Genomic DNA, 63,207 nt, shown 5'->3' with positions numbered 1-63,207 from the left:
AATAACCCACCACAGCTCAACAACACTAATAACACACCACAGCTCAACAACGCTAATAACCCACCACAGCTCAACAACACTAATAACAGCTCAACAACACTAATAACAGCTCAACAATACTAATAACCCACCACAGCTCAACAACACTAATAACAGCTCAACAACACTAATAACAGCTCAACAACGCTAATAACCCACCACAGCTCAACACTAATAACAGCTCAACAACACTAATAACAGCACAACAACACTAATAACACACCACAGCTCAACAACACTAATAACTTTCCACAACCAACCACCATACTAATAACCCACCAGAACACGAACAAACCACCACTATCAACCAAAGCCGATGCTGTGAGACTGTTATTCCAACTCGCTCCAGGGTGAAGTTTCTCCTAGACACAGACCGATGCTGTGAGATTGTTATTCCAACTCGCTCCAGGGTGAAGTTTCTCCTAGACACAGACCGATGCTGTGAGATTGTTATTCCAACTCGCTCCAGGGTGAAGTTTCTCCTAGACACAGACCGATGCTGTTGAGATTGTTATTCCAACTCGCTCCAGGGTGAAGTTTCTCCTAGACACAGACCGATGCTGTTGAGATTGTTATTCCAACTCGCTCCAGGGTGAAGTTTCTCCTAGACACAGACCGATGCTGTTGAGACTGTTATTCCACCTCGCTCCAGGGTGAAGTTCCCCCTAGACACAGACCGATGCTGTGAGACTGTTATTCCACCTCGCTCTAGGGTGAAGTTTCTCCTAGACACAGACCGATGCTGTGAGATTGTTATTCCAACTCGCTCCAGGGTGAAGTTTCTCCTAGACAGAGACCGATGCTGTTGAGATTGTTATTCCAACTCGCTCCAGGGTGAAGTTTCTCCTAGACACAGACCGATGCTGTTGAGATTGTTATTCCAACTCGCTCCAGGGTGAAGTTTCTCCTAGACACAGACCGATGCTGTTGAGACTGTTATTCCACCTCGCTCCAGGGTGAAGTTTCTCCTAGACACAGACCGATGCTGTGAGATTGTTATTCCACCTCGCTCCAGGGTGAAGTTTCTCCTAGACACAGACCGATGCTGTTGAGACTGTTATTCCACCTCGCTCCAGGGTGAAGTTTCCTCCTAGACACAGACCGATGCTGTTGAGACTGTTATTCCACCTCGCTCCCGGGTGAAGTTTCCCCGAGACACAGACCGATGAACATCTACTGACGATGCCGTGTTAGACTGAACTCAACCAATAAGCTCAACATGCAAGTAGGCCCCCCCCCCGATGTTATACTCAAAGCACTTTAACATACAAGCAAGCATGTTTCTCTTAGGTACAGATCTAGGATCATCTTTGCCTGCCCCAATCCTAACAAATAACCATTAGTGGGGGAAATGTAACATTGACCCAAGATCAGCGTCTAGGGGACAACTTCACCCTACTCCCTCGAGCTCCAAGCAACTTCTACTGACCTCTTAAGGAAGAGACATGGCAAACACGCAAGTAGACTCACGAATGCTATACTCGAGGAACGAGCCAGTTCAACCCTTACCCTGAGGGACTGCAATTCTAGGCCACATCCAAAGTTTGTAAACAAGATGGACACCCTTCCAACTGTTCATATGGTAGAGTCATTTGTACAGTGAGTCGGTGAGGCCTCAAAAGAAGCTCAGTCAGCGTTAAACAGAGAAACACCGTAAAACAAACCCTGCAACCACACACACACACACACACACACACTTCCTACAGTAACCCTGCAACCACACACACACACACACACACTCTTCCTACAGTAACCCTGCAACCACACACACACACACACTCTTCCTACAGTAACACTGCAATCACACACACACACTCTTCCTACAGTAACCCTGCAACCACACACACACACACTCTTCCAACAGTATGGTTAGAGCTATAGTTGTTTCATGGATTTAACACCCCTATTAAAAACCTTCTCACAATACTTAATTAGTTAGATTTCGTTTCGATGCTGCTGAGGCGGCATAAAAAGCAACCAATTAAAGACCAGAAAAAAAAAAAAAGACTGATTTAAACAGGTTCGATGTGTAAAACGCAGGCATTGTCTGCATTGTCCCACCCCAGTAGTCAAACGCCTGCTGTGTACTGCTGAGACATAATAAACAGAGGGGGTCTCTCTCTCTCTCTCTCTCTTCAGTTCCAAAGGGCACCCTATTCTCTGCTTAGTGTACTACATCTGACCAGAGCCCTATGGACCAGCCCTGTCAGTCCTAGTCACAAGTACTGCACTATATAGGGAATAGGGTGCAGTTTGAGACGTAGACGAGGGCTGTAATCTAGGGGAAACGGAAGCTGGATCAGGGGGGTAACGGAGGGGGTAAAGGAAGCTGGATCGACTGATGGAGGGGGTACTGGAGGAACAGGTCAGAGTGGGGTTGAGGCTAGAACTGAGGTTGTTGTGTGACGATGTCATTCAAGGAGTTCGGTCACACACTCATAATTACACATACACACACACACTTGAGTGGTTAAACAGGCTCCCGCCATTCCGCCCACCCACTGAACTCTACAACCCTGAAGAGTATGACACTGTGGCATCACGGCGTTGTGATGTCACACAAGACTTGGCACAAGACTTGAAACTGTCAGCCAATTGTTAAACAGGCTCCCGCCATTCCACCCACTCACAGTGTCCGGGTGATGTCATGGCATTGTGATGTCACACAAGACAGCCAATCGTTTAAAAGGCTCTCGCCATTCCACCCACTCACAGTGTCCGGGCGAGGTCATGGCATTGTGATGTCACAGAACAGAACCCCTCCACCCACTGAGAGATGAATTTCAGTCACTGACCAAGTTCAGGTGTTTTTTTGTGTGTTCTTGCCTGACTTGTATATTTTATTGTTTATCTTTGTCAACAACAAAAAAAAACATAAATTTCACCCACTTGTGACATCACAGAGCTTTGATATGGAAACCTGTCTCTCATCTCAACTACTCTCTGATATAAACCACAACTCCCCATATTGAAACTTTGATAGAAGTTCTGTTTGACTGGCTGTGAATGTAGTTGAATGTAGTCAGTGTTGTTCTTTTAAATGTTCACAAAAATGTTCATGTTCTGTTGTGGTCCTCTGTTGTGTTAGTTGCCACTTAACCCTCATTTGCTCCATTGGGCGCCGTACTACTATGGCTGACCCTGTAAAGCAACACATTTCACTGAACCTATCCAGTGTACTGTATGTGATAATACTTTAACTGTACAGATCAACATATATTCAAATAAAACAAGTTCCTGCATGTGGAACCTGCTAGTTTCAGTTGTGATCAGCAGTTATCAACTGATTAGAAGTCCCTGTGGCCAAATAGTGACACACCCAAAGCATACGCATCACACACACAAACTAAAACACAAGGGGGAAGATCTCAATGACATACTTCTGGGCGTCATCTCCTTCTCAAAACCTACTGTATGAGAAAGCCAGAGGTCCCTCAACCTTGTCCTCCAATGTGTTTTGAGAAGGACGCGGGTTAATGTTAGTTCAGAGGGCTGGTGTGCCCTTCATACTGGACTTCCTCTTTTCACAGCCGTTTCAGTTTCAGTTGTGTGTGTGTGTGTGTGTGTGTGAGTGTGAGTGTGAGTGTGTGTGTGAGTGTGAGTGTGTGTGTGAGTGTGTGTGAGTGTGTGTGTGTGTGTGTGAGTGTGTGTGTGTGTGAGTCAGAGAGAGGACAATCGAAGGAACAAGCTGAGCAGGGGGCATATTTTTCTGCTGCGGTGCAGAGTTAGAGGAGAGGACAAGGAAATGAAACGCACAGACACAGGAAGTCAACGCGATGCTACTACCCTGAGTCAACCACTGAGATAGAAGTAGTTTAACAATGTACCGAATCACAAAATCTATGAATAAACTTCTGGGATGTCAAGCTAAGTTTAACGGAAGTCTACACAGGCGAGGAAGTCAAAGTAAATCTTCCCAATAAAGAGAAATGAAGGAAAATAAAGAGACGAACTAAAACTTCTAAGTTTCCAAATGGCACCCTCAAGTCCCTCTTTACTTCTGACCAAATCAAATTCTATTGGTCACATACACATGTTAAACAGATGTTAATTGTGTTGCGAAATGCTTGCGTTTCTTGCTCCGACAAGTAAGTGACATCTAACAAGTAATATGTAACAATTTCACAACAATACACACAAATCTAAAGTAAAGGAATGGAATTAAGAATATATAAATATTTGGATGAGCAATGTCTGAGTGGCACTGACTAAAATACAGTAGAATATAATACAGTATATACACATGAGATGAGTAATGCAAAATATGTAAGCATTATTAAAGTGACTAGTGTTCTATTATTAAAGTGGCCAGGGATTTCAAGTCTTATGTACAGTGGGGTAAAAAAGTATTTAGTCAGTAACAAAGGAACTAAGGTCAGAAGGTGACAATCAGACTGTTAAATAGCCACCACTAACACCTTAGAGGCTGCTGCACTATATATAGTGGGGCAAAAAAATAATAATTGTCAGCCACCAATTGTGCAAGTTCTCCCACTTAAAAAGATGAGAGAGGCCTGTAATTGTCATCATAGGTACACTTCTACTATGACAGACAAAATGAGAAAAAAAATCCAGAAAATCACATTGTAGGATTTTTAATGTATTTATTTGCAAATTATGGTGGAAAATACATATTTGGTCAATAACAAAAGTTTATCTCAATACTTTATCTCGGACAGCCCGTCAGGAAGTCCAGAACCCAGTTGCACAGGGCGGGGTTCCGACCCAGGGCCCCGAGCTTAATGATGAGCTATGGTGTTGAATGCTGAGCTACAGTCAATGAACAGCATTCGTACATAGGTATTCCTCTTGTCCAGATGGGATAGGGCAGTGTGCAGTGCGATGGCGATTGCATCGTCTGTGGATCTATTGGGGCGATAAGCAAATTTAAGTGGGTCTAGAGTGACATGTAAGGTGGAGGTGATATGATCCTTGAATAGTCTCTCAAAGCACTTCATGATGACAGAATTGAGTGCTACGGGCTAGTCATTTAGTTCAGTTACCTTTGCCTTCTTGGGTACAAGAACAATGGTGGCCATCTTGAAGCATGTGGGGACAGAAGACTGGGATAGCGAGAGATTGAATATGTCCGTAAACACTCCAGTCAGCTAGTCTGCACATGCTCTGAGGACGCGGCTAGTGATGCCGTCTGGGCCGGCAGCCTTGCGAGGGTTAACACGCTTAAATGTCGTACTCACAACAACCACGGAGAAGGAGAGCCCACAGTCCTTGGTAGCGGGCCGCGTCGGTGGCACTGTGTTATCCTCAAAGAGGTTGAAAAGGGTGTTAAGCTTGTCCACAAGCAAATCATCGGTGTCCGTGACATGGCTGGATGTTCTCTTTGTAATCTGTGATTTCCTGTAGACCCTGCCACATGTCTGAGCCATTGAATTGTGACTCTTTCTGTACTGAGGACTTGCTTGTTTTCCTTATGGAGGGATTTTTTTATTTATTTTACCTTTATTTAACTAGGCAAGTCAGTTAAGAACAAATTCTTATTTTCAATGATGGCCTAGGAACAATGGGTTAACTGCCTTGTTCAGGGCCAGAATGACAGATTTTTTACCTTGTCAGCTCACGGATTCGATCTTGCAACCTTTCGGTTACTAGTCCAACGTTCTAATCACTAGGCTACCTGCCGCCCTGGAATAACTACGCTGTTTGTATTTGGCCATTTTCCCAGTCACCTTGTTAATTGCGGTGGTTTGCGCTTTCAGTTTTGCGCGAATGCAAACAGTTTCTGGTTTGGGTAGGTTTTAATAGTCCCAGTGGGAACAACATCTACTATACATTTCCTAATAAACTCAGTCACCGTATCTGTGTATTCGTCAATGTTATTCTCAGAGGCTACTTGGAACATATCCCAGTCGGCGGGATCAAAACAATAGTGAAGCATGATTGGTCAGACCAGCATTGAATAGTCCATAGCACGGGTACTTCCTGTTTGAGTGTCTGTATATAGGCAGGGAGGAGCAAAATGGAGTTGTGATCAGATTTGCCAAAAGGAGGACAGAGGAGGGCTTTGTAGGCATTTCGGGAAAGCTGAGTAGAAGTGGTCCAATGTTGTACCAGAGCGAGTGCTACAGTCAATGGTGTTAGCAGAACTTCGCTAGCGTTTTTCTCAGATTAGCTTTGTTAAAAATCCCTGGCTACAATAAATACAGCCTCAGGAAATGTGGTTTCCAGTTTGCATAGAGTCCAGTGTAGTTCTTTTGAGGGCCGTCGAGGTATCGGCTTGAGGGAGAATATACACGGCTGTGACTATAACCGAAAATAATTATCTTGGGAGGTAATACGGTCAGCATTTGATTGTGTGGTATTCTAGGTCGGGTGAACGAAAGGACTTGAGTTCCTGTACGTTATCACTGTAACACCACGAGTCGTTTAATTATATAAACATACACCATCGCCCTTCTTCCCAGAGAGATATTTATTCCTGTCTGCGCGATGAACTGAGAACCTAACTGGCTGTACGGACTCAGACAGTATATCCCGAGAGCCATGTTTCCGTGAAACAGAATATGTTGCAATCCCTGATGTCTCTCTGGAAGGAGATCCTCACCCTGAGCTCGTCTACTTTATTAGCCAAAGACTGAACATTAGCGAGTAATATACTCGGAAGCGGTGGGTGGTGTGCGCGCCTCCTGAGTCGGACTAGAAGTCCACGCCGAATACTTTTGGATCAGCCTCTGGAATAAGTTCAAATCCCAAGGGGGGTACGAAAAAAGGATCCAAATCGGGAAAGTCGTATTCCTGGTCGTATAGCTGGTAATGCTGGTGAGTTACCGCCGCTCTGATATCCAAAAGTTATTTCCGGCTGTGTGTAATAACACAAAACATTTCCTGGGCTAATAATGTAAGAAATAACCATCTTGTGCCTCATGGATACAGATTGAAGAGATCTGAGTGATTCAGCTTCTTGAGTGCCTTGATGGCAGACGCGTGGGAGACCAGACAGCTGTAAACACACGGCGAGACAGGACAGCTGTAAACACACAGCGAGACACACACACAGTACAGACACAGTACACACGGTACACAGAGGTTAATAGAAAATACCTGCTGGCCGGATGTTATCAGGCATCCAGGCTGTAACACACACACACAGACACACACACACAGTCAGACACAGAGAGAGTTACACACACAGTCAGACACTCAGGTTAAATTGAGTTATGGCGCAGATGAGATCCTTGGGACGCCCCTCCCCCCATTGGTTAAGGTTTAGGGTAGGGTCGTCCCAAGGAACCCCGGATAGCACTAACCATAACAGCTGTCTAAAAGGTCAGAGGGAAAGCACGGGAGGAGAGAAACATTTAGGCACTTCCTCACTGAATAAACTAAACCACTGGAGCTAGGCTGAAATATAGCAGACAGTCCCCACACACAATAACACAAAGTCAGACAATATATTTAAATAGATCATTCACACATTAAATGTAAGGTTAAAGGTGTGTGAGAGACAGAGAGAGAGAGAAGAGGTGAGTGTTCATGCTCTCAACGATAGCATTATGACATCTTCTAGAATCCCCATTTTGTTTTGTTGTTTTCCTAACGACCGGCTGCTACCGAGGCCATGAAATTGACCTGAAAGATTCCTTTCTTTCTTTTCACCGAGGCGTTCTGTTGTCTGGTTGTTGTTAGCAACGTTCCAGGGACGCCAGCGCTAGCATGCCGTGAATCTTAACCAAGACCTCAGGAAAAAAAACAAATGAGAGAGAAAAAAAAAAAGGGATTTAAAAAAAAAAAACTTTAAGAAAACTAACTAAATTGAAGTGAATGAAAGAATGCTGGCTAAATTAACATAGTGTCTGGTTGGCTGTTATAGGCCTTTTCCTGTCTGTCTCTCTCTTCCCTCTTTCTCCTCTTTCTTCCACATACCTTCTCGTTCTCCCTTTTCCTCACTCGTCACCTCACACAAACACTTTCTCTGACTTCTTTTTAAAAATGTTTTATTGTCTCACCATTTTCTCTCTCAAACGTTCCTGTCTTTCTCTTCCCTCTTTCCTTCCAGCTCCTTTACCTCGCGATTATATTTTAGATACACCTCCACCCCCCCCCCCCCCCCATCTTTCTGAATCCCTGGTATCTCCACCACTTTGCCCTCCTCTCTCAACCTATACAGACCCACATACACACACCACACCACTCGCACAGTTTAACCTGTAGTTTCGAAAACGAGGGAGCAGACATAAAAACTTCTGTCTTCCTCATTAAACTCTGTTTCAACTCGTTACAAAACACACTCTGGTCCAATCCAAAGGTCACATCTGTCAAATAAATAAAAAATATATCTGACTATTCTATAGGGATAGTCCACACACACACACACACACACACACACACACACACACACACACAGCTGTTTTGAGTTTATTTTGACCAATAGGTTTCTCAATTCAATCTGTGACACTGTAGTTGGAATGAATTTTGCTTTAGATGGATAACACTAAATATAGTTATTTTTTTCTCCGATTTTTATTAATAGAATTTTTATCATATTTACAACACAGCACAGCTGTTTTTGACACACAGAAAGAAGAAAAAAAACACACACCTGCATTACATGTTTAGTAGCTGGAGATAGGTACAACAACAAACAAAATGAACAAAGGGTGCCCTATTCCCTATGAAGTGCACTACTTTTGACCAGGACCCATAGGACTCTAGTCAAAAGTAATACACCAAATAGGGAACATAGTGCCACTTGGGACACAGACAAAACAATCACATGTTGTGTCCATTGACGTCCCAATTCTGAAAGTCCCCCATTTCATAAGTTCTCGATCTCCCAACAGTTGAGTCTCCATAGTTTAGACGTGATGATGAAAAAAATAACAATCACAGTTTTTTTTTTGCTCTAAAATGTCTGTTTGAAGGTTACAGATTATGATGAGTGATTAGCATCATATCAGTTTACAAAGCAGAAACATGTTATAGTCTTTCCAGTAAGTGCATAGTCAACATTGACACAGCCACACACACACACACACACACACACACACACACACACGTCTCCCGCTGACACGCAGAACACTCAACTTGCTGCAACCACATAAGTATTTCCCACTTCTGAGTGTGTGTCCCAAATGTGTGTCCTATTCTCTATTGAAGTACACTCTTTTTTAACCAGGGTCTATAGGGCCCTGGTCAAAAGTAGTGCACTATAATTAGGGAATAGGGTGCTCTTTGGGACATAACCTGTGTCTCTGTCTGCTTAGCCACATAGAGGTTTATGTTGGCCAACTGTTGTGTTTGACCAAACATTCCACACACACGTCCCATGTCCTCTTGGTTAGCTTTGCTTGCAACCATGGTATGGTACGCGTCTTCCCTGAACTACATGTCCCAAGATGCAACAGGAGAAGATCGCTGGGTCGTGTTTAAAATGGAGTCCCAGGTTGTCCTCACTGTTTCAGTCCGTTTTCTTCCATTTGGTGCCTAATGAATACAACCATCCAGTCCTGTTTAGGGGCTTAAATGTCTCCCAGATTGTCATAGATGATATCAGGGGATCGCAGGCCGGTGTGGGGGTACCAGGGATTGGGAGGGGGCTTGTGTCTCGACACTTTACTGTAGAGCTCTGTGTGCCTACCTTCCCCTCCTCCTTCCCCACCTACACCCCTGGCCCGGTCTCCCCCTCCCCCAACTACACCCCAGGCCCCTCCTCCGCTACTGTTATTATTGTTCAGGTTAGTTGGACCTCCAGGCCCAGCCTTCCCCAGGGGCAGAGGCACGGGATCCTTCCGAGGAAGAGCAGCCTTTTTGGGCTTGGGGGTGGTAGCAGGCTTGGGTGGCCACTTGGAGCCCCCTGGTCCTCTGATGACGAGGGGAGGCTGTGGTTGTTTTCCATAGGAGGGGACTGCGTAGTTGTCTGTAGGCAGGTTGTAGAGCCCCTCGTGGGGCTGAGGAGGGGGGCTGTCTTTTCCCAAAACACCACCTCCTGCTCGCCCCTCTGGTTCATCATAGATGTGTTCGGCGTCGGTGAGTGACGATGACCCTTCCGCCTGACCCCCGAGAGAACGCATGTTCCCCCCTCCTCCTCTCCCCCCTCCTCCTCTCCCTCCTCTCCCTCTCCCTCCTCCTCCTTCGTCCAGCCCCATAACACCCATATTCTGTATCAGATCCAAACTGATTCGATCATAGAGGTCCGAATAGAGGGGATCGGGCTGGTTGTTGCCATGGTTACGACCCCCAATCCCGAAGACCCCTCCATCGTCGCCGAGGGGTCGGAGTCGGGGGGTGGGGATTGGAAGGTTTAGGGAGTTGGGGGTCTGTGTCTTGATTGTATCCACAGGGTCAGAGTAGAGACAGTCGCCGGCGGAGAGAGAGGAGAGACGGACAGAGTCAGCGGGTTCAGAGTACACACTCCCCTGTTCCTCTTGAGACGAGGTCGCTCCGACTCCTTTACCTAAGACAACAAATATTGTATTAATCAATATTAAAATTGGTTTGTCAGTCATCAGCATGTACACACAGTCTACGAAAAAAGACAACAATCAAAGTATTTAAAACGAAAAGAGAGAAAAAACATCAAACGCTTACAATCTCAGTACAATAAAATCACATCACAACTTCCTCCTCCTACTTACAATAAATAATACGTCTAATTTTAGGCACTTTTCAAAACCCCCAGTCACATTAAAATGAGTATGATTCTAAAAGTACACTGAACGTGATGAGACTAACCTCCTCGAGGCATGGGTGAGCGCGGGGGCGTCCCCCCCATTCCTATCACCAACGGCGGTGGCTCTGGTAAACTCCTCCCTTTTTGGTTCTGATTTTGGCTCTTCCCTCCATCTCCCTCCCTCCTCCCGAACACTCCATCGGCTGATCCGGGCTTACTCCCTCCGGAACTGGAATCGCCATCCAGATCCCGGTTAGTGGTGTTGCCGTCGACTACCAGGCCACCTCCCGTTGCCACGGAGCTGCGTTGCTGAATGAGGGCAGGGCCAGGGTCGGATTCCAGGCTGCTCAAATGGTAGCTGGAGTGGCACTCCTCGGCCAGGGCTTTCTGTGATTGGATGGCCTGCTCCACGATGAGGAAGATCTCGTTACCCTGTTTGGTCTCGAAGTTGAAGTTCCCCGGACCAGAATCGCAGCGCCGCCCCGCCTCGAACGAAAACATCACCTGAAAACAAAAGAAACAAACAAACAAACAACAGAATTATACAACATAATCTACATTCTATAGGTCAGATAGCATCCCCCGGAGAGAGGGACAAACAAGCTTTCATTTTATTCTGACTCTTATTTTGATGATAAATGTATAATAACTTAGTGTTATTGTCTCTAGTCTGTGAAATGTTATTGTGAAATTGATACGATTCATAAGACAAGACATCAGGCCGTATAAACAAAACAGCAGCTGACAACAAACACCCATCTCCTAAAAAAACATCTCTAAAGCCACTGACTGAAAGAAAGCAAGTCACCATCATGGTTATGAAGTAAACCCACAGGTCACATACACATGTTTAGCAGATGTTATTGGTCAAATACACATGTTTATCAGATGTTATTGGTCAAATACACATGTTTATCAGATGTTATTGGTCAAATACACATGTTTAGCAGATGTTATTAGTCAAATACACATGTTTAGCAGATGTTATTGGTCAAATACACATGTTTATCAGATGTTATTGGTCAAATACACATGTTTATCAGATGTTATTGGTCAAATACACATGTTTAGCAGATGTTATTGGTCAAATACACATGTTTATCAGATGTTATTGGTCAAATACACATGTTTATCAGATGTTATTGGTCAAATACACATGTTTATCAGATGTTATTGGTCAAATACACATGTTTAGCAGATGTTATTGGTCAAATACACATGTTTATCAGATGTTATTGGTCAAATACACATGTTTATCAGATGTTATTGGTCAAATACACATGTTTATCAGATGTTATTGGTCAAATACACATGTTTAACAGATGTTATTGGTCAAATACACATGTTTAACAGATGTTATTGGTCAAATACACATGTTTATCAGATGTTATTGGTCAAATACACATGTTTATCAGATGTTATTGGTCAAATACACATGTTTAACAGATGTTATTGGTCAAATACACATGTTTAACAGATGTTATTGGTCAAATACACATGTTTATCAGATGTTATTGCGGGTGTAGCGAAATGCGTGTGTTTCTTGCTCCAACAGCGCAGTAGTATCTTAACAATTCACAACAATACTCACACATCTAAAAGTAAAATAATAAAATTAAGAAATATATAAAAACAATTGGAAGAGCGATGTCAGAATGGCATTGACTAAAATACAGAAGAATAGAATACAGTATAAACATATGAGATGAGTAAAACTGTATGTAAACATTATTAAAGTGACCAGTGATTCCATGTCTATGTATATAGGGCAGCATCCTCTAAGGTGCAGGGTTGAGTAACCGGGTGGTAGCCGGCTAGTGATGGCTAGTTACCAGTCTGATGGCCTTGAGATAGAAGATGTTTTTCAGTCTCTTTCAGTCCCAGCTTTGATGCACCTGTACTGACCTCGCCTTCTGGATGATAGCGGGGTGAACAGGCCGTGGCTCGGGTGGTTGTTGTAGTGGTAATATTCATAACCCCAGGTAGTGGTAATAATAATAACCCCAGGTAGTGGTAATAGTAATAGGTAGTGGTAATAGTAATACGTAGTGGTAATAGTAATAACCCCAAGTAGTGGTCATAGTAATAACCCCAGGTAGTGGTAATAGTAATAACCCCAAGTAGTGGTAATAGTAATAACCCCAGGTAGTGGTAATAGTAATAGGTAGTGGTAATAGTAATAACCCCAGGTAGTGGTAATAGTAATAACCCCAGGTAGTGGTAATAGTAATAACCCCAGGTAGTGGTAATAGTAATAGGTAGTGGTAATAGTAATAACCCCAGGTAGTGGTAATATTAATAGGTAGAGATAATAGTAATAGGTAGTGGTAATAGTAATAACCCCAGGTAGTGGTAATAGTAATAGGTAGTGGTAATAGTAATAACCCCAGGTAGTGGTAATAGTAATAACCCCAGGTGGTGGTAATAGTAATAACCCCAGGTAGTGGTAATAGTAATAACCCCAGGTAGTGGTAATAGTAATAACCCCAGGTGGTGGTAATAGTAATAACCCCAGGTAGTGGTAATAGTAATAACCCCGGGTAGTGGTAATAGTAATAACCCCAGGTAGTGGTAATAGTAATAACCCCAGGTAGTGGTAATAGTAATAACCCCAGGTAGTGGTAATAGTAATAACCCCAGGTAGTGGTAATAGTAATAACCCCAGGTAGTGGTAATAGTAATAACCCCAGGTGGTGGTAATAGTAATAGGTAGTGGTAATAGTAATAACCCCAGGTAGTGGTAATAGTAATAACCCCAGGTAGTGGTAATAGTAATAACCCCAGGTAGTGGTAATAGTAATAGGTAGTGGTAATAGTAATAACCCCAGGTAGTGGTAATAGTAATAACCCCAGGTAGTGGTAATAGTAATAACCCCAGGTAGTGGTAATAGTAATAACCCCAGGTAGTGGTAATAGTAATAACCCCAGGTAGTGGTAATAGTAATAACCCCAGGTAGTGGTAATAGTAATAACCCCAGGTAGTGGTAATAGTAATAACCTCAGGTAGTGGTAATAGTAATAGGTAGTGGTAATAGTAATAACCCCAGGTAGTGGTAATAGTAATAGGTAGTGGTAATAGTAATAACCTCAGGTAGCTGTATCTGTTCTAAAACCATAGACCTTACTTAGCACCCTGCTCTCTGGGCGCGTTCCAGTGGATCACTTTTGTCAATTCGGTGTACATCGTTGAATTCATGTCGTACTTTCTCTCCCCAATTGATAAAACAATACATTACAACATTTACAATATATTTACAGGTTGAGTGTGCAACTTGGGGGTTGGAAACATGTCAACAACATCAACATTTACAATATATTTACAGGTTGAGTGTGCGACTTGGGGGTTGGAAACATGTCAACAACATCAACATTTCAACAAAAATGTCAAATCTAATTTATTTGTCACATGCACATGGTTAGCAGATGCGAGTGTAGTGAAATGTGTATAAACGATGGCGACACTCATGTTTCACTGCAAAAAAATGACATCTAAGCAAGTTTAAATATCTTGCATTGATAAAATGACTTTTTAAATGTTTTACTTTGTATCCCTCATTTAGTTGGGTATCCTTTACATTAAATCAATCTGATTTTTATATGAATATAGGCTTGCTAAAGTGCCAGTATTCAGCAACCCTGTGTCACTTGTAGGAAGATGTGAACCCACTTAATCCCAACATTTCTCCAGGTTTTCACCATCATTGTAAAGCCCTAGTTATTTTGTTGCTTTGACAAAGTCCTAAATTCCGAAGATTATTATTTACTTTATTTAATTAGTGATTAAATGTACGTCTTTAACTCATTTTCAGGTCAACCATGTTACATGAACTGACCTCTCGTTTTTATATGGTGAAACTACTCCTTTAAAAAAAATGTTTTTTACCATTGAACATCTAATATTCAAATATTCATAGAGTAAAAGCAGGGGAGCGGGTCGAGAAAAACACGTCCAACCTGTTATGCATAGACAGTCAGGCTAGAAATGAATTAACAATGACAAAACAAAAGGATGAAGCTTGCATTCAATTGCAACTTCCTGTTGCACACAACAAGCTTCCATTCCCCCTCACAAGGGGGTTTAAGGCTCATTTAAGAAGAAATCGTTAACCCTCTTTACGGTCAACCCTGTTACTTTATTTTGCACTTGGCTATAGTTTTTAAAAAAATAACATAAAAACGTACCTCTTAAGACAGGAAAACTTGTTTTTTTATGAAGTTGAACATGTTTTTTATGACAGAATGTTAAAATGAGTGCGTGCATTCGGCATCCATACACCTGTGTGTCAGAGGTTCCGTTAGCCAATAAGGGCAGGCTTTTGGTCAGTAAAAAAAATATGAAAAAAGTCGATAAATAAAATTATTACCGGCTGTCAGACGCTAAATGTCCCACCTATCCCAGAGAGGTTTTAAACAAGTGGATTCAGGGATCAAGTGGAGCTGGAGCTGGGCCTGGAGCTGGGCCTGGGCCTGGAGCTGGGCTTGGGCCTGGGCCTGGTTTAAGCTGGATGCCACCATAGACGTGAAAAGGAACACCACACACTTTCCCTCTTTCAATACAGTGGATAAAAAGGGGTTATCCCAGGTGTAATCTCTGACTGAAAGAGATCATTTATGCCAACAAAGGGTATCATGCTCTGCTGGCACGTTGTAGAACAGACGGCCACAGGCAGGAAGTGTTCAATGTAATAATGTGCAGTGTAGCCCAAAGATATTGCTTTTGTTGTGTTCAACTTGACAGTAACACTTGTGGTGTGAGTGAGGGGGAATTATTTTTTTTTAAATTACTCTGTGAACGTTATTTTTGCACACATGTAGCATTGTGCACTTGATCGATGTCTACTGTAGTGGCCACTATAATGGAACAAAAATACAATGCCTGTTCGTTTCATTATATTCTACTTTAAGATGTTGTTTTCCCAAGTGCAATATTTATGTGAGGTCACAAGCGTTCTGTTATAAAGGCTGTCATGGTAACAAGCATTCTGTTATAAAGGCTGTCATGGTAACAAGCATTCTGTTATAAAGGCTGTCATGGTAACAAGCATTCTGTTATAAAGGCTGTCATGGTAACAAGCATTCTGTTATAAAGGCTGTCATGGTAACAAGCATTCTGTTATAAAGGCTGTCATGGTAACAAGCATTCTGTTATAACGGCTGTCATGGTAACAAGCATTCTGTTATAAAGGCTGTCATGGTAACAAGCATTCTGTTATAAAGGCTGTCATGGTAACAAGCATTCTGTTATAAAGGCTGTCATGGTAACAAGCATTCTGTTATAAAGGCTGTCATGGTAACAATCATTCTGTTATAAAGGCTGTCATGGTAACAAGCATTCTGTTATAAAGGCTGTCATGGTAACAGGCATTCTGTTATAACGGCTGTCATGGTAACAGGCATTCTGTTATAAAGGCTGTCATGTAACAAGCATTCTGTTATAAAGGCTGTCATGGTAACAAGCATTCTGTTATAACGGCTGTCATGGTAACAAGCATTCTATTATAAAGGCTGTCATGGTAACAAGCATTCTGTTATAAAGGCTGTCATGGTAACAAGCATTCTGTTATAACGGCTGTCATGGTAACAAGCATTCTGTTATAAAGGCTGTCATGGTAACAAGCATTCTGTTATAAAGGCTGTCATGGTAACAAGCATTCTGTTATAATGGCTGTCATGGTAACAAGCGTTCTGTTATAAAGGCTGTCATGGTAACAAGCATTCTATTATAAAGGCTGTCATGGTAACAAGCATTCTGTTATAAAGGCTGTCATGGCTAACTGCAATAGTAGTGTATTGTTTTTTTCTCAAGACATGAGTGTCATTTGCAGTAAAGTCTCGGCAACAAATAACATTGGATTGCTTTCTTTACATGTTTTAGCTGTGAGTCAGGTTCACGTCAACCACTTTTTATTTCACACACAGAGACTTGATCATGTAGATCATCCTCATCTGTGTTGTTTAATTAGTTAAAACCTGCATTTCCTCCTATCTGGGATTAACTACATGTTTCAGTGCAACAACAAAAACAGTGGCACCTTTTTGGGCCCAAATACAAATACAGACTCCTAAAGGAAACAATGAATGTTCAAAAATTAGCAGGAGACAGCTGAGTGGATTCTGGAGAGGGACACGGCTATAGGCTATCTTCACCACGGACTCCTCCTCAACATTTTAAAATGATACTCAAGGCACATTATCTTCACACATATTCAATATGTTTTTCACTGACAGCAGCAACTCGATAATCAGCTAGTTGTTTTGTCACGCGCTGCCTGTGAAAGGACTTCCTCATACGCCATTTGTCTTCTGTTACATTGGTTTTTCACTTGAACTTTCTTTCATTCATTGTCCAGAAGCCAAAAGCACAATCTTAGTCATATTTGCGACCGATCCTAGTTGTTGCATCTTCAGATTCATCGTCTTTCTACGTTTCTAAAGGAGATGTTCATCTCTGTCATATAATGCTGGCATCAGGTGCTAAGTTTAGAATGGTGATTTCCCACAAATTGTATTTTGGCAAATGTTTGAAAATGACGTTTTATTGGCTGCTCCATTACAGGAGTTGTATGTTCTGTTAATATGAATTACCATAATCTACATGTGATTTCTGTCATTCTGAGCACCGTGGTTGGGACACCCTAATAGGTTACTCACCCAATGTATATGGGTCTGGTGCATTTCTCAAATGACTGGGAAATTAAAATCTTCCTAGTCACGTTGTCGGGCGACACATTTTCCTAACGGAAAAAGCTGGTGTGTGTGTGTATATATAAACCCACCTTGTCTCGTCCATATCTCCTCAGTAGTTTGTAGGGCCAGATCAGTAGACTGCTCTTGGTCCTGGACTCCTTCAGTATAAGACTGTCATTGTCAGCCTTCAGCCAGTAGGTTCCCAACAGACCACAACGCTCTGAGGCCTCGGTCCTCTGCACACTTACCCAGAACTCATTCACTGTAGAGGGGGAGAGAGAGAGAGGTAAGGGACAAAACCATAAATCAAACCTTCATTTGAGAGAGAGAGAGAGAGGGACAGAGAGAGAGAGACAGAGAGAGAGAGGGACAGAGAGAGAGAGGGACAGAGAGAGAGAGACAGAGAGAGAGAGAGGGGGACAGAGAGAGAGAGATTCAGAGAGAGAGAGAGAGACACAGAGAGGGAGAGAGCGAGAGACACAGAGAGAGAGAGAGAGAGAGAGGGACAGAGAGAGAGGGACAGAGAGAGACAGCGAGAGAGAGAGAGGGACAGAGAGAGAGAGAGACAGCGAGAGAGAGAGGGACAGAGAGACACAGAGAGAGGGACAGAGAGAGAGGAGAGAGGGACAGAGAGAGAGGGACAGAGAGACACAGAGAGAGAGAGGGACAGAGAGAGAGGAGAGAGGGACAGAGAGAGAGAGAGAGAGAGAGAGGGACAGAGAGAGAGGAGAGAGGGACAGAGAGAGAGAGAGACAGAGAGAGAGAGAGAGACAGCGAGAGAGAGAGGGACAGAGAGAGAGGAGAGAGGGACAGAGAGAGAGAGAGAGAGAGACAGAGAGAGAGGGACAGAGAGAGACAGCGAGAGAGAGAGAGAGAGAGGGACAGAGAGAGAGGGACAGAGAGAGACAGCGAGAGAGAGAGAGAGAGAGGGACAGAGAGAGAGGAGAGAGGGACAGAGAGAGAGAGAGAGAGAGAGACAGAGAGAGAGAGAGACAGCGAGAGAGAGAGGGACAGAGAGAGAGAGAGTGTGTTTTCTCCAGTTGTTTTCTCCAGTAGTCTCCACTTTCCTCTAGAGACAGTGATGAACCCAATGCCAGGGACTAATCTACAAAGAACACAGACTGAGAAAGCAGGAGTGTCGTTCGGGAGACTTGCCTTCCATACTATTTTCACAATCTGTTTAGCAATTTAAATTGAAAGGGAAGTTGGAAGTAGAATTAAACCATTCTAGATTCAAATAAAACGGCAGGTCTTGTGGTTTAAAATGTGTGTTCTTTTTTTAACCCTTGGCCTTTTCGTTTGTCAGTCAGCCTTTAACAGAAAGTGACAGTTTGTTGCATCACCATAGCGAGGAACGCTGTACAACCCTGCTTTTCCCCCTCTCAACAGAACTTTAAGACTTCCATTCTCCATGTTTCTTCTTCTTTGTTTTTTTTGTCTGTATACTGCAATTCAGCTTTTAGCTGGGAACATTTACAAGACAGTCTAATTAATAATAATAAAACCTTGAAATGCTGTACCTTCCCCCAGCTTCTCCGTATAAATATATGTCAACAGACAGACTCTCACTGTCCAATGTCTGTGAAAGGGAGGGGCTGTGTTGACCATTTGGGACACTGAGGGTGATTTGATTAAGAAAGCTAATCTGGTCTCCACAGAGTCTTGTTGATATGAACGTTGCTAAGAAATGATTAGTCCATAACCACTGTTTGTGGAAGAAGTTTTTTTTTTTTTACAGGCTCAATGCACTCACAAAACTCACGGGGTATTAGTGGCTGTGTGTGTGTGCGTGTGTGTGTGTATTTACCCTCTTCTCGGCTGGAATAGATGAGATTCTCAGCCATCTGTAGATTAGTCTTTCCGTTAGAGTCAGACACGCTACTGCTGCTACCACTAACCCCCTGAGAGAGAGAGAGAGAGAGAGAGAGGGAGAGGGAGAGGGAGAGAAAAGAGTGCGGGGGAGAAAGAGAGAGGGCGAGAGGGAGGGTGGAGAGAGAGAGGTGGGATAGAGAAATTATTAATTGATTCAGTTATTGCTATAATTCAGACTCACATAAGAATCGTACTTTTCCACACATTTTACAACCTTACAGAGAGAGACAGAGGGAGAAAGAGAGAGACAGAGGGAGGGAGAGAGACAGAGGGAGGGAGAGAGAGACAGAGGGAGGGCGAGAAGGAGGGTGGAGAGAGAAACACGGAGTGAGCAAATCTAAACTCCCACGCTGTCTGAAGAGTATCTTCCCTTTTCTCCTTGTCAGTGCAGGTGAACATCTCTAACTGATATCCAGCCTACACCCTATACTCAAAGGGCTGGAAGCATTACAATGCTAGAAGGCTAAACGGCTAGAAGATTAAAAGGCTAGAAGGCTAGACATTTAAAAGGCTAGACGGCTAGAAGATTAAAAGGCTAGAAGGCTAGACATTTAAAAGGCTAGACGGCTAGAAGATTAGAAGGCTAGACGGCTAGAAGGCTAGAAGACTAAAAGGCTAGATGGCTAGAAGACTAAAAGGCTAGAAGACTAAAAGGCTAGAAGACTAAAAGGCTAGAAGACTAAAAGGCTAGAAGACTAAAAGGCTAGACGGCTAGAAAATGTAAATGCCAGCAGGCTAGATGACTAGAAGATTAGAAGGCTAGACGACTAAAAGGCTAGAAGATTAGAATGCTAGAATGTTAAAAGGCTAGACAGCTAGATGGCTAAACGGCTAGAAGGCTAGACGGCTAGACAGCTAAAAGACTAGACAGCTAAAAGGCTAGACGGCTAGAAGGCTAGACGGCTAGAAGGCTAAATGGCTAGAAGGCTAAACGGCTAGAAGGCTAAACGGCTAGAAGGCTAAATGGCTAGACAGCTAGAAGGCTAAACGGTTAGAAGGCTAAACGGCTAGACAGCTAGAAGGCTAAACGGCTAGAAGGCTAAACGGCTAGAAGGCTAAACGGCTAGAAGGCTAAACGGCTAGAAGGCTAAACGGCTAGAAGGCTAGACAGCTAGAAGACCTAAGGAAGTTCCCTCAGTATCTGGTACTGAAAACCCACATAGCACAGAAACAGAGGGAGCGAGACAGAGGGAGCGAGACAGAGGGAGCGAGACAGAGGGAGAGAAAGACAGAGAGAAAGAATGAGGGAGAGAGAGAGAGAGATAGAGAGGTGTTTCTTCACTTTACCCCAAAGGCGATCTCACACATCTTCTCCACCCACTCTGTGCTGACGCTTCTCTCTGCGGCGAGCACATGAGTCTTGTCGTTGGTTTCCACACAAAAGGCGGACATATTGTCTTTGGGACAGGCTTCAGTGAGGGCAGGGAGGATAGAGATACAATCTGATAGACGGATAACCTGAGGAGGAGAGAGAGGGACAGAGCAGTAGAGGGGAGAGAGAGATAGAGATGATTATTCATTTTATATTGTCTTGGGACAGAAAAATTCATTCTTATTTTTGAACTTTCAACCCAACCCCTCAAGCCCCTCCCCCCCCTACCACATTTTCCCATCGATCCGGGGATTTGAACCAACAACTAGGCCTGGGAGATATGGCCTAAAAATCATATCTACAGTTTTTCAAACTTAAGGGTGATTCAAGACATATATCTAAATAAACGTTGTATAATTAAAGGCCCAATACACTGCATTTCAATCAGTCAGCAATAATCTTATGAATTCAGGGCTTGTGAAGATAAACCTAGGCTAAATATAAGCCTTCCACAATCATAATTATTTTATCAAAGTAGTTGTACCTGTTTTTTTTGTGTTTTTTTTGCAATAATCACTGATTTGGCTTTCAAGTCTGTTTTATAAAAATGCCTTTTTTGTTACAGATGTAACCAGAACCATGCAAAATGCACATTCACTAATAATGACCAACTTCTAGTAGCAGCCATTATAGAACATTAACACAGTTCTCTTAAAACAATCTGTCAAGCACAAGCCCACGTGCTAGTGAGTAGCTCATGTTTATATTTTAAGTTTAGGCAACTTGGATCTATTTGCTAGCTAACGAGGTTGAACAGTCTAATTATTATGAACACCCCATTCTGTCCGTCTCCAACTGTTTTAACAGCAGGCAAGCCCGTCCACTTGGTTCAGATGTTGAAATCAAGTGGCCAACCTTATTTCTCAGCATGAGAACAGGTTATATAATTGTGTATTATGCTTATTTCACGTGTATAAAACACAGACTAGACAGCTAGTACAACAGTGTTGGACTGAAATGCTGCTAGCGGAACGTGGTTACCCCAATGCCGCCCGCTACAAACTGAGCATTCATTATCCTGAATCAATGTTCATTGATACTCTCGTTTTACTAGTGTCTGTCTACTAGTGTCTGTCTACTAGTGTCTGTCTACTAGTGTCTGTCTACTAGTGTCTGTCTACTAGTGTCTGTCTACTAGTGTCTGTCTAGTGTCTGTCTACTAGTGTCTGTCTAGTGTCTGTCTACTAGTGTCTGTTACTAGTGTCTGTTTACTAGTGTCTGTCTACTAGTGTCTGTCTACTAGTGTCTGTTTACTAGTGTCTGTCTACTAGTGTCTGTCTACTAGTGTCTGTTACTAGTGTCTGTCTACTAGTGTCTGTTACTAGTGTCTGTCTACTAGTGTCTGTCTACTAGTGGCTGTCTACTAGTGTCTGTCTACTAGTGGCTGTTTACTAGTGTCTGTCTACTAGTGTCTGTTTTTTAGTGTCTGTCTCAATTGGAGTAGTTGAGACATAAAAAGAGTATTGTTCGTATTGTTATCTTCTCCTCTATTACAGTGAAATAATGTCTCCATGTGTTTTGGTGTCCGTATGACCCATTCTGTTGGACCAAACCTTGAATGCAAATAGCGAGTTGATGTGATCCCCTATTCTCCACACTGACTAGGTATCCCCATTCCCCTCTCCTCAACACTGTCTATGTGTCCCCATTCTCCTCTCCTCAACACCGTCTAGGTATCCCCATTCCCCTCTCCTCAACACTGTCTAGGTATCCCCTATCCCCTTTCCCCTCAACACTGACTAGGTATCCCCTTTCCCCTCAACACTGACTAGGTATCCCCTTTCCCCTCAACACTGTCTAGGTCTCCCCTTTCCCCTCAACACTGACTAGGTATCCCCTTTCCCCTCAACACTGACTAGGTATCCCCTTTCCCCTCAACACTGTCTAGGTATCCCCTTTCCCCTCAACACTGTCTAGGTATCCCCTTTCCCCTCTCCTCAACACTGACTAGGTATCCCCTTTCCCCTCTCCTCAACACTGACTAGGTATCCCCTTTCCCCTCTCCTCAACACTGACTAGGTATCCCCTTTCCCCAACACTGTCTAGGTATCCCCTTTCCCCTCTCCTCAACACTGTCTAGGTATCCCCTTTCCCCTCTCCTCAACACTGTCTAGGTATCCCCTTTCCCCTCTCCTCAACACTGTCTAGGTATCCCCATTCCCCTCTCCTCAACACTGTCTAGGTATCCCCTTTCCCCTCTCCTCAACACTGTCTAGGTATCCCCTTTCCTCAACACTGTCTAGGTATCCCCTTTCCCCAACACTGTCTAGGTATCCCCATTCCCCTCTCCTCAACACTGTCTAGGTATCCCCTTTCCCCTCTCCTCAACACTGTCTAGGTATCCCCTTTCCCCTCTCCTCAACACTGTCTAGGTATCCCCTTTCCCCTCAACACTGTCTAGGTATCCCCTTTCCCCTCAACACTGTCTAGGTATCCCCTTTCCCCTCTCCTCAACACTGACTAGGTATCCCCTTTCCCCTCTCCTCAACACTGACTAGGTATCCCCTTTCCCCTCTCCTCAACACTGTCTAGGTATCCCCTTTCCCCTCTCCCCAACTTTGTTGGCGTGAGAGGCTTGGTGTGTGTGTGTGTGTGTGTGTGTGTGTGTGTGTGTGTGTAAACCATAGAGGAAGAGGCGAAGCAAACCTCTCACCTAAATCTGTCCAAAATATGACCAATGTGTTTCTATGGGCTTATATTGGACCTAAACTTGTCGCCTGCCTTCCTGCCTTTGGGACAATGACTCTCATTGTTAGGACGGAGACGTGCATCTCTTCATTATATTCAGATCTCTGGTGTAAATGGGACAGAAGGAGACGACCAAAAAGACAACATGAGAACAAGCGGACATAATCGCTCAGAAAAACAAAAAGTAACAAAACCTTGATTCTTGCGATACAGGCATTTGGAATATCGCGCAAAACCATAAATTGAAATGAATCAAATTATTCGATATATCGCCCAGCCCTACGTCCGACCAAGGATTTGAACCTACCTTCTTGTCTAGTTTCTTGGTGTTGGGTTTGTCGCTGGCCCCGCCCCCTGAGCAGTCAAAAAACTCTAAGCGAGCGATGCCGTTTTGACTGGCTGGGTAGAGGACAAACCAGTTCTTCTTCCATTTCTGATGGAGGGAGAGAGACGAGAGGGAGAAAGACTGATGTTACAAATGATCAGTTATTCAATCCAACTACTAAAATGGAAACAGCTTTTAGGAGAGTAAAACTGTTTGGTAACCACAGTCAGTACTAACCAAATGAATGTGTTCTAAAATTACTATAGTTAATTCTATCTAGATCACTAGGACACGAGGACACGAGGACACTAGATCACTAGGACACTAGGACACGAGGACACTAGGACACTAGTGATCTATATGAGAACACAGAACAACCCTTGAGGGGAAATAGGGGAAATCTGCAGAAGGCCTAAGTGGTATACAGGAAGTGGTATACAGGAAGTAGGAACGTTTAGAGGCCTGTACTCAAGTCCCTAAGAGAAAGTCTAATCAGTCATACACACACACAGTCTCTCAAACAGGTGGTTGAAGACCTATTCAGAGAATGGAACCTCCAATTGGGCTATCTATAACAAGAGGAAGTACCAGCTAACATCACGGAGTCCCTTCCTGTTCAGAGACACACAGTGTGTCCTCAGTAAACACAGGAGGTGACTAACTAGGAGTGTGTGTGTGTGTGTGTGTTTACATTCTGCCTAGAGTGTAAACAAATTAGGTGGCCCTATGTCATAATCTCATTGCCTTATTTACAAAATATTGAGCTAATGTTTAGACTCTTAACAAACAGGAATGGATGTGTGAGAGAACGGTCTGACAGAGGCATGACCTTTCTATAGACAGACTCAAGCTCTTTACATGATCAAATGTCACTGCTCACGCCATGCAAATAACACATCAACTCTAAGGCATAAGCCTGACAGAGAGAGAGAGAGAGAGAGAGAGAGAGAGAGAGGAAGAGAGAGAGAGAGGAGGAAGAGAGAGAGAGGGGGAAGAGAGAGAGGGAGAGGGGGAAGAGGGAGAGGAGGAAGAGAGAGAGAGGAGGAAGAGAGAGAGAGGGGGAAGAGAGAGAGAGGGGGAAGAGAGAGAGAGGGGGAAGACAGAGAGAGGGGGAAGACAGAGAGAGGGGGAAGACAGAGAGAGGGGGAAGACAGAGAGAGGGGGAAGACAGAGAGAGGGGGAAGACAGAGAGGGAGAGGGGGAAGAGGGAGGGAGGAAGAGAGAGAGGGAGAGGAGGAAGTGAGAGGGGAAAGACAGAGAGGGAGAGGGGGAAGTGAGAGGGGGAAGACAGAGAGGGAGAGGGGGAAGAGAGAGAGTGAGAGGGGGAAGAGAGAGAGGGAGAAGAGAGAGAGGGAGAGGGGGAAGAGAGAGAGGGAGAGGGGGAAGAGAGAGAGGGAGGGAGAGGAGGAAGAGAGAGAGAGAGGGGGAAGACAGAGAGAGAAGGGGAAGACAGAGAAGGAGAGAGAGGGGGAAGAGAGGGGGAAGAGGGAGGGAGGAAGAGGGAGAAGAGGAAGAGAGAGAGAGGGAAGACAGAAGGAGAGAGGGGGAAGAGGTCGAGGGAGGAGATCGAGGGAGGAGATGAGAGAGGGAGGGAAGAAGAGGAGAGAGAAAGAGAGATAGAGGGGGGAAAGAGGGGTCAAAGTGAATATGTTCGGGCCTAAATTACATCAGTGATGGAGAGTACACAGAGACACACACACACAGACACACTCACAACCACACACACTCACACAGACACACATAGACACACCCACACTCACACATAGACATACACACTAACACAGTGTTGTCTCACATAACAATCTTAAAATGAATGCAGTAATGTACAGTGTATTCTGAAAGTTTTCAGACCCCTTGACTTTTCCCACATTTTGTTACGTTTAAGCCTTATTCTAAAATTGATGAGGAAAAAAAAAAACAATTTAATCAATCTACACACAATACCCCGCAATGACATCACAATACCCCATAATGACATCACAGTACCCCATAATGACAAAGCAAAAACAGGTTTGGATATTTTCAGCAAATTTATTACAAATAAAAACTGAAATATCACATTTACATAAGTATTCAGACCCTTTACTCAGTACTTTGTTGAAGCACCTTTGGCAGCGATTACAGCCTCAAGTCTTCTTGGGTATGACATTACAAACTTAGCACACCTGTATTTGGTGAGTTTCTCCCATTCTTCTCTGCAGATCCTCTCAAGCTCTGTCAGGTTGGATGGGGAGCAACACTGCACAGGTTCAAGTCTGGGCTCTGCTTCACCGTAGGGATGGTGCCAAGTGTCCTCCAGACTTGGCATTCAGGCCAAAGAGTTCAATCTTGGTTTCATCAGACCAGAGAATCTTGTTTCTCAGGGTCTGAAAGTCTTTAGGTGCCTTTTGGCAAGCTCCAAGCAGGCTGTCATGCGCCTTTTACTGAGGAGTGGCTTCCGTCTGGCCACTCTACCATAAAGGCCTGATTGGTGGAGTGCTGCAGAGATGGTTGTCCTTCTGGAAGGTTCTCCCATCTCCACAGAGGAACTCTGGAGCTCCCTGACCCCGATTGCTAAGTTTGGCCGGGCGGCCAGCTCTAGGAAGAGTCTTAGTGGTTCCAAACTTCTTCCATTTAATTTCGTGGTATCCAATTGTTGTAGTAGCTACTATCTTGTCTCATCGCTACAACTCCCGTACGGGCTCGGGAGAGACGAAGGTTGAAAGTCATGCGTCCTCCGATACACAACCCAACCAGCCGCACTGCTTCTTAACACAGCGCGCCTCCAACCCGGAAGCCAGCCGCACCAATGTGTCGGAGGCTACACCGTGCACCTGGCAACCTTGGTTAGCGCGCACTGCGCCCGGCTCGCAACAGGAGTCGCTGGTGCGCGATGAGACAAGGACATCCCTACCGACCAAGCCCTCCCTAACCCGGACGACGCTAGGCCAATTGTGCGTCGCCCCACGGACCTCCCAGTCGCGGCCGGTTACGACAGACCCTGGGCGCGAACCCAGGGACTCTGATGGCACAGCTGGCGCTGCAGTACAGCGCCCTTAACCACTGCGCCACCCGGGAGGCTCACTGTGTTCTTGGGGACCTTCAATGCTGTAGAAATATTTTAGTACCCTTCCCCAGATCTGTGCCTCGACACAATCCTGTCTCAGAGCTCTACAGATAATTCCTTCGACCTCATGGCTTTACAAATCATGTCCAATCAATTGAATTTACCACAGTTGGACTCCAATCAATTTGTAGAAACATCTCAAGGATGATCAATGGAAACAGGATGCACCGGAGCTCAATTTTGAGTCTCATAGCAAAAGGTTTGAATACTTTCCGAATGCTCCTGCAAGTGGCTCTGGGTAGAACGTCTGCTAAATGACTCAAATGTCAATATAACTGCCGCTGAGACAGAAACCAGGGGACAGGAAGTGTGTGGGATAATTACCCAGGAGCCTCTGCTTCCTCCTGCCTGCTATCTGCAGCTGTGTATCCCTTCTTCGCGCGCGCGCACACACACACACACACACACACACACACACACACACACACACACACACACACACACGTGAGATCAGATCACTGTAACTGTATAAAAATGAAAAACTTAAATTATAATGTAATACCTGTATTATATAGCATTGGTGCATATAGCCTACTGTATAATCTATAGGTATAATCTGTAGGTAATCTTTAGGTATAATCTGTAGGTATAATCTGTAGGTAATCTGTAGGTATAATCTGTAGGTATAATCTGTAGGTAATCTGTAGGTATAATCTGTAGGTAATCTTTAGGTATAATCTGTAGGTAATCTGTAGGTAATCTGTAGGTATAATCTGTAGGTAATCTGTAGGTATAATCTGTAGGTATAATCTGTAGGTAATCTTTAGGTATAATCTGTAGGTAATCTTTAGGTATAATCTGTAGGTAATCTTTAGGTAATCTGTAGGTAATCTTTAGGTATAATTTGGTGTTTCTGCATGCAGTATCCTGGTATGTTGTGTTGACATGACGATACTAAATGAACGAGCCAGCAGCACCAAATAAGGCAACGGTACAAGCATCAACCGCTAATACTGAATGGAAATTATGCAAATGAACTGATAGAGAGAGAGAGAGAGAGAGAGAGAGAGGGGGGGGACATGGACTTCCTCAAACCTGTGTCCTTTTAAAATAAATCATGTGTGTGTTTTCCACTTTCTGCAGCTGCATTTATCCCAACAAAAAGAGACTCACATTTACCTTTTTAACAAACTGGTGTTATAGTGTAGAGTGGAGAGTGTTATAGTGTAGAGTGGAGGGTGTTATAGTGTAGAGTGGAGGGTGTTATAGTGTAGAGTGGAGGGTGTTATAGTGTAGAGTGGAGGGTGTTATAGTGTAGAGTGGAGAGTGTTATAGTGTAGAGTGGAGAGTGTTATAGTGTAGAGTGGAGAGTGTTATAGTGTAGAGTGGAGGGTGTTATAGTGTAGAGTGGAGGGTGTTATAGTGTAGAGTGGAGGGTGTTATAGTGTAGAGTGTAGGGTGTTATAGTGGAGAGTGTTATAGTGTAGAGTGGAGAGTGTTATAGTGTAGAGTGGAGTGTGTTATAGTGTAGAGTGGAGAGTGTTATAGTGTAGAGTGGAGAAAGTTATAGTGTAGAGTGGAGAGTGTTATAGTGTAGAGTGGAGGGTGTTATAGTGTAGAGTGGAGGGTGTTATAGTGTAGAGTGGAGAGTGTTATAGTGTAGAGTGGAGAGTGGAGTGTGTTATAGTGTAGAGTGTTATAGTGTAGAGTGGAGAGTGTTATAGTGTAGAGTGGAGAGTGGAGTGTGTTATAGTGTAGAGTGTTATAGTGTAGAGTGGAGAGTGGAGTGTGTTATAGTGTAGAGTGTTATAGTGTAGAGTGGAGAGTGTTATAGTGTAGAGTGGAGAGTGTTATAGTGTAGAGTGGAGGGTGTTATAGTGTAGAGTGTTATAGTGTAGAGTAGAGAGTGTTATAGTGTAGAGTGGAGAGTGTTATAGTGTAGAGTGGAGGGTGTTATAGTGTAGAGTGGAGGGTGTTATAGTGTAGAGTGGAGTGTGTTATAGTGTAGAGTGGAGAGTGTTATAGTGTAGAGTGGAGAGTGTTATAGTGTAGAGTGGAGGGTGTTATAGTGTAGAGTGGAGAGTGTTATAGTGTAGAGTGGAGAGTGTTATAGTGTAGAGTGGAGGGTGTTATAGTGTAGAGTGGAGGGTGTTATAGTGTAGAGTGTAGGGTGTTATAGTGGAGAGTGGAGAGTGTTATAGTGTAGAGTGGAGAGTGTTATAGTGTAGAGTGGAGTGTGTTATAGTGTAGAGTGGAGAGTGTTATAGTGTAGAGTGGAGAGTGTTATAGTGTAGAGTGGAGGGTGTTATAGTGTAGAGTGTAGGGTGTTATAGTGGAGAGTGGAGAGTGTAGAGTGGCGAGTGTTATAGTGTAGAGTGGAGTGTGTTATAGTGTAGAGTGGAGTGTGTTATAGTGTAGAGTGGAGAGTGTTATAGTGTAGAGTGGAGAGTGTTATAGTGTAGAGTGGAGGGTGTTATAGTGTAGAGTGGAGGGTGTTATAGTGTAGAGTGGAGGGTGTTATAGTGTAGAGTGGAGAGTGTTATAGTGTAGAGTGGAGAGTGTTATAGTGTAGAGTGGAGGGTGTTATAGTGTAGAGTGGAGGGTGTTATAGTGTAGAGTGTAGGGTGTTATAGTGGAGAGTGGAGAGTGTTATAGTGTAGAGTGGAGAGTGTTATAGTGTAGAGTGGAGTGTGTTATAGTGTAGAGTGGAGAGTGTTATAGTGTAGAGTGGAGGGTGTTATAGTGTAGAGTGGAGAGTGTTATAGTGTAGAGTGGAGTGTGTTATAGTGTAGAGTGGAGAGTGTTATAGTGTAGAGTGGAGAGTGTTATAGTGTAGAGTGGAGGGTGTTATAGTGTAGAGTGGAGTGTGTTATAGTGTAGAGTGGAGAGTGTTATAGTGTAGAGTGGAGAGTGTTATAGTGTAGAGTGGAGGGTGTTATAGTGTAGAGTGGAGGGTGTTATAGTGTAGAGTGGAGGGTGTTATAGTGTAGAGTGGAGGGTGTTATAGTGTAGAGTGGAGGGTGTTATAGTGTAGAGTGGAGAGTGTTATAGTGTAGAGTGGAGAGTGTTATAGTGTAGAGTGGAGGGTGTTATAGTGTAGAGTGGAGGGTGTTATAGTGTAGAGTGGAGAGTGTTATAGTGTAGAGTGGAGGGTGTTATAGTGTAGAGTGGAGGGTGTTATAGTGTAGAGTGGAGAGTGTTATAGTGTAGAGTGGAGGGTGTTATAGTGTAGAGTGGAGGGTGTTATAGTGTAGAGTGGAGTGTGTTATAGTGTAGAGTGGAGAGTGTTATAGTGTAGAGTGGAGGGTGTTATAGTGTAGAGTGGAGGGTGTTATAGTGTAGAGTGGAGAGTGTTATAGTGTAGAGTGGAGAGTGTTATAGTGTAGAGTGGAGGGTGTTATAGTGTAGAGTGGAGGGTGTTATAGTGTAGAGTGGAGGGTGTTATAGTGTAGAGTGGAGGGTGTTATAGTGTAGAGTGGAGTGTGTTATAGTGTAGAGTGGAGGGTGTTATAGTGTAGAGTGGAGGGTGTTATAGTGTAGAGTGGAGAGTGTTATAGTGTAGAGTGGAGAGTGTTATAGTGTAGAGTGGAGAGTGTTATAGTGTAGAGTGGAGGGTGTTATAGTGTAGAGTGGAGGGTGTTATAGTGTAGAGTGGAGAGTGTTATAGTGTAGAGTGGAGAGTGTTATAGTGTAGAGTGGAGGGTGTTATAGTGTAGAGTGGAGGGTGTTATAGTGTAGAGTGGAGGGTGTTATAGTGTAGAGTGGAGAGTGTTATAGTGTAGAGTGGAGAGTGTTATAGTGTAGAGTGGAGGGTGTTATAGTGTAGAGTGGAGGGTGTTATAGTGTAGAGTGGAGAGTGTTATAGTGTAGAGTGGAGGGTGTTATAGTGTAGAGTGGAGTGTGTTATAGTGTAGAGTGGAGAGTGTTATAGTGTAGAGTGGAGGGTGTTATAGTGTAGAGTGGAGGGTGTTATAGTGTAGAGTGGAGGGTGTTATAGTGTAGAGTGGAGGGTGTTATAGTGTAGAGTGGAGGGTGTTATAGTGTAGAGTGGAGGGTGTTATAGTGTAGAGTGGAGGGTGTTATAGTGTAGAGTGGAGGGTGTTATAGTGTAGAGTGGAGGGTGTTATAGTGTAGAGTGGAGGGTGTTATAGTGTAGAGTGGAGGGTGTTATAGTTATAGTGTAGAGTGGAGTGTGTTATAGTGTAGAGTGGAGTGTGTTATAGTGTAGAGTGGAGAGTGGAGGGTGTTATAGTGTAGAGTGGAGGGTGTTATAGTGTAGAGTGGAGGGTGTTATAGTGTAGAGTGGAGAGTGGAGTGTGTTATAGTGTAGAGTGGAGGGTGTTATAGTTATAGTGTAGAGTGGAGGGTGTTATAGTGGAGAGTGGAGGGTGTTATAGTTATAGTGTAGAGTGGAGTGTGTTATAGTGTAGAGTGGAGAGTGTTATAGTGTAGAGTGGAGAGTGGAGGGTGTTATAGTGTAGAGTGGAGGGTGTTATAGTGTAGAGTGGAGTGTGTTATAGTGTAGAGTGGAGGGTGTTATAGTGTAGAGTGGAGAGTGGAGTGTGTTATAGTGTAGAGTGGAGGGTGTTATAGTTATAGTGTAGAGTGGAGGGTGTTATAGTGTAGAGTGGAGAGTGGAGGGTGTTATAGTGTAGAGTGGAGGGTGTTATAGTGTAGAGTGGAGTGTGTTATAGTGTAGAGTAGAGGGTGTTATAGTGTAGAGTGGAGTGTAGGGTGTTATAGTGTAGAGTGGAGGGTGTTATAGTGTAGTGTGGAGGGTGTTATAGTTATAGTGTAGAGTGGAGGGTGTTATAGAGTAGAGTGGAGGGTGTTATAGTTATAGTGTAGAGTGGAGTGTGTTATAGTGTAGAGTGGAGGGTGTTATAGTGTAGAGTGGAGGGTGTTATAGTTATAGTGTAGAGTGGAGGGTGTTATAGAGTAGAGTGGAGGGTGCTATAGTTATAGTGTAGAGTGGAGGGTGTTATAGTGTAGAGTGGAGGGTGTTATAGTGTAGAGTGGAGGGTGTTATAGTGTAGAGTGGAGGGTGTTATAGTGGAGAGTGGAGGGTGTTATAGTGGAGAGTGGAGGGTGTTGTAGTGGAGAGTGGAGGGTGTTATAGTGTAGAGTGGAGGGTGTTATAGTGGAGAGTGGAGTGTGTTATAGTGTAGAGTGGAGGGTGTTATAGTGTAGAGTGGAGGGTGTTATAGTGGAGAGTGGAGGGTGTTATAGTGTAGAGTGGAGGGTGTTATAGTGTAGAGTGGAGGGTGTTATAGTGTAGAGTGGAGGGTGTTATAGTGTAGAGTGGAGGGTGGAATAGTGGAGAGTGGAGGGTGTTATAGTGGAGAGTGGAGGGTGTTGTAGTGTAGAGTGGAGAGTGTTATAGTGTAGAGTGGAGGGTGTTATAGTGTAGAGTGGAGGGTGTTATAGTGTAGAGTGGAGGGTGTTATAGTGTAGAGTGGAGAGTGTTATAGTGTAGAGTGGAGAGTGTTATAGTGTAGAGTGGAGGGTGTTATAGTGTAGAGTGGAGGGTGTTATAGTTATAGTGTAGAGTGGAGGGTGTTATAGTGTAGAGTGGAGAGTGGAGGGTGTTATAGTGTAGAGTGGAGGGTGTTATAGTGTAGAGTGGAGGGTGTTATAGTGTAGAGTGGAGGGTGTTATTGTGTAGAGTGGAGGGTGTTATAGTGTAGAGTGGAGGGTGTTATAGTGGAGAGTGAAGGGTGTTATAGTGGAGAGTGGAGGATGTTATAGTGTAGAGTGGAGGGTGTTATAGTGTAGAGTGGAGGGTGTTATAGTGTAGAGTGGAGTGTAGGGTGTTATAGTGTAGAGTGGAGGGTGTTATAGTGTAGAGTGGAGGGTGTTATAGTGTAGAGTGGAGTGTGTTATAGTGTAGAGTGGAGGGTGTTATAGTGGAGAGTGGAGGGTGTTGTAGGGGAGAGTGGAGGGTGTTATAGTGTAGAGTGGAGGGTGTTATAGTGGAGAGTGGAGGGTGTTATAGTGGAGAGTGGGGTGTGTTATAGTGTAGAGTGGAGAGTGTTATAGTGTAGAGTGGAGGGTGTTATAGTGTAGAGTGGAGGGTGTTATAGTGTAGAGTGGAGGGTGTTATAGTGTAGAGTGGAGTGTGTTATAGTGTAGAGTGGAGAGTGTTATAGTGTAGAGTGGAGGGTGTTATAGTTATAGTGTAGAGTGGAGGGTGTTATAGTGTAGAGTGGAGAGTGGAGGGTGTTATAGTGTAGAGTGGAGGGTGTTATAGTGTAGAGTGGAGGGTGTTATAGTGTAGAGTGGAGGGTGTTATAGTGTAGAGTGGAGGGTGTTATAGTGTAGAGTGGAGGGTGTTATAGTGTAGAGTGGAGGGTGTTATAGTGTAGAGTGGAGGGTGTTATAGTGTAGAGTGGAGGGTGTTATAGTGTAGAGTGGAGGGTGTTATAGTGGAGAGTGGAGGTTGTTATAGTGTAGAGTGGAGGGTGTTATAGTGTAGAGTGGAGGGTGTTATAGTGTAGAGTGGAGTGTAGGGTGTTATAGTGTAGAGTGGAGGGTGTTATAGTGTAGAGTGGAGGGTGTTATAGTGTAGAGTGGAGTGTGTTATAGTGTAGAGTGGAGGGTGTTATAGTGTAGAGTGGAGTGTGTTATAGTTATAGTGTAGAGTGGAGGGTGTTATAGTGTAGAGTGGAGGGTGTTATAGTGTAGAGTGGAGAGTGGAGTGTGTTATAGTGTAGAGTGGAGGGTGTTATAGTTATAGTGTAGAGTGGAGGGTGTTATAGTGGAGAGTGGAGGGTGTTATAGTGTAGAGTGGAGTGTGTTATAGTGTAGAGTGGAGAGTGTTATAGTGTAGAGTGGAGAGTGGAGGGTGTTATAGTGTAGAGTGGAGGGTGTTATAGTGTAGAGTGGAGTGTGTTATAGTGTAGAGTGGAGGGTGTTATAGTGTAGAGTGGAGAGTGGAGGGTGTTATAGCGTAGAGTGGAGGGTGTTATAGTGTAGAGTGGAGTGTGTTATAGTGTAGAGTGTAGAGTGTTATAGTGTAGAGTGGAGAGTGGAGTGTGTTATAGTGTAGAGTGGAGGGTGTTATAGTTATAGTGTAGAGTGGAGGGTGTTATAGTGTAGAGTGGAGGGTGTTATAGTGTAGAGTGGAGGGTGTTATAGTGTAGAGTGGAGGGTGTTATAGTGTAGAGTGGAGAGTGGAGTGTGTTATAGTGTAGAGTGGAGGGTGTTATAGTGTAGAGTGGAGAGTGGAGTGTGTTATAGTGTAGAGTGGAGGGTGTTATAGTTATAGTGTAGAGTGGAGGGTGTTATAGTGTAGAGTGGAGGGTGTTATAGTGTAGAGTGGAGGGTGTTATAGTGTAGAGTGGAGTGTGTTATAGTGTAGAGTGGAGGGTGTTATAGTGTAGAGTGGAGAGTGGAGTGTGTTATAGTGTAGAGTGGAGGGTGTTATAGTTATAGTGTAGAGTGGAGGGTGTTATAGTGTAGAGTGGAGGGTGTTATAGTGTAGAGTGGAGTGTGGAGGGTGTTATAGTGTAGAGTGGAGGGTGTTATAGTGTAGAGTGGAGTGTGTTATAGTGTAGAGTGGAGGGTGTTATAGTTATAGTGTAGAGTGGAGGGTGTTATAGTGTAGAGTGGAGAGTGGAGGGTGTTATAGCGTAGAGTGGAGGGTGTTATAGTGTAGAGTGGAGTGTGTTATAGTGTAGAGTGGAGGGTGTTATAGTGTAGAGTGGAGAGTGTTATAGTGTAGAGTGGAGAGTGTTATAGTGTAGAGTGGAGAGTGGAGTGTGTTATAGTGTAGAGTGGAGGGTGTTATAGTTATAGTGTAGAGTGGAGGGTGTTATAGTGTAGAGTGGAGGGTGTTATAGTGTAGAGTGGAGGGTGTTATAGTGTAGAGTGGAGTGTGTTATAGTGTAGAGTGGAGGGTGTTATAGTGTAGAGTGGAGAGTGGAGTGTGTTATAGTGTAGAGTGGAGGGTGTTATAGTGTAGAGTGGAGAGTGGAGTGTGTTATAGTGTAGAGTGGAGGGTGTTATAGTTATAGTGTAGAGTGGAGGGTGTTATAGTGTAGAGTGGAGGGTGTTATAGTGTAGAGTGGAGGGTGTTATAGTGTAGAGTGGAGTGTGTTATAGTGTAGAGTGGAGGGTGTTATAGTGTAGAGTGGAGAGTGGAGTGTGTTATAGTGTAGAGTGGAGGGTGTTATAGTTATAGTGTAGAGTGGAGGGTGTTATAGTGTAGAGTGGAGAGTGGAGGGTGTTATAGTGTAGAGTGGAGTGTGTTATAGTTATAGTGGAGTGTGTTATAGTGTAGAGTGGAGTGTGTTATAGTGTAGAGTGGAGGGTGTTATAGTGTAGAGTGGAGGGTGTTATAGTGTAGAGTGGAGGGTGTTATAGTGTAGAGTGGAGGGTGTTATAGTGTAGAGTGGAGTGTAGGGTGTTATAGTGTAGAGTGGAGGGTGTTATAGTGTAGAGTGGAGGGTGTTATAGTTATAGTGTAGAGTGGAGGGTGTTATAGAGTAGAGTGGAGGGTGTTATAGTTATAGTGTAGAGTGGAGTGTGTTATAGTGTAGAGTGGAGGGTGTTATAGTGTAGAGTGGAGGGTGTTATACTTATAGTGTAGAGTGGAGGGTGTTATAGAGTAGAGTGGAGGGTGTTATAGTGTAGAGTGGAGGGTGTTATAGTGTAGAGTGGAGGGTGTTATAGTTATAGTGGAGGGTGTTATAGTGTAGAGTGGAGGGTGTTATAGTGTAGAGTGTAGAGTGGAGGGTGTTATAGTGTAGAGTGGAGTGTAGGGTGTTATAGTGTAGAGTGGAGGGTGTTATAGTGTAGAGTGGAGGGTGTTATAGTTATAGTGTAGAGTGGAGGGTGTTATAGTTATAGTGTAGAGTGGAGTGTGTTATAGTGTAGAGTGGAGGGTGTTATAGTGTAGAGTGGAGGGTGTTATAGTGTAGAGTGGAGGGTGTTATAGTTATAGTGTAGAGTGGAGTGTGTTATAGTGTAGAGTGGAGGGTGTTATAGTGTAGAGTGGAGGGTGGAATAGTGTAGAGTGGAGGGTGTTATAGTGGAGAGTGGAGGGTGTTATAGTGGAGAGTGGAGGGTGTTATAGTGTAGAGTGGAGGGTGTTATAGTGTAGAGTGGAGGGTGTTATAGTGTAGAGTGGAGGGTGTTATAGTGTAGAGTGGAGGGTGTTATAGTGTAGAGTGGAGGGTGTTATAGTGTAGAGTGGAGGGTGTTATAGTGTAGAGTGGAGAGTGTTATAGTGTAGAGTGGAGAGTGTTATAGTGTAGAGTGGAGGGTGTTATAGTGTAGAGTGGAGGGTGTTATAGTGTAGAGTGGAGGGTGTTATAGTGTAGAGTGGAGGGTGTTATAGTGTAGAGTGGAGTGTGTTATAGTGTAGAGTGGAGAGTGTTATAGTGTAGAGTGGAGGGTGTTATAGTGTAGAGTGGAGGGTGTTATAGTGTAGAGTGGAGGGTGTTATAGTGTAGAGTGGAGGGTGTTATATTGCAGAGTGGAGGGTGTTATAGTGTAGAGTGGAGGATGTTATAGTGTAGAGTGGAGGGTGTTATAGTGTAGAGTGGAGGGTGTTATAGTGTAGAGTGGAGGGTGTTATAGTGGAGAGTGGAGGGTGTTATAGTGGAGAGTGGAGGGTGTTATAGTGTAGAGTGTAGGGTGTTATAGTGTAGAGTGGAGTGTAGGGTGTTATAGTGTAGAGTGGAGGGTGTTATAGTGTAGAGTGGAGGGTGTTATAGTGTAGAGTGGAGTGTGTTATAGTGTAGAGTGGAGGGTGTTATAGTTATAGTGTAGAGTGGAGGGTGTTATAGTGTAGAGTGTTATAGTGTTATAGTTATAGTGTAGAGTGGAGGGTGTTATAGTGTAGAGTGGAGGGTGTTATAGTGTAGAGTGGAGGGTGTTATAGTGTAGAGTGGAGTGTGTTATAGTGTAGAGTGGAGGGTGTTATAGTGTAGAGTGGAGTGTGTTATAGTTATAGTGTAGAGTGGAGGGTGTTATAGTGTAGAGTGGAGGGTGTTATAGTTATAGTGGAGAGTGGAGGGTGTTATAGTGTAGAGTGGAGGGTGTTATAGTTATAGTGTAGAGTCGAGGGTGTTATAGTGTAGAGTGTTATAGTGTTATAGTTATAGTGTAGAGTGGAGGGTGTTATAGTGTAGAGTGGAGGGTGTTATAGTGTAGAGTGGAGGGTGTTATAGTGGAGAGTGGAGGGTGTTATAGTGTAGAGTGGAGGGTGTTATAGTGTAGAGTGGAGTGTAGGGTGTTATAGTGTAGAGTGGAGGGTGTTATAGTGTAGAGTGGAGGGTGTTATAGTGTAGAGTGGAGTGTGTTATAGTGTAGAGTGGAGGGTGTTATAGTGTAGAGTGGAGTGTGTTATAGTTATAGTGTAGAGTGGAGGGTGTTATAGTGTAGAGTGGAGGGTGTTATAGTTATAGTGGAGAGTGGAGGGTGTTATAGTGTAGAGTGGAGGGTGTTATAGTTATAGTGTAGAGTGGAGGGTGTTATAGTGTAGAGTGTTATAGTGTTATAGTTATAGTGTAGAGTGGAGGGTGTTATAGTGTAGAGTGGAGGGTGTTATAGTGTAGAGTGGAGGGTGTTATAGTGGAGAGTGGAGGGTGTTATAGTGTAGAGTGGAGGGTGTTATAGTGTAGAGTGGAGTGTAGGGTGTTATAGTGTAGAGTGGAGGGTGTTATAGTGTAGAGTGGAGGGTGTTATAGTGTAGAGTGGAGTGTGTTATAGTGTAGAGTGGAGGGTGTTATAGTGTAGAGTGGAGTGTGTTATAGTTATAGTGTAGAGTGGAGGGTGTTATAGTGTAGAGTGGAGGGTGTTATAGTTATAGTGGAGAGTGGAGGGTGTTATAGTGTAGAGTGGAGGGTGTTATAGTTATAGTGTAGAGTGGAGGGTGTTATAGTGTAGAGTGTAGGGTGTTATAGTGTAGAGTGGAGGGTGTTATAGTGTAGAGTGTAGGGTGTTATAGTGTAGAGTGTAGGGTGTTATAGTTATAGTGTAGAGTGTAGGGTGTTATAGTGTAGAGTGTTATAGTGTAGAGTGGAGGGTGTTATAGTGTAGAGTGGAGGGTGTTATAGTGTAGAGTGTAGGGTGTTATAGTGTAGAGTGGAGGGTGTTATAGTGTAGAGTGGAGGGTGTTATAGTGTAGAGTGTAGGGTGTTATAGTGTAGAGTGTAGGGTGTTATAGTTATAGTGTAGAGTGTAGGGTGTTATAGTGTTATAGTTATAGTGTAGAGTGTAGGGTGTTATAGTTATAGTGTAGAGTGTAGGGTGTTATAGTGTAGAGTGGAGGGTGTTATAGTGTAGAGTGTAGGGTGTTATAGTGTAGAGTGGAGGGTGTTATAGTGTAGAGTGGAGGGTGTTATAGTGTAGAGTGTAGGGTGTTATAGTGTAGAGTGTAGGGTGTTATAGTGTAGAGTGTAGGGTGTTATAGTGTAGAGTGGAGGGTGTTATAGTGTAGAGTGTAGGGTGTTATAGTTATAGTGTAGAGTGTAGGGTGTTATAGTTATAGTGTAGAGTGTAGGGTGTTATAGTTATAGTGTAGAGTGTAGGGTGTTATAGTGTAGAGTGTAGGGTGTTATAGTTATAGTGTAGAGTGTAGGGTGTTATAGTGTAGAGTGTAGGGTGTTATAGTGTAGAGTGGAGGGTGTTATAGTGTAGAGTGGAGGGTGTTATAGTTATAGTGTAGAGTGGAGGGTGTTATAGTGTAGAGTGTAGGGTGTTATAGTGTAGAGTGGAGGGTGTTATAGTGTAGAGTGTAGGGTGTTATAGTTATAGTGTAGAGTGGAGGGTGTTATAGTTATAGTGTAGAGTGGAGGGTGTTATAGTTATAGTGTTATAGTTATAGTGTAGAGTGTTATAGTTATAGTTATAGTGTAGGGTGTTATAGTTATAGTTATAGTGTAGAGTGTTATAGTTATAGTGTAGGGTGTTATAGTAATAGTGTAGGGTATTATAGTTATAGTGTAGAGTGTTATAGTTATAGTCCAGTACAGTGTTGTCTGACCAGATGAATAGACTGAGAACGTTGTTAGAGCATTACACACACTAACACACACACACACTAACACACACACACACACACACACACACACACACTAACACACACACACACACACACTGTTATAGTGTAGAGTGGAGGGTGTTATAGTGTAGAGTGTAGGGTGTTATAGTGTAGAGTGTAGGGTGTTATAGTTATAGTGTAGAGTGTAGGGTGTTATAGTGTTATAGTTATAGTGTAGAGTGTAGGGTGTTATAGTTATAGTGTAGAGTGTAGGGTGTTATAGTGTAGAGTGGAGGGTGTTATAGTGTAGAGTGGAGGGTGTTATAGTGTAGAGTGTAGGGTGTTATAGTGTAGAGTGTAGGGTGTTATAGTGTAGAGTGGAGGGTGTTATAGTGTAGAGTGTAGGGTGTTATAGTTATAGTGTAGAGTGTAGGGTGTTATAGTTATAGTGTAGAGTGTAGGGTGTTATAGTTATAGTGTAGAGTGTAGGGTGTTATAGTGTAGAGTGTAGGGTGTTATAGTTATAGTGTAGAGTGTAGGGTGTTATAGTGTAGAGTGTAGGGTGTTATAGTGTAGAGTGGAGGGTGTTATAGTGTAGAGTGGAGGGTGTTATAGTTATAGTGTAGAGTGGAGGGTGTTATAGTGTAGAGTGTAGGGTGTTATAGTTATAGTGTAGAGTGTAGGGTGTTATAGTGTAGAGTGTAGGGTGTTATAGTGTAGAGTGGAGGGTGTTATAGTGTAGAGTGGAGGGTGTTATAGTTATAGTGTAGAGTGGAGGGTGTTATAGTGTAGAGTGTAGGGTGTTATAGTGTAGAGTGGAGGGTGTTATAGTGTAGAGTGTAGGGTGTTATAGTTATAGTGTAGAGTGGAGGGTGTTATAGTTATAGTGTAGAGTGGAGGGTGTTATAGTTATAGTGTTATAGTTATAGTGTAGAGTGTTATAGTTATAGTGTAGGGTGTTATAGTTATAGTTATAGTGTAGAGTGTTATAGTTATAGTGTAGAGTGTTATAGTTATAGTGTAGAGTGTTATAGTTATAGTGTAGAGTGTTATAGTTATAGTCCAGTACAGTGTTGTCTGACCAGATGAATAGACTGAGAACGTTGTTAGAGCATTACACACACTAACACACACACACACTAACACACACACACACACACACACACACACTAACACACACACACACACACACTCACACACACACACGCGCTCGGGTCACTAGGAGAGATTAACAGGGAGTAGGTCACACATTCATCAGTGTTAGAGAACACAACATGGCGTTCTACTCTGCATCGCCTTGCTTTCCACTGCCAGGTAGCAACATGTTCAGACACGGAGTCATTGTAACTCAGTCAACTCTTCACAGGAGACTATTTTAGGCCTCTCCATCTGGTACAGACACAGTCATTACAACTCAGTCAACTCCATGAACTAGGGGGCACACACACACACACACACACACACACACACAGAGACAGACAGACAGACACCTACACAGACAGACACCTACACAGACAGACACCTACACACAGACAGACACCCACACAGACAGACACAACTGACAAAACGTTATACAAGCCCAAACGTGCAAGCACAATCACTGTGTCAACAGTTCTCCTGCCCAGTGTGTGTGTGTGTGTGTGTGTGTGTGTGTGTGTGTGTGTGTGTGTGTGTGTGTGTGTGTGTGTGTGACATAGCAGTGTGTAAATAATACTACAACTAATACTAGGCACTACTTAGAGTGTTAGGACCATACAAGGGTGTTTACTGTCACCTCTCTTTTTATTCCTCTACACCAGCGTTTCCTAAACTCCCTTTTTTTTTTAAACAAAATCCACCAGAGATAACACTTCCTCGGGAAACTGAACTCATTCCACAAATCAATATCCCTAACTTTTTACAGTTCTTTCAACGAGAGCGTTCTGTGTTTCTGGTTCACGTGCCTCTCTGTCAAGAAGAGGAACAGCCTCCAGACCGTTATAAACACCTGATCTAAGACCAGGAGGAGAGGCCCGTGACATCCTGGGGTACTGCAGGTCCTCAACCCACAGTTCCAACTGCTCCCCGTTGGACACCACCTGCTCGGTCTCAGGTGTTCCACTCAAAAGGCGCAAGGGCCTCGTTTGTGGCCTATGGCCATCTGCCTGGTTAACAGGACCAGGATCAAGGATGACTATTCTAGAGATAGCTTAGCCATTAATTAACAACTTTTAGTTCAAATTTGAGTTTCTTTAGACGGAACCATGCACTTTTACCTTAATTTTTATACGGTCTGTTTGTGCTGTCTGAAGCACCCTGACAGCCCCTCAGGGATTAATAAAGTTATCTTGTATTCATGTCAGCCCTTCAGGGATTAATAAAGTTATATTGTGTTCATGTCAGCCCTTCAGGGATTAATAAAGTTATATTGTATTAATGTCAACCCCTCAGGGATTAATACAGTTGTATTGTATTAATGTCAGCCCTTCAGGGATTAATAAAGTTGTATTGTATTAATGTCAGCCCCTCTGGATTAATAAAGTTGTATTGTATTAATGTCAGCCCCTCGGGATTAATAAAGTTATATTGTATTAATGTCAGCCCCTCGGGATTAATAAAGTTATATTGTATTAATGTCAGCCCTTCAGGAATTAATAAAGTTGTATTGTATTAATGTCAGCCCCTCAGGGATTAACACAGTTGTATTGTCTTAATGTCAGCCCTTCAGGAATTAATAAAGTTGTATTGTATTAATGTCAGCCCCTCAGGGATTAATAAAGTTATATTGTATTAATGTCAGCCCCTCTGGGATTAATAAAGTTGTATTGTATTAATGTCAACCCCTCAGGGATTAATACAGTTGTATTGTATTAATGTCAGCCCTTCAGGGATTAATAAAGTTGTATTGTATTAATGTCAGCCCCTCTGGATTAATAAAGTTGTATTGTATTAATGTCAGCCCTTCAGGGATTAATAAAGTTATATTGTATTAATGTCAACCCCTCAGGGATTAATACAGTTGTATTGTATTAATGTCAGCCCTTCAGGGATTAATAAAGTTGTATTGTATTAATGTCAGCCCCTCAGGGATTAATACAGTTGTATTGTATTAATGTCAGCCCCTCAGGGATTAATAAAGTTATATTGTATTAATGTCAGCCCCTCAGGGATTAATAAAGTTGTATTGTATTAATGTCAGCCCCTCAGGGATTAATACAGTTGTATTGTATTAATGTCAACCCCTCAGGGATTAATAAAGTTGTATTGTATTTATACTGTAATAGCTTCTCTGATTTCTACACCCTCCAGGCCCTTAATAACACAACATATCCTCCATCCATCCACCACACTGTCTAGAGTCTGCTGCTGCAGGGTGTAGACAAGCAGCTGCCTGTCTCTCAGTGTGTGTGGAGGCTGGTGGGAGGAGCTATTGGAGGACGGGCTCATTGTAATGTCTGGAAAGGTACAAATGGAACAGAGTCAAACATCTGGTTTCCATGTTTCATCAGTTTAATATCTCCCCAATTTCATGATATTCCCGTACGAACTGCTTAGCACACTGCTCACTGTTTCCACCAATGTGTTAGAGGAAACACCGTACAACTGGCAACCGAAAACAGCATGCAGGCGCCTGGCCCGCCACAAGGAGTCCCTAGAGCACGATGGGACAAGGACATCCCGGCCGGCCAAACCCTCTCCTAACCCGGACGATGCTGGGCCAATTGTGCGCCGCCTCATGGGTCTCCCCGGTCACAGCCTGGGATCGAAGTGACGCCTCAAGCACCTCAACGCCGTAGACCGCTGTGCCGTAGACCGCTGTGCCACTCGGGAGGCCCCGTTTGATACCGTTCCATTTATTCCATTGGAGACATTAAAATGAGCCCAAACCTCCTTTTGCTTATCAGAAAGTCAAAGCTTATAGCATCCTCCTCTGACTGCATTAGTAATGAAGTTTCAACAATCATACATGCATAGATGCCTAGCTGACAAGACAAAAACACAATAATAATTCAAATGAAGTTAAGATCTATAGTAGGTGTCTCTGTATGATTTCAGAAACGGGAATTGAGCAGTGCCCTGCTATAAATGTACTTATGAAACCTTCAGACTTATTAGTAGTACACAGTTGTGTCACATTTTCCAACCTCAAGACATGGTTGTATCAAAGTGTGTGTTCTCACCAACGGAACGGATGCTTACACAATCCTCCCTGTTTAAAATCTACCACCATCTGACACGGTCTACCACCATCTGACATAATTTAACACCATCTGACACTGTCTGACACTTCTACCACCATCTGACACTGTCTGACCTGTCTAACACCATCTGATACCATGTAACACCGTCTAACACTGTCTGACACGTCTAACACCATCTGACACTGTCTAACACCATCTGACACCGTCTGACACGTCTACCACCATCTGACACCATTTAACACCGTCTGACACTCTCTGACACTTCTACCACCATCTGACACCGTCTGACACTGTCTGACACTTCTACCACCATCTACAATCATTTAACACCATCTGACACTGTCTGACCTGTCTAACACCATCTGACACCATGTAACACCGTCTGACACATCTAACACCGTCTGACACATCTAACACCGTCTGACACATCTAACACCGTCTGACACATCTAACACCGTCTGACACATCTAACACCGTCTGACACTGTCTACCACCATCTGACACCGTCTGACACTGTCTACCACCATCTGACACCATTTAACACATATACCGCCACCTGACACCGTCTGCCGCCATCTGACACCATCAGTCATAACCACATATAATAATAGACCATGGTACACTGATGGACCCACCAGAAAGAGAGAGATACAGAGAAACCTTTGACCATGTACAGACTCAGTGAGCATAGCCTTGCAATTGAGAAAGGCCACCGTAGGCAGACCTGGCTCTCGAGAGAAGACAGGCTATGTGCTCACTGCCAACAAAATGAGGTGGAAACTGAGCTGCACTTCCTAACCTCCTGCCAAATGTATGACCATATTAGAGACACATATTTCCCTCAGATTACACAGACCCACAACGATTTTGAAAACAAATCCAATGTTGATAAACTCCCATATCTACTGGGTGAAATTCCACAGTGTGCCATCACAGCAGCAAGATGTGTGACCTGTTGTCACAAGAAAAGGGGAACCAGTGAAGTACAAACACCATTGTAAATACATGTATTTTCCCCTTTGTACTCTAACTATTTACAAATTGTTACAACACTGTATATATACATAATATAACATTTGAAATGTCTTTATTATTTTAGAACTTGTGTGAGTGTAATGTTTACTGTTCACTTGTATTGTTTATTTCACTTTTGTTTATCTATTTCACTTGCTTTGGCAATATAAACATATGTTTCCCATGACAATAAAACCCCTTGAATTGAATTGAGAGAGAAACAGAGAGACAGAGAGCGAGAGAAAGAGTACAAAGAGGCCTCTTACAGACCAGTGACTAGTGACCGTGTGTTACTATTAATGTTCAGCCTGGGTGCTCTAGGGCAAGGTATTTTTATTACCTTTATTTAACTAGGCAAGTCAGTTAAGAGTGTAGCGTGGGTTAACTGCCTGTTCAGGGGCAGAACGACAGATTTGTACCTTGTCAGCTCGGAGATTTGAACTTGCAACCTTTCGGTTACTAGTCCAACGCTCTAACCACTAGGCTACCCTGCCGCCTGTAAATAACCCTGCCGTTATATACAGGCCTGGGGGCTCTAGGGCAAGGTAGTTATATACAGGCCTGGGGGCTTTAGGGCAAGGTAGTTATATACAGGCCTGGGTGTTATAGGGCAAGGTAGTTATATACAGGCCTGGGGGCTTTAGGGCAAGGTAGTTAAATACAGGCCCGGGGGCTTATAGGGGAACGTAGCAATATACAGACTGAAAGATATAACATGAATGTCCTCTATTGACTCTTATTAAATACTTAGTAATACTTGATAAGATTGTTTTATGGTTTCTTAATAAAAACGCACATGCATACACATTACACACAGTAATAGGCCAACTAAGTTGCAGCTGACACTGCAGAGAAAAAACAACTACTCCAATATTGAAGCTGAAACAGACTGAATAAACACTGACAGTACTACTATACATTCAGGTTTAGACTGCTCTAAACCTAGACCTATCCGTCAGCAAACAGTTGAAATGAGTTGATGGCTATAGGGCACTATCATGTCCAAACATTGATGCTGAGTTGCAATAGAGAGCTAAACTGGTCCCTTCTCTACTTCCTCTTGTTGTGGAACTCGTTCGGCAATACGATTTTGCATAATATCAAAACTAAATCTTTGACATGGGATGTAAATTAGGCTACAGTGGTTTGCGGGATGGTCGGGCCCGGCGTCTGAACTTAACTGGATACAATAGCTTACTTTAATTGGATCAATGTGTGCTCTATGACGTAGAAGAACGGTCCCAAGTCCAGTCCGCGACGGTTAACAACCGGATAGGGCCATTCTGTATTTTTCCTCTTCAACTTGAAAACACTTTTTTAGTGGGCTATGACAAGTTAGAATTACGTAGCTTTAAAATATTTTATTGTCTTACCTTGCCAAACTTCTGATGTTGAACGTAAAGTTGTCCCTCTTTTACGTGGGTATCCATCTCCAAAGTTCGGACCCCCCGTCCCAAGAACTAGGAATACTCTCGAATGTGACACCACTTTTCGGTTACTTTTCCTTCTCTGTCTGAACTTCCTTCAACTCAAGTTTACTTACTTCCGCAAACAACGCGCTTTTCTCAACATTCCGAGGCATTTAAAGTATTTTAATACACTTAATACATGTTTAAAACGAGGGGAAAAGTACCCTCTAGTCTTGAAAAAGTTGTTATCTAACGTCCTGAAAACCTGACGGTAATGTTATTGTCTGTCGCTTGTCGCCACCCGCCGCTCCCTCTTCCTCCTTGTGCCCCCGCGTGCCGTGTGTCCGCGCAGTCTGGTGTGCATGATGAGTGCACTGCACCGCTCTCTCCTCTGTTCCTCTCTCTTCTCCTCCCACCTCCTCGTTTTGCACTCAGTCTGACAGCATGAGGACAACAGCAGAGCTGCATAGTTCAACAGCTGGCTCGCAGTGCCACACACACCTTTGACTTATGTTTATTTGTTAATGAATTATTTCGGAAAGAAGTAGAATGTGCTTAACCGACGTGAGTAGAGGTGCAACCTAACCTGTGTAGACATCATTGGACAAGAAAAGGCGCAATCCTCGCTCACCATGAAAAATAGGTCGTTTTATTAGATACGTTTTAAAGATTGACGTTTCAACTTTCAATAGCCTTCTTCAGAATAATTACAATGAGAATGGACAGGTTCATAACGGGCATTCTTTCAAAATAAAAAAATAGAATTGCAACATTTTGTGCATACTGCATTTGAATTCAGTCCATTTATATAATTCATTGGAATCCAAATAATAGACCGGCATTGATCCTTCATGTGTTGAACACTTGGTTGTGCCCAGGTTTGCTCGACCTATAGACAATGCCTTTTGCAAAGATGTCACACAGGAATTATGTGTGTTTGTATTCTTTGTGAAATTACATAATATCTCTACTTGACCTCTCTGGCTGACTCAACACACCTTGTCCCCAAGATCTTTATCACCAAAATAACAGCCACGCAATCTTTATAACTCGCTCGCTCGCTCTCTCTCTCTCTCACACACACACACACAAATACACAGAATATTTTGTACTATTCTTGTGGGAACCTAAAATTGATTTCCATTCAAAATCCTATTTTCCCAAATCTAACCCCTAAGCCTAAAATACCATTTGCCCCCCCCTCCCCTCCCCATTCTTCATTGGCATGGGAAACATGTATCCTTTCAATTTCAACTTGTGTAATTCCGCCCCCTGCTGGTTATTTGGCAATACTGCGACACTGAGCCTCAGAGTAGATACCAGAATAGCTCCTGAGTGAAACTGGGCGTTGAATGTAATTATTTACAAGGTATGGACATCATAAGATCCTCCCACAATAAAACTGATTATATAAAAGTTATTTAAAAAAATGTCAAAGTCTAAACTGTATAATGTGATCTGATTGGATCAGAAACTGAAGTGACGTGTCACATGATCGAAACAGGAAAAAGAGAGAAGTAATGGCTGCAGTGTTCGGTGGTGTTGAAGGGTGAGTCTCTAATAAACCATTTTTATCCGGTAATAATTTGAATGAAAACGTGTTATCAGGCAGATATAGCGCAGAACTGATTAGGGCAAAAGGCTGTGCTGTTGTTTGATTGTCACATAGAACATAAACCTGTCTGACTAAACTCTACACCAACGATTCATCAGACACTTCCTTTCACCAAGGGGTGGAGTTTAGTCAGTTAAAATTAAACATTCCTTTGTGACAATATCCATATTCTTAAGGAAAAGCTTCCTATTCATTTGATTTGTGTGTGCGCGGCGCTCCTGTCGGCCTGTCTGTGCGTGTCATCTATTGTAACAGTGGTGGGACCCACTCCAAGGCGGTATTGGTCTCTGAGAATGGGAAAATCCTTGCAGAGACAGACGGCCCCTCAACCAACCACTGGGTGAGATCACAGATCTAGGATCAGTTTACCATATTCCATAGCCTGATGTTAACCGTTAGGTGGTTAAAGTAAAGCTGACCACAGATCAGCCAAAGCACCTCAACCAACCACTGAATGAGATCACAGAACTGACAGTACACTTTTATTATGACAGCGAGTAGATTCCAATGTACAGGAAATGAGTTCCGGCACCTCAAATGTTCTACTGCTTGAGTTCCTGCCCCCCTTGTAGATTATTGGCTTAGAAATACTATCCGGCATCTAAATTAAAAACATAATCGGCATCTATTTCAGTCCAACCACTTGTAAGTGCTGATCTGAAGTCAGCTTTGTGTTTTCCCTCCTAATAGTTAAGGTCAGGATTTAGAGATGGTAAGCTGGTCTTAGATCTGTGCATAGAAGTGTGAAGGAAGAGGACGTTATAAGCTTCTATTATAAGTCATGAGTGGTTCTTCTACATTATGAAACGTTTCATGAGTGATGACTATGTGTTGTCTTTCAGTTGGTGGGTGTTGACTGTATGTGTTGTCTTTCAGTTGGTGGGTGTTGACTGTGTGTGTTGTCTTTCAGTTGGTGGGTGTTGACTGTATGTGTTGTCTTTCAGTTGGTGGGTGTTGACTGTATGTGTTGTCTTTCAGTTGGTGGGTGTTGACTGTGTGTGTTGTCTTTCAGTTGGTGGGTGTTGACTGTATGTGTTGTCTTTCAGTTGGTGGGTGTTGACTGTATGTGTTGTCTTTCAGTTGGTGGGTGTTGACTGTATGTGTTGTCTTTCAGTTGGTGGGTGTTGACTGTATCCGTTGTCTTTCAGTTGGTGGGTGTTGACTGTATCTGTTGTCTTTCAGTTGGTGGGTGTTGACAAGTGTATCGAGGCCATCAACGACATGGTCCAGAAAGCCAAAATAGAAGCGGGGCTAGACCCAGACACACCTCTCCACTCTCTGGTGAATCAATTCATGATTTTAATGCAAAAATCTAATCTAAAGCCTAATATGCAAGCATTTTCGCTACATCTGCTAAATATGTGTATGTGACCAATCAAATTAGATTTGATTAGATTTTGATATACTATTTACTAGCTCTGTTAGCTACTCAAAATGGCGATCCTGAGCACTTGTATTGAGTGTATAATTTGCGATGCATCTACACAGAATCACCTTTTTTTGTGTAGCTAATTGTAGTTCTTGGGTTGTGTATTGTGTAGGCTAATCGTTACTAAGGCTTAAGGTCAATTCCATGTGTATATAAAATAAAATAAAGACCCATGAGCACCAACGTGCAATTCATAGGAGCATGTCAAATTGGGGGCAAATGAAAGCTAAGAGTTTATATGTTTTACAAATTAAGGAATATATATATATATATACACATTTTTCAACCTGAAAATTGGGGAAAATCAAAGTCTTTGATTTCTTGTCAAGCAGATGGAAAAGGGATCTTTTTTTTTTACCAGAAAAAGTATCAAACGCATTAGAAATGCATGGAAACACAATAATGTTGAAGACCCGTGACAGCTAATATCAACACCTATATTTGCTGTTGGATCACTTTTTCTCCCTTCTGTAACTTTAAGAAACATTTACCCCTCCGTAGGAACATTAAGGAACATTTCCCCTCCCGTAGTAACATTAAGGAACATTTCCCCTCCTGTAGTAACATTAAGGAACATTTCCCCTCCTGTAGTAACATTAAGGAACATTTCCCCTCCTGTAGTAACATTAAGGAACATTTCCCCTCCTGTAGTAACATTAAGGAACATTTCCCCTTTTGTAGTAACATTTCCCCTCCTGTAGTAACATTAAGGAACATTTCCCCTCCTGTAGTAACATTAAGGAACATTTCCCCTCCTGTAGTAACATTAAGGAACATTTCCCCTTCTGTAGTAACATTAAGGAACATTTCCCCTCCTGTAGTAACATTAAGGAACATTTCCCCTCCTGTAGTAACATTAAGGAACATTTCCCCTCCTGTAGTAACATTAAGGAACATTTCCCTCCTGTAGTAACATTAAGGAACATTTCCCCTCCTGTAGTAACATTAAGGAACATTTCCCCTCCTGTAGTAACATTAAGGAACATTTCCCCTTCTGTAGTAACATTTCCCCTCCTGTAGTAACATTAAGGAACATTTCCCCTCCTGTAGTAACATTAAGGAACATTTCCCTCCTGTAGTAACATTAAGGAACATTTCCCCTCCTGTAGTAACATTAAGGAACATTTCCCCTCCTGTAGTAACATTAAGGAACATTGCCCCTCCTGTAGTAACATTAAGGAACATTTCCCCTTCTGTAGTAACATTTCCCCTCCTGTAGTAACATTAAGGAACATTTCCCCTCCTGTAGTAACATTAAGGAACATTTCCCCTCCTGTAGTAACATTAAGGAACATTTCCCCTTCTGTAGTAACATTAAGGAACATTGCCCCTCCTGTAGTAACATTAAGGAACATTGCCCCTCCTGTAGTAACATTAAGGAACATTTCCCTCCTGTAGTAACATTAAGGAACATTTCCCCTCCTGTAGTAACATTAAGGAACATTTCCCCTCCTGTAGTAACATTAAGGAACATTTCCCTCCTGTAGTAACATTAAGGAACATTTCCCCTCCTGTAGTAACATTAAGGAATCATTGCCTTGTGCCTTGAAATCCCAGATATCTTTAAGATATTTTCTCATTTCTCTCCCTCATGAGGAGGGAGGATTAATGAAAGTACACAGAAGTAACAAGTAAAAGTAGACCTACCAATTATTTAGTGTTTTTACTGATATACCTTTTGTGTATGAATTACTAAATGATTCAAACTAAATTCTGTTACCAAATCGGTAATTCAATTTCCTTATAATCAGTAACGGAATTTCTGCAAATGAATTGGCTACAATGTGAAATGACAGTAGTCACAGACCCCAGTTAGGTCACCTGATACTTTCCTCCCCTTCCACTGGCATGCTGTTCTGTTCAGGTGATAACGGTTTTCTTTCACTTTCTCAAAGATAGACATTCAGATCAAATCTGAACCAACTATGTTTCACAAGTTAGGACAGTACAGTAGTGCACAGTACAGTAAAGTAGAGTAGTAGATTATAGTTTAGTAGGGCACTAGAATTGAGTACTGTACTCTACTGAGCTCTACTCTACTGAGCTCTGCTGTGCTCTACTGTACTGAGCTCTACTGTACTGTACTCTACTGAGCTCTGCTGTACTGTACTATACTGAGCTCTACTCAGCTCTACTGTGCTCTACTGTACTCTACTTAGCTCTACTGTACTGAGCTCTACTGTTCTGTACTGAGCTCTACTGAGCTCTACTGTACTGAGCTCTACTGTACTGAGCTCTACTGAGCTCTACTGTACTGAGCTCTACTGTACTGAGCTTTACTGAGCTCTACTGTACTCTACTGAGCTCTACTGTACTGAGCTTTGCTGTACTGAGCTCTACTATACTGTACTGAGCTCTACTATACTGAGCTTTGCTGTACTATACTGAGCTCTACTGAACTGTACTGATCTCTACTGTACTGTACTCTACTGAGCTCTACTGTACTGTACTCTACTGAGCTCTGCTGTACTGTACTGTACTGAGCTCTACTGTACTGAGCTCTACTGTGCTCTACTGTACTCTACTTAGCTCTACTGTACTGAGTTCTACTGAGCTCTACTGTACTGAGCTCTACTGAGCTTTACTGTTATGTACTGAGTTCTGCTGAGCTCTACTGTACTGAGCTCTACTGTTCTGTACTGAGCTCAACTGTACTGAGCTCTACTGAGCTCTACTGTACTGAGCTCTACTGTACTGAGCTCTACTGTACTCTACTGAGCTCAACTGTACTGAGCTTTGCTGTACTGAGCTCTACTATACTGTACTGAGCTCTACTATACTGAGCTTTGCTGTACTCTACTGAGCTCTACTGAACTGTACTGAGCTCTACTGAACTGTACTCTACTCTAATGAGCTCTACTGTACTCTACTGAGCTCTACTGTACTCTACTGAGCTCTGCTGTACTCTACTGAGCTCTGCTGTACTGTGCTCTACTCTGATGTCCAAACTTGTGAAACATAGACGTCTATGATTGGTTCAGATTTGGTCCAGTCCAACCATATTTGGTCTTGTTTGAGGGCGGAGCTCATTAAAATAATAGTCAGTGTGTAGAATAATACCCAAATATGGAAAGGAGGATATTGGATATTTCTACCTTTGTACCTATTAGGATACATCACCATGAAGAGAATGACATTAATATCCATAATGATGTATTCCTGTGGAGTACAGATCAGGGAACCATGATGAAATTCCGTTACAGGGCGTTAATCCACTTCACTTATTGTAGTTCAGTAACCAAAAGAGATTGTTTTTCAAAACTCAAGGTGTGATGTCATAGCTGACGCCCCATTCTTTCTGCAGACGTCTGGGAATCTCAATTCAGCTGGTTTTCATTTTAAAAAACGGAGGGAGATTTTACCAAAATTCTGTTACCAAATTTTGCATCTGCACTGTTCTTCCAGTAAAATGTGTTTTTGTAAAATATTTGGTGTAAATTGTTTAAAGTAGTCCTTGTCCATAGAGTTATATGGTTTGTTAAAATTTGAAATCAATGGTTTTTGCTTGGCATACATTTTAAGTGAAGAATCTGAGTCCCAGCGCAAATCTGTTACTGTGTAATTGCCCCTTTTTACCAAGTAGGCTAACTAGTATGATAACTTGTAATATCTCGCTCTCGCAGGGAATGTCTCTTAGCGGAGGGGAACAGAAGGATGCTATTGAGAAGATCATCTGTGAGATGAAGAACAGGTTTCCTAAACTCAGCATCAATTATTACATCACCACCGATGCCATCGGCGCCATGGCAACAGCCAGCGACCGGGGTAACGGAACCATCTTGTTAACATAACTTTTTTTTAATTGAAAGTGATAAATTAGGATTTGAAAGAATGATTTAATATCAATAGCCAGTATGAGAAGTGGATCTTGAAATCTGTGTGTGGTGTCCTTCGACTTAATTGTTGAAAGGAATGTTCACTGTCATCTTACAACTGTGTAGTATGACTTCACTCATCCCTCCATCTCTCTCTGCCCCTCTCACACTACATATAGGAGGTATAGTGTTGATCAGTGGGACTGGTTCTAACTGTAAGCTGGTGAACCCAGATGGAAGCCAGGTCGGCTGTGGAGGCTGGGGTCATATGATGGGGGACGAGGGGTCAGGTAGCCATGACGACAACAATCAACATAAACAAAGCCCAATAAACTTGTCTTCTCTTATGATCACCTCTCTTTTCCTCCATTCCCCCCCCCCTCTCTTTTCTCTCTCCATCAGCGTTCTGGATCTCCCACCTGGCAGTGAAGACGGTGTTCGATGCCAAAGACAACCTGGTCAAGCCCCATCATGATGTCACTCACGTCAAGAAGGTCATTGAGAATTACTTCCAGGTGAGAGGTCAACCGAAAGTACAACAGGAAATGAAATCGAGTACAGGCTTAACTGAATGACAACCGAGACAGAATGCAATATGGGATTTCATTGAATAGTTTGGGCCGGGTGCTGCTGATTGGTTGCCCTAAACGATGACGGGTTTCAGTTGGTGGTGGAGGTGGAAGGTCGTTTGGTGGTGGTGGGGAGGTGGAAGGTCGTTTGGTGGTGGTGGGGAGGTGGAAGGTCGTTTGGTGGTGGTGGGGAGATGGAAGGTCGTTTGGTGGTGGTGGGGAGGTGGAAGGTCGTTTGGTGGGGAGGTGGAAGGTCGTTTGGTGGTGGGGAGGTGGAAGGTCGTTTGGTGGGGAGGTGGAAGGTCGTTTGGTGGTGGTGGAGGTGGAAGGTCGTTTGGTGGTGGTGGGGAGGTGGAAGGTCATTTGGTGGTGGTGGGGAGGTGGAAGGTCGTTTGGTGGTGGTGGGGAGGGGAGGTGGAAGGTCGTTTGGTGGTGGGGAGGGGAGCTGGAAGGTCGTTTGGTGGTGGGGAGGGGAGGTGGAATGTCGTTTGGTGGTGGTGGGGAGGTGGAAGGTTGTTTGGTGGTGGTGGGGAGGTGGAAGGTCGTTTGATGGTGGGGAGGTGGAAGGTCGTTTGGTGGTGGAAGGTCGTTTGGTGGTGGTGGGGAGGTGGAAGGTCGTTTGGTGGTGGAAGGTTGTTTGATGGTGGGGAGGTGGAAGGTCGTGTGGAGGTGGAAGGTCGTTTGGTGGTGGGGAGTCGGGAGGTTGTGTGGTGGTGGAAGGTCGTTTGGTGGTGGAAGGTCGTTTGATGGTGGGGAGGTGGAAGGTCGTGTGGAGGTGGAAGGTCGTGTGGAGGTGGAAGGTCGTTTGGTGGTGGAAGGTCGTGTGGGGGTGGAAGGCTGTTTTGTGGTGGAGGTGGAAGGTCGTTTGGAGGTGGACGTTCGTGTGGAGTCGGGAGGTTGTGTGGTGGTGGAAGGTCGTGTGGAGGTGGAAGGTCGTTTGGTGGTGGAAGTTCGTTGGAAGTCTGCTGCTGCGAAACAGCAAGTGGGAGAAACAATGTAGATTCATACCCATTGGTTGAAAGGAAGGAAACGGATTATTGCACCAGTGAGCTCATAGGTTAATCAGCAAGCGGGGTGCCATGCTCATAGACTGAAGTTAATAGGTGGAGGACATTCCCCTTGCTAATAGTGAAGGAGGAAGAAAGACATGACGTTATGCTGATGAGGTGACGTTATAAATACTACCCCATAAATGGCTGCTGTGCTGATGAGGTAAGACAGGAAGCCATGTGAATTATGTTATGTTTTCCCGATTCATTAAAAGTGCCAAGCCATTCAGGCCAGTCTTCCTGATTTTAATCAGGTGTGAATGGCTTGGCACTTTTAATTCATCAAGTAAACAACATATTTTACATCTACATTATGTTTGAGTTGTTCATCTAACCTCTCTCTCTCTCTCCTTCCCCCTCTCTCTCCCTCCCCTTCCCTCTCTCTCTCCTTCCCCCTCTCTCTCCCTCCCCTTCCCTCTCTCTCTCTCCCTCCCCTTCCCTCTCTCTCTCCCCTTCTCTCTCTTCCTCCCCTTCTCTCTCTCCCTCCCCTTCTCTCTCTCCCTCCCCTTCTCTCTCTCCCTCCCCTTCTCTCTCTCCCTCCCCTTCTCTCTCTCTCTCTCCTTCTCTCTCTCTCTCTCTCTCCCTTCCTCTCTCCCTCCCTCCCTTCCCCTCTTTCTCTCTCCCTCCCTTCCCCTCTTTCTCTCTCCCTCCCTTCCCCTCTTTCTCTCTCCTCTCTCCCTCTCTTTCTCTCTCCTCTCTCCCTCTCCTTCCCTCTCCTCTCTCTCCCCCCTCTCCATTCCCTTCACGCTCTTTCTCCCTACAGGTATCAGACTTGATGGGGATGCTCCCTCATCTCTATAGAAACTTCCAGAAATCTCACTTTGCAGGACTCTGCCAGAAAATAGCTGAAGGTTAGTTATCCTCTTATTTTCACTCTCCCAACAGCGTAAGTGCGTTGGGACAGGACTCGTGTGTTGGGACAGGACTCGTGTGTTGGGACTGGACTCGTGTGTTGGGACTGGACTTGTGTGTTGGGACTGGACTCGTGTGTTGGGACTGGACTCGTGTGTTGGGACTGGACTCGTGTGTTGGGACTGGACTCGTGTGTTGGGACTGGACTCGTGTGTTGGGACTGGACTCGTGTGTTGGGACTGGACTCGTGTGTTGGGACAGGACTCGTGTGTTGGGACTGGACTCGTGTGTTGGGACTGGACTCGTGTGTTGGGACTGGACTCGTGTGTTGGGACTGGACTCGTGTGTTGGGACTGGACTCGTGTGTTGGGACTGGACTCGTGTGTTGGGACTGGACTCGTGTGTTGGGACAGGACTCGTGTGTTGGGACTGGACTCGTGTGTTGGGACTGGACTCGTGTGTTGGGACTGGACTCGTGTGTTGGGACTGGACTCGTGTGTTGGGACTGGACTCGTGTGTTGGGACAGGACTCGTGTGTTGGGACAGGACTCGTGTGTTGGGACTGGACTCGTGTGTTGGGACTGGACTCGTGTGTTGGGACTGGACTCGTGTGTTGGGACAGGACTCGTGTGTTGGGACTGGACTCGTGTGTTGGGACTGGACTCGTGTGTTGGGACTGGACTCGTGTGTTGGGACTGGACTCGTGTGTTGGGACAGGACTCGTGTGTTGGGACAGGACTCGTGTGTTGGGACAGGACTCGTGTGTTGGGACAGGACTCGTGTGTTGGGACTGGACTCGTGTGTTGGGACTGGACTCGTGTGTTGGGACTGGACTCGTGTGTTGGGACTGGACTCGTGTGTTGGGACTGGACTCGTGTGTTGGGACAGGACTCGTGTGTTGGGACTGGACTCGTGTGTTGGGACTGGACTCGTGTGTTGGGACAGGACTCGTGTGTTGGGACTGGACTCGTGTGTTGGGACTGGACTCGTGTGTTGGGACTGGACTCGTGTGTTGGGACTGGACTCGTGTGTTGGGACTGGACTCGTGTGTTGGGACTGGACTCGTGTGTTGGGACAGGACTCGTGTGTTGGGACTGGACTCGTGTGTTGGGACTGGACTCGTGTGTTGGGACTGGACTCGTGTGTTGGGACTGGACTCGTGTGTTGGGACTGGACTCGTGTGTTGGGACAGGACTCGTGTGTTGGGACAGGACTCGTGTGTTGGGACTGGACTCGTGTGTTGGGACTGGACTCGTGTGTTGGGACAGGACTCGTGTGTTGGGACTGGACTCGTGTGTTGGGACTGGACTCGTGTGTTGGGACAGGACTCGTGTGTTGGGACAGGACTCGTGTGTTGGGACTGGACTCGTGTGTTGGGACTGGACTCGTGTGTTGGGACTGGACTCGTGTGTTGGGACTGGACTCGTGTGTTGGGACTGGACTCGTGTGTTGGGACTGGACTCGTGTGTTGGGACAGGACTCGTGTGTTGCATGGTTTTAATCAACCTCATACGATATTTTTTATTGATCTATAAATGTGTACTATTGTGAGTTACAGGGGCTAAAGCTGGTGATGCTCTGTGTCAGTATCTGTTCACCCTGGCAGGCAGGGTCCTGGCCCAACACATAGTGGCCGTACTACCTAAAGCACAACAGGTGAGACACACACATTTTACCCACATACAGTGCAAAATTTGACTTTTTTACACATTTTGTTACGTTACAGCCTTATTCTAAAATTGATTCAATTTTGTTTTTCCATCAATCTACACACAATACCCCATAATGACAAAGCAAAAACAGGTTTTAGGATTTTTTTTGCAAATGTATAGAAATTAAAAACTGAAATACAATTTCATAAGTATTCAGACCCTTTACTTTGTTGAAGCAGCGATTACAGTCTTGAGTCTTCTTGGGTATGACGCTACAAGCTTGGCACACCTGTATTTGGGGAGTTTCTCCCATTCTTCTCAGCAGATCCTCTCAAGCTCTGTCAGGTTGGATGGGGAGCGTCGCTGCACAGCTATTTTCAGGTCTCTCCAGAGATGTTCAATCGGGTTCAAGTCCGGGCTCTGGCTGGGCCACTCAATGACATTAAGAGACTTGTCCTGAAGCCACTCCTGTGTTGTCTTGACTGTGTGCTTAGGGTCGTTGTCCTGTTGGAAGGTGAACCTTTGCCCCAGTCTGAGGTCCTGAGCACTCTGGAGCAGGTTTTCATCAAGGATCTCTGTACTTTGCTCCGTTTATCTTTCCCTCAAACCTGACTAGTCTCCCAGTCCCTGCCACTGAAAAGCCACCCCACAGCATGATGCTGTCAACACCATGCTTCACTGTAGGGATGGTGCCAGGTTTCCTTCAGACATGAAGCTTGGCATTCAGGCCAAAGAGTTAAATCCAGAGAACCTTGTTTCTCATGGTCTGAGAGTCTTTAGGTGCTTTTTGACAAACTCCAAGCGGGCTGTCACATGCCTTTTACTGAGGAGTGGCTTCCGTCTGGCCACTCTACCATAAAGGCCTGATTGGTGGAGTGCTGCACAGATGGTTGTCCTTCTGGAAGGTTCTCCCATCTCCACAGCGGAACTCTAGAGCTCTGTCAGATTAACCATCAGGTTCTTGGTCACCTCCCTGACCAAGGCCCTTCTCCCCCGATTGCTCAGTTTGTCCGTTCGGCCAAATATAAGTCGTCTTGGTGGTTCCAAACTTCTTCCATTTAAGAATGATGGAGGCCACTGTGTTCTTGGGGACCTTCAATGCTGCAGACATGTTTTGGTACCCTTCCCCAGATCTGTGCTTCGACACAATCCTGTCTCTGAGCTCTACAGACAATTCCTTCAACCTCATGGCTTGGTTTTTGCTCTGACATGCACTGTCAACTGTGGGACCTTATACAGACAGGTGTGTGCCTTTCCAAATCATGTCCAATCAATTGAATTTACCACAGGTGGACTCCAAGTTGTAGAAACATCTCAAGGATGATCAATGGAAACAGGAAGCACCTGAGCTCAATTTTAAGTCTCATAGCAAAGGGTCTGGATAAGGTTTCAGTTTATTTTTTAATAAATGTGCAAACATTTCTAAAAACCTGTTTTTGCTTTGTCATTATGGGGTATTGTGATGTCGTTATGGGGTATTGTGATGTCGTTATGGGGTGTTGTGATGTCATTATGGGGTATTGTGATGTCATTATGGCGTATTGTGATGTCATTATGGCGTATTGTGATGTCATTATGGGGTATTGTGTGTAGATTGATGGGAATTTGTTTTAATCCATTTTAGAATAAGGCTATAACATAACAAAATGTGGAAAAGGTCAAAGGGTCTGAATACTTTCAGAATGCACTGTACTTTCACCCTTTTCTATGATGTCATATATAAGGTTCAACAGATTACACTGATATTGTACCCCCCTTATCTCCCTGTCTCTGTCTCTCTACATCAGGCTCTGTTGACAGGTGAACAGTGTCTACCCATCTTGTGTGTTGGATCAGTGTGGAAGAGCTGGGAGCTGCTGAAACCAGGTGGGTTATAACTGACTGTTGTTGGATCAGTCCAGTCTGTTGTCAAAATGTCCTCTTATGGCAGGATTTCCTAGCCTGGGTACTAGTCTGTTTGTGCTAACATCCCACTCCTTGTTAAACATGTTTAGAATGGGATGATGGCACAAATAGATCTGGGACCAGGCTAAGGATTTCCCAGGTCAATATAAAGATTAGCTTTTTCAAGCCAACAGTCCACACTTGTTGTCAAAATGACACTAAGATCCCCATGCGCAACGCCAAGAGTCGGCTGGAGTGGTGTAAAACGCGCCTCCATTGGACTCTGGAGCAGAGGAAACGCGTTCTCTGTCATGATACATCACACTTTACAATCTGGCAGTCCGACTGACTAATTTGGGTTTGGCGGATGCCAGGAGAAACGCTACCTCCCCAAATGCATAGTGCTAACTGTAAAGTTTGGTGGAGGAGGAATAATGCTCTGGGGCTGTTTTTCCATGGTTCGGGTCCCTTAGTTCCAGTGAAGGGAGATCTTAACACTACAGCATACAGTGACATTCTAGATCATTCTGTGGTTCCAACTTTGTGGCAACAGTTTAGGGAAGGCCCTTTCCTGCTTCAGCGTGACAATGAGCCAGGCCTAATCGCCCGACCTCACTAATGCTCTTGTGGCTGAATGGATGCAAGTCCCTGCATCAATGTTCCAACATCTAGTGGAAAGCCTTCCCAGAGGAGTGGAGGCTGTTATAGCAGCAAAGGGGGGGACCAACTCCATATTAATGCCCATGATTTTGGAATGAGATGTTCCCCCAAGCAGGTGTCCACATACGTTTGGTCATGTAGTGTGTTTTAATTTGTTTAGCTCACATAATATACTTTAACATTATGCATTAAAGTGTTTAATAGAACAAATGTAGACATTAATACATGCATTTCTATCGCTTCTATAATATTTATTTAAATGTGGGAGAGTACCAAGATGGAGCAATGGCTTCCAAACAGCGCCCCCTGTCAGTCATCTAGTGTATATATAAATACTTGGGTTCAGCTAAGCTCTAACTGTCTCGTTGGCAGGTTTCACAGAGGTCCTGGCGGAGTTGGAGTCCACGCCTGCCTTCAAGGGTAATTTCTACGGTTACAACCTGCTGACCCTGAGGCAGTCATCGGGGTCGGCGCTAGGCGGCGCGGTTCTCGGCGCGAAGAGCGCGGGCGCCACGGTAACACTCAACTACGCCGACAACGCACAAGTCTTCTACAAACACTCCTTTCAAAGCAGTCAATGAGGAATCGCCTCTGAACCAATTCAAACTAAGCCTCACAAGCTTGACCAATCAGGACACAGCTATAAGTAGGGCAACAATTAAGTGCTTGGGATTTATTTGACCAATAATATGGCCTTGATTTGATTAGCTCTGGTTTCTTGTACTTCTAATAACTCTCCACAAGAGGGAGGTCTTTAGCTATCAAGCACACCGCAACTGTCCATCAATTGTACTGTGAATCTAAATATATCAGCAGGAAAGATTTATGTTTAATCATATTAAGAGAATATAGTCTGAGGTATGTTTTCTAATAACTGTAATGCAATTATGAAATATACACAACGTTTTGTAGTAAACATTTGTGAAAGCATTCGGTCGCTGTCTGTTATTTTTACCGATTCTTCTCTCACTTGCTGACAAGGCTACATAATTACCATGGCTTGGATTGGTCAGAACAGCCCGGCCATGGTGACATCATGGTTATGGATTGTTGTGATATGACATTCTGAGTCACAACATTCTATTCCAAAGGACACAGCAGAGAGCGAGTTCTAACCAGTGTGACATCATAGTTCTAACATTCCATTTCTAATCCAGAGAGTGTAGAGGGACATTCTCCTGTAGAAGTTCACACTGGCTGCTTTCTCACACTGGTAAAGTGATAGATTGAATGTGAGACTGTAAAAACCAGATGAGTATTATGACAAGCCAGAAGGTAAAATCAGGCCTACCTAATTCAATACCACCAAACTAGTTTAAGTCAATGGTTCAGCTATTGCGCTGTTCACATACGACAGATTTGCCTGTACTCTTATATACACCGTTGAAAGGAATGACAGTGCCATGACATTGAGCCCTGATGTGTCACGTAAGAGTCTTTTGTCTCCACTGTCTATGAACAACAGAGTGAGAGGAAGACATTGAGAAACAGTTGAACACTTAATCCATCAAACAGTTGATCACTTAATTCCCCCCCCCCCCCCCCCCCCCCCCCCTTCAGACCTACAGGACTGTCTTAATTGAGCCTCTACAGGTGCACTGCAAACTCATCACCCCACCCAACATGAGTGGGATGAGCTTTGAAGTGGCGTGTGTCTGAGTGATAAGACTTCTACAAATCTATCCATCATCCTCAGCTAACTATTGATGCGGTGGGTCGTTTCCCCCAACACTGGTCCACGGCGGATTCTGCATGTCGGGGACTTAAAGTAACTATGGTGACCAACTGGAGGCTACACACAAGGCTGATTCTTTAAACAACCGTTGCATTGGGCGGTTGGGTCGGCTTTAGTTGGAAATGTGTAGCGCTTTAGTCACCCGGGTACCCGCCTACTTAGCTGACACTCCTCTCCTTGTACTCCGTGTCATATGCCAAAGATTGTGTTGATGTTTAGCAAGACATGAGTGGCAAGGGGTGGAACGACAGCTAACTAACTGATACCCCCAGACCAGCACTTCACAGAGAATCACGAATAGCACTCCTGTCACCATCTGAATGACAGTGTTCCTGCGTCTCCGGTCTGTAGATTGACAGTGACTCTGGGCCATGTTTAGGAGGTTCTGCTATAAGACCACCAACAGGCTGCTGAGGGGAGGACAGGCTCATGGTAACGGCTGGAACGTAGCGAAACCATGTGTTTGATATGAATTCCGCTCCAGCCGTTACCATGAGCCTGTCCTACCCCAATTAAGGTGCCAGCCAACCTCCTGTGGTAGGTACACACACAGTCACAGATGTAAGTACACCAGACCTGACAATACTTTAATGGATGGGTCTATACTGGTGACTCAAAGACAACCTCTCTGCTGTACAAATTGTGTTTTGCATCTCTGCGTGGGGCGCTACCAGCCTAACTTTCAAACGAGAAAGGACGGCTCCTCCCATATTTCTGTCTTATCTTAGTCTGACCACTGGGGGGCGACCACTGACCAACCTAGACCTAATTATCTAACACAACTGACACTATTAACTAGACCAACCTAGACCTAATTATCTAACACAACTGACACTATTAACGAGACCAATCTAGACCATAAGTCCACCTTGCACTTGACCCGTGTGTGTGGTTTGACTATGTTAAAACAAACATTTCACTAGTCCCCACAAGGAAAAAGGCTATTTTAGACTTAAAGGTCAGGATTACAATTAGGGAAAATAGGATTTTAAATGTTATGGGTCCCCCCAAGTATAGTAAAACAGACACGTGTGTGTGTCTCTACCAACCACTCCCCCAGCTTCAGTCCAGCAGAGAAGAGCATCAAGCTACAAACAGCCCTGGTATGACTCTGAACGCTCACCCATACATCAATGACAAACAGCCCTGGTATGACTCTGAACGCTCACCTATACATCAATGACAAACAGGTGTACAACACTGTGTTTTTTTGAACGCTTCCCTCACCCCAGTTTCAAACACACACTGCCCTGGTAGGATTGGCTTATGGGTCGTTCTGGCTCGGGACGAGGCTTACTTACTCACCTTTTGCCTAACACAATCACTGCTGCTCGATAACTACTGCGAAGAGTCCATCTATAGTCAGGCATAGATTTAAGGGAAGGGGAAAGGATATGCCTTCAAACGAAATGTGTCTTCCGCATTTAACCAAAACTCTGAATTAGAGTGGTGCGGGTGGCTGCCTTAACTGCCTTACTCAAGGGAAGAACGTCAGATTTTTCCACCTTGTCAGCTCGGGGATTCAAACAAGCGTCCTTTCGGTTACCTGCTAGGCTACCTGCTGCTCTTAATCTGCAGTGAAGATCTGCGCAATAGTACGATTGAAATTTAAAGGCAAATGTTTCCACATTCGCAGAGATTGTGTTCACGGTAAATGCTTCGTATGTCGGCTCAATCGGAGATCACCTTTAAATTTTACTCGCGCTATAAAGTTGATCTTCAGCGCTGGGGATTCAATCTCGCCACGAGAACTTGTCTTCATATCTTTTTTACATTTCAGATGTGTAAGTAGTTTTCTGACCCGGGCCTTCAGAGGAACCCAGCCCTCCACTACATGGTCCCTAGTGGGAAAACACAGTGAGAGAGAGTCATTTAGTTCAGTTACCTTAACTAGGGACCATCTCCCTGTAGGACTCACTTCTCTCATCATGAAGTGCTTTCAGTGGCTAGTTACGGATCATATCATCTTACCTGAGACCCTAAACCCACTACATTTCGCATACCGCCACAACCGATCCACAGGCAACGCCATCGCACTACACACTGCCTTATCCCATCTGAACAAGATGAATACTTATGTAAGAATGCTGTTTGACTGTAGCTCAGCCTTCAACACCTCCAAGCTCATCATTAAGATCAGGACCCTGGGTCTGAACCCCGCCCTGTGCAACTGGGTTCTGGACTTCCTGACGGGCTGACCCCAGGTGGTGACGGTAGGCAACAACACCTCCACTACGCTGATCCTCAACACGAGAGTCCCACAGGGGTGCGTGCTCAGCTCCCTCTTGTACTCCCTGTTCACCCACATCTCCAACTCAATTATTAAGTTTGCAGATGACAACAGTGGTGGGCCTTATTACCAACCATGACGAAACCGCCTACAGGGAGGAGGTGAGGGCACTCAGTGTGGTATCAGGAAAACAACTTCTCACTCAACAACAAAACAAAAGGAGATTATCGTGGACCTCAGGAAACAGCAGACCCCTATTCACATCAAAGGGACAGCAGTGGAGAAGGTGGAAAGTTAAGTTCCTCGGAGTACACATCACAGACAAACTGAAATGGTCCACCCACACAGACAGTGTGGTGAAGGAGCAACAGCGACTCTTCAACCTCAGGAGGCTGAAGAAATGTGGCTTGTCACCCAAAACCCTGACAAACTTTTACAGATGCACAATTGAGAGCATCCTGTCGGGCT

At 44.0% G+C, this 63,207-nt stretch overlaps 2 protein-coding genes across 4 annotated transcripts; one reads left to right on the top strand and one right to left on the bottom strand.

Moving 5' to 3' along the window:
* Window positions 1-8,498: 8,498 nt before the first annotated feature.
* LOC139415871 (docking protein 1b) lies at window positions 8,499-45,649 on the bottom strand. Of its 2 annotated transcripts, XM_071164000.1 has the most exons (7): window positions 45,214-45,649; window positions 23,593-23,718; window positions 20,513-20,683; window positions 19,161-19,254; window positions 17,443-17,615; window positions 10,729-11,170; window positions 8,499-10,450 (listed from the first exon to the last, which is right to left on the bottom strand). In XM_071164000.1, the coding sequence occupies exons 1-7, from the start codon at window positions 45,268-45,270 to the stop codon at window positions 9,516-9,518; spliced, it is 1,998 nt and encodes a 665-aa protein (XP_071020101.1). In that variant the 5' UTR covers window positions 45,271-45,649; the 3' UTR covers window positions 8,499-9,515. The 2 variants fall into 2 exon arrangements, with proteins under 2 accessions (XP_071020101.1, XP_071020102.1); XM_071164001.1 differs by lacking the exons at window positions 23,593-23,718; window positions 45,214-45,649 and adding an exon at window positions 23,251-23,363 and having other exon boundaries at window positions 8,502-10,450.
* A 1,103-nt stretch (window positions 45,650-46,752) lies between these two features.
* On the top strand, window positions 46,753-59,704 carry LOC139417079 (N-acetylglucosamine kinase). 2 transcript variants are annotated; one of them, XM_071166325.1, is made up of 10 exons: window positions 46,753-46,798; window positions 47,120-47,204; window positions 48,047-48,145; window positions 51,917-52,058; window positions 52,288-52,398; window positions 52,511-52,623; window positions 54,490-54,577; window positions 56,137-56,234; window positions 58,018-58,096; window positions 59,147-59,704. In XM_071166325.1, exons 1-10 carry the CDS (start codon window positions 46,770-46,772, stop codon window positions 59,353-59,355), a joined length of 1,053 nt encoding a protein of 350 aa, XP_071022426.1. In that variant the 5' UTR covers window positions 46,753-46,769; the 3' UTR covers window positions 59,356-59,704. The 2 variants fall into 2 exon arrangements, with proteins under 2 accessions (XP_071022426.1, XP_071022427.1); XM_071166326.1 differs by lacking the exon at window positions 48,047-48,145 and having other exon boundaries at window positions 46,760-46,798; window positions 59,147-59,702.
* Window positions 59,705-63,207: the final 3,503 nt, after the last annotated feature.

Source organism: Oncorhynchus clarkii, chromosome 9 (assembly GCF_045791955.1).
Source record: "Oncorhynchus clarkii lewisi isolate Uvic-CL-2024 chromosome 9, UVic_Ocla_1.0, whole genome shotgun sequence".
NCBI classification, from domain to species: Eukaryota; Metazoa; Chordata; class Actinopteri; order Salmoniformes; family Salmonidae; genus Oncorhynchus; species Oncorhynchus clarkii.
The sequence above is the reverse complement of the archived record's forward strand: the minus strand, read 5'-3'. Positions and strand labels throughout refer to the sequence as shown.

What these genes read in the sequence shown, in the direction of transcription:
- LOC139415871 (XM_071164000.1), bottom strand. Translation starts at nt 45,270, where the DNA reads ATGGATACCCACGTAAAAGAGGGACAACTTTACGTTCAACATCAGAAG. An exon ending in AACATCAGAAGTTTGGCAAG is followed by an intron (nt 23,719 to 45,213) that starts GTAAGACAATAA and finishes TCCCTCCATCAG; the next exon opens with AAATGGAAGAAGAACTGGTT. An exon ending in CTATTCCAGCCGAGAAGAGG is followed by an intron (nt 17,616 to 19,160) that starts GTAAATACACAC and finishes CCCCCTCTACAG; the next exon opens with TGAATGAGTTCTGGGTAAGT.
- LOC139417079 (XM_071166325.1), top strand. Translation starts at nt 46,770, where the DNA reads ATGGCTGCAGTGTTCGGTGGTGTTGAAGG. An exon ending in GCCCCTCAACCAACCACTGG is followed by an intron (nt 47,205 to 48,046) that starts GTGAGATCACAG and finishes GTTGTCTTTCAG; the next exon opens with TTGGTGGGTGTTGACAAGTG. An exon ending in TACTACCTAAAGCACAACAG is followed by an intron (nt 56,235 to 58,017) that starts GTGAGACACACA and finishes TCTCTACATCAG; the next exon opens with GCTCTGTTGACAGGTGAACA.